This window comes from Equus przewalskii, chromosome 17 (assembly GCF_037783145.1).
Source record: "Equus przewalskii isolate Varuska chromosome 17, EquPr2, whole genome shotgun sequence".
In the NCBI taxonomy this organism is placed as follows: domain Eukaryota; kingdom Metazoa; phylum Chordata; class Mammalia; order Perissodactyla; family Equidae; genus Equus; species Equus przewalskii.
In genome coordinates, this window is record NC_091847.1 from 79704072 (window position 1) to 79776160 (window position 72089).

The 72089-nt window shown below is 42.2% G+C and overlaps 1 protein-coding gene across 5 annotated transcripts; it reads left to right on the plus strand.

The window, feature by feature from the left end:
- Positions 1-4828: 4828 nt before the first annotated feature.
- Positions 4829-35649, plus strand: ZDBF2 (zinc finger DBF-type containing 2). 5 transcript variants are annotated; one of them, XM_070581769.1, is made up of 7 exons: positions 4829-4962; positions 5139-5294; positions 5941-6107; positions 10496-10548; positions 12780-12884; positions 20704-20831; positions 23912-35649. In XM_070581769.1, the coding sequence occupies exons 5-7, from the start codon at positions 12825-12827 to the stop codon at positions 30870-30872; spliced, it is 7149 nt and encodes a 2382-aa protein (XP_070437870.1). In that variant the 5' UTR covers positions 4829-4962; positions 5139-5294; positions 5941-6107; positions 10496-10548; positions 12780-12824; the 3' UTR covers positions 30873-35649. The 5 variants fall into 5 exon arrangements, with proteins under 5 accessions (XP_070437870.1, XP_070437873.1, XP_070437872.1 ...); XM_070581772.1 differs by lacking the exon at positions 4829-4962 and having other exon boundaries at positions 5064-5294; positions 23912-25554; positions 26101-35649; XM_070581770.1 differs by lacking the exon at positions 4829-4962 and having other exon boundaries at positions 5117-5294.
- The last annotated feature ends 36440 nt before the right edge of the window (positions 35650-72089 follow it).

Here is a 72089-nt window from a genome sequence, read left to right on the forward strand (position 1 = left end):
AGTCCAGAGACCAAGATATTTGCAGGACCCAGGGCCATAATTCTTAAACATAAACCCAGCTGGGGCAGCAGAGGGCAGCTGATCAGCAGAGGCTGTCCTTGAACACAGACCTCCCACGTTGAGCTTGAGTGAACTTCATCTTTCTGAGTGGCAACTTCCAGCTGAAAACTTTATCTTGCTGTGACAAGAAACAGGAACGAGTGCTGGGCGTCCAGACAACCAGACTGGACTCTCCTCTCGCCCTGAACCTTTAGTGAAGGTGTCCAGACAACCAGAGCAGACTCCCTAAACCTTTAGTGAAGGACTAAAGCCCTCAGGCAAAAAGCTCTCCAAGGCCTCTGCCTGAAAGCACGGAAGGTCTTGGATCCCAGAGGACTTACCTGCAGGTCTCTCAACACCATAAAGGAGCAACTGAGCACTAAAAGAGCTTGAGGGGCTCTTGCAGGTGCTGATGCATTGGTTCTGGACAGTGCAGGAAAAGGTCCTCAGGGTGGTGGGGCGAACGTCACTTCAGATCCCACTTCTGACACCCAAGAATGTCAGCAAAAATATCTGGAATACAAGAATTTAGTTAGGAAAGCTTTATTGCTCATACAGTTTGCAAGCTGAGGAGACAGCCTCCAAAACCAATCGGAAGTACGCTCCAGGGAGGGCGTGGAAGGGCAGGGCTTATAAGGCAAACACCATAGGCCACAGGGATTGTTGAAAGCCCTCCGACTCGCCGGTTCCCCTACAGAGACTGGTGTTCTAAAATCACCTCTGTCAGGCTTCTGGCCGCCCGTCAGGAAGAAATGCTCGGTTTCAGGTACAAGTTGTGTTTTTTCTGAGAACAGTAGGACCGCACGTCCATCCTGGCACGGCTGCTGGACTCTGTCTTGTTTTAGGTCCCAGTTAGCCACACGGAGTCCATTTTTTCTTTTCTTTTAGGCGTCTTCTATCTTTTGTTTTAATTCCACACGTCCAAGGGATAATTTTGAGTAACAGCTTGAGCAGGAGGTGAGGTGACCTTCAGCTGTGAGCTCCTGGGCCAGGTGAGGTGCTCTCCCACAGGGAGCCACAATTCTTTCTGAAAAGCCAGTATGTCTTCTGCACCCTGGCTTATCTACTTCGGTGCTGGGAAGTCCCACACAAGGCTATCAGGCAAGGATGGTCTGTCTGCTCTCAGGCTGGTGGTGGTTTGGACTAAACTTGTTCAGGTGGGCCCAGGTTCAGGCGGGCAGCAGCCCCTCGGTTTCTTAGAAAATGAATCCAGCTGTGACTCCAGTGTGTTTCTCATGGCATGCTCACTTAGGGGGATTCTGAGGTCCAGTCAGTAGCAAATACCCACAGATGGTGTTTCTGAGGGTGCTGAGTTTTCATCCTCGTACTCTCTTCTCCCAGAGTCTCTGGGTCAGGCTTCTGCTCCAGAGTCCATCGCCAAAACTTTATTTCTTCACTGTCTGCTGTTCTTTAGTTTAAATGTTAACTTAGCTAATATTTTAAATAGAAAAATACGTTTCTCATGTTGATGATTTCACCATACAAAAAGGCAGTAGTAATTATTTTGTTGAAGTTAAATCTCCAGAGGACACAAATTTTGAAGTCCCTTTTGAATTAAAGGAAGGACAAGTGTCAGGTTACCCACATTTTCCATCCTGATTGTCGCCAGAAGTTAAAAGCACTATCTTTGAGGGCTACAGATTGTGTCTCTGCTAGCAAGAAAAAAGAAAAGAAAAGAAAAAGAGTGGACAGGTGTAAGCAAAAGAAGGGAAGGAGAGAAATAAAAAGGGAAAGGAGTAGACTCCAGTAAGAATTGGTAAAGAAACGAACTAGGTCAGACCATATTCCAGCCAGGTGTTCGTACAAAGGGGATCACAGGTGTAGCCGCGGAGCTGGTCTGATCCATTGAAGGGAGCATAGGATGGGAAGGTGATGACAGAGAAGCTGAATCTCGTTGTGCATGATTTTACATCATGAAGGGAAAACACTATGAGATTAGAGTTTTAGTCGCCTGGCCCAATGCCACTCCTTTGCCCACATCTACTCCAGAGGAGCAGAAGCAGCCATTAAAAAATTTATATATATATTGTCTTCAGTTCTGGTAGATCATCTGTATGTTTAATTAAAAATAGGCTTATATTGCTATTTAGTGATTTGCCGACTTTAGACATTGCATATTAAATTCCTACATGATGGCTGAGGATTTAACTCATTTGTACAAGCTCCCCCTGCATCTCGTCCCCACACTTACACTGCCACCCTCCCTATGTCCGTGCCATACCTCTCAGCTTTCAGCTATATACTTTAACTTGCATTCCTTTCTCATAAACCTCTTTGTTCCTTCTTGTTCTAATGATCAGCAAGATGAAGACATTAGCACTGTGTCCTTCCCTCCCGTTTCGAATGCAAGTTTTATGAAGGATGGGGACTACCTTACAGGGAGGAGTCAAGGACAAGACAAAATGGAGATATTCTGTGAACATTCCCATTAATTTTTAAATTATGTTTTGCATGGGACATATGGGTGGATCCTTTTCCCTTAAAGATGATATTATAGTCTTTAAAGAGGTGAAATACCAGGCTAATGGGCAAAGCTTCCTAGCTATCTCACCTGCCTGTGAGTAGGTAGAGATGCACACTACTAGAATTTCAGGGAAAGATAATCCAAACTCTGCATTGATGGAATCTAAGTTCTTTTATGACTCAGGAATGAGATCGAGGCTTTCCCTCAAGCCTTTTTCTTTAAGACACCAGCCCAATGTTAGCTTAAACAGCTTACAAAATATAGGCAGTATTGGAATGACTTCTGGACCTAAAAGAGCAGGTTTAATTCCTCCTTAGAAGAAAGAAGAATGTGAAATAACACAGACATGGGACCTTTTTCTTCCTGGGGAAGGAATGGGGTACATACAAACCTAACTTTGATTCCTAGGGTCCTTTAAATAAATATTTGCTGAATGAATGGGTTTAGATTTATAATGGGTTAGTAAAGGCTTGGGAGAAATTACAAGCTTTCAGAGCTTAATCATATAGATAATTAAGCTCTGCCAAAAAAGCACCCACTGCCACTAGACAGAAACCTGGTCGGGAAGGACTGCTAATCCGACACAGGCTGCCGCTTCCTCTAATTTTATATGATAGTATCATGTTGGGAAAAAAATGCCGCCAACTAAACCAAATGTAGTGATTTCTTGTAATTCAGTAATTTTATTTCCTCCTGAGTGAAAGAACTCTTTCAGATTTAGATACAGATCATTTATTATGTATCACCCTTGTGCATGCATAAAAAGGGGAATATAAGTAAAATCAGTTAAGGTGTTCCAAAATTTCTTCACATTCAGAAGCCAACTTCTGTAAATCACTTCCTGAATTAGTTGTGGACGACTGTGGTTTTCCATACAGTATTGTCTTCTGTGCACCAAGAGCGTTGGTGATGCGTCAAGTCTTGGAAGATTGGTCCAGTGGTGCATCCAGGACTGTTTTCCGAGCAGCTGATCCGATTCTGCAAGCTTTGATGTGGGCACTTTCTGGATCTAAGCAGAAGAGGTCAATGGATGGTTTCCAGGTAACATCCAGGACTCATTTTCCTTCTTCAATGATTTTTCAACTAAAACTCAGAGGGGTTGAAATTGACTAACCATGTCTTCAGGAATAGTAACTAAGTCATTTCACTTTTTTGGGGGGAGGGTAGGCTTATTATTTAACTGTTCAGATATATGGTTCCAAAATGAACTAAGAACGAATGTACTTGGTGAGTAACTCGGCTCCCCTGAGTCTCATTGCTTTTAGCTTATCCACATCTCTCTTTTCTAAGTGCTGGAGGAACCTCTTTTTGGTCCTAGGAAAATCTTCCCTCTTTTCCTAGGAAAAAGTTCCTCAAGTTTGAGAGCCTCGGATGACAGTTAATTGCCTCATCTTAGGGTTGTGTGTTTTAATAAGCACGGCACTTAAATAAGGACAGTGTGAAGAGCTACATCCAATTTTCCATAGGGCAAGGCAAGGACAACTAGGTTAATACGGCCACCTGGCCAATAATACCAGGCCAGTTTGTAAGACGCAAGCTGATTTCAGAGACATTAAAGTGTGGAAAATGTATCTGTGAAATGCATTGTCATGGCGGCTGGGTTAATGTATAATGGGTTTTCTTTCACCAATTTCAAGGTTGGAAGGTGGAAAGAGCTTGCTTTAAAAGAAATCAGTACTTTTTGGGGTGTTAAAAAAAATCTAAAGGAGGTTATAAACCAAATAACTGCAACACCCAGGTTTAAGTGGGAGAAAGATATAGTGGGGGAGGCAAGAGCTGAGAAATACACAAAGAATGAAAACCATGGATGCAAAAGTAACGGCCAAATTTAAAAGGGGGGGGCAAAGTCACAAGCTCCTCAGAAAAGAGCAATGATAATCATAGCAACAGCTAAAGGGCAAAGGAGGCATTCTCACATTATTTTTGCACAAGACATAAGCTCTGAGATCGAGGCCTCTCCTTCTGAGGTATGATTACGCCCTTGTCACAGATCACAATGACACATGCAGTAGGGACTGATGTAGGCTCGCGTCCTCCATTACACCAAGCTGTTTGGCGTACCACTGCACTCCTAGTGGGAAGTAGTGAATATCATCGAAATGACAGCGGATTTTGGTTAATATTTGTAGCCTTTCTCGTGCAGCGCAGGTCTTTGAATAGCTAACCTCCTTGAGCCTCAGTTTTCTCGTTTGTCAAAGGGCGATAATAAGAGGACTCATCCTAGATCCTATAAAGGGAGCCCTGGGGAGGAAGGCAGGAGGACCTGCAGAAACTCTAGCCCCGGGCCTGGCCTACAGAGTGAGCGCTGGCGAGCAGCTCCCTGCGGGGCACACGACCCGGCTGCGCTCGGCAGTCCCAGCCTGCTCTGAATCCGCAAGCAGTTTCTGTGCGGGCCCCCAAATCCGGAACCTCGGGGTCTGTCCTAACTGCGCCGCGGCCCGGGCGCTCGGCCGGAGCAGGTCAGCTTCCCAGGCTCGGGAGCGGGGCCCTGCCCCCGAGGAAGCGCGCGCGGCGGGGTCCCGGGAGGGGGCCGGGCGGCGGGGGCAAGGGCTCCGGCGGCGGGGGCGGCGCGGGCCGGCTCCTGCGTCAGAGGGGCCCTGTTTTCGCACCTTCCCTGACGTCAAACCTCCATCAGGGCCGCCGCGCCACCTTCCCGGGCAGGTTTCCCGGGCCGAGTCGTGCCTCGGGCGGGTCCTGCGAAGGGCGCTCCGGCTCCGGTCGCTGTCGCCGGCGGCGGGCGCGCTCCGGGCGGGGGAATCCGAGTCGGAGGAAGCGTCCGGCTCCCGCGGAGGTGAGGGCGCGGCGCGGCGCGGGGCGGGCCGGAGGCGGGGTGCTGCCTGCGCCCCGCGCCCTCCTCCTCCTCCATCTTCCTTCTCCTCCATCTTCCTCCTCCTCCATCCTCCTCCTCCACCTCCCTCCTCTTCCTCCTTCTCCTCCATCCCCCTCTTCCTCCTCCTCCTCCATCTCCATCTTCCATCCCCCTCTTCCTCCTCCTTCTCCTCCATCCCCCTCTTCCTCCTCTTCCTCCTCCATCCCCCTCTTCCTCCTCCTCCTCTTCCTCCTCCATCCCCCTTTTCCTCCATCCCCCTCTTCCTCCTCCTCCTCCTCCATCCCCCTCCTCCTCCTCTGCGGGCGCCCGGCGGTCCTGGGCTCCGCGTCCGCGCTCCCTTCCGCCCTCCGCGCGGGGCGGGCGTCCCGGCTGGGGTCGGGGTGCGCGGAGGATGCCGGCGCTCAGGGCACTGGGTCGGGGTCTCGCGGGCCGGGACTTCGGGGCACCTGTGGGGCCGGGGCCACCTGTCCACACACCGCCTTCCCGGTGCCCGCGCCCTGCCGGCTGCCCCCACACCCGGGCCTTTACTGGCCCCTGGCGGTTAGAATTGATTTCGGAAATGTTGGATTTTTGCGTTAACCATCATGTTACTGTCGTCGTGCAACAGTTGTGTGAATCTGGTCACGTTGCGCCGTGGCTATGACGCGCTCCTAAGAGGACCCTTTCTTGTTCCAAACGTTATCCGACGCGGTGGTTCCGGCAGCGCGCGGGAGAAATGCAGAACGAGATCGTGCCTCTGAAGGAACTCCGGCGGGTTTTGCCCGCAGAATGGAAGTATGTTTAATTACTTTTTACATCAATTATATACTATCAGGAAAAAAGAAAAAAACAAAACACTGAAAATTCCATAGCCATCCTATCCTCAAGAGAGAGTCTCTATTAACAGTTTGGGGTACACAAACATATGTTTGTGTGTTACGTAAATGGGGTACGAATGTGATCTGCTTTTTAAAATTAATACATTGAGGGCTTTTCCCGTACAATTCATAAACATCTTCCCATTGCCTTCTCGACGTGCGGTGATTTGGACCCAAAGCGTGGAAGGCAAGAATTTTCTTCCTCTGCCTGCAATGGTCAACCTCAGTAAAGGAACTCCTCAAAGATCTGATAAAGCAGCGTGCAGTGGCCAAGACGTTGCATAGAAATAAGCTGAATTCAGGATAGCAAACATCTTCTATAGAATATTCTTTCCTCTGCTTAATAATTTGAGGCAGTTTTTTTCAAACTGCAGCTTTCAACCCGTTAGTGAATTGTGAAATTAGCGGGTCGTAACTGGCCTTTTAAAAAAATGAGGTAAGACAGCATAGAAAATACCAGAATGCATTACATGTAATGAGGGTATTGTTTTGTGAAACTTTGTGTGTGTGTGTGTGGGGGGGGTGGTTAGTGCATGTGCGCCTGCGTGTGTATGTGTGTGCGCACGCGCGAGTGTCTCCCGGGTCGTGATATAAAATGTATCACTTCCTGTGTGCCACACTAATTAAGTTTGAATGTCACCAATCCAAGGTGCCGTCAGCCCTCATCTCAGAATGGGAGCAGTGATGCAAATAAGCTAAACGTTAGTTTTACTCTTTTCTTTGGAATATATGACAGTGTTGACTGCAGCAAATTAAATTCCTAATTATTTGTTTTCACCTAATATTGACACGATCAATTAGTATTCCTGAAAATACAGAGAGGAAGTGTTTTATAGAAGTTAAGATGTTACGAACATAAACTGCTCAAATTGACCTAGGGTCGGGTCCTGGCTACACTGAGTATTGGTGTGTGGTTATGGAGCAAGATACTGCTTCTTTCTGAACCTCAGTTTCCTGATTTGTAAAGTGGGAGTTACCATAACACCAGCCTCATAGGGCTTTTTGATATTCAGATGAGATCGTGTATGTGAAACTGTTGGCACAGGGCTGGCCCAGCGTAAGTACTCACTAAAAGTTAGCTGTTATTATCTTACTAAGACTGAATAGATGTATCCAGGATAATGCTTGTCGCCACAGGTAAACCCACATAAGATGGATAATCTAAAAAGGTGGGAAGTTGAAAATTAGTTCATATTGTTGTGAAGAAAGGGACTGTGAATTCAGATGGACTTTTTATATCATTTGGCATTGTTTTGTGATTTATCCCCAATTGTTCTCCAATTGCTATACAGGTAGTTTAGATGACTTCTTCAGTCAACCAAACACGGTTCTGTTGTCTTGTCTTGTTTAATGTTAAGCTGTGTCTCTCTTGTCAGTCAACTGAAAAATGTTTCCCATAGGCATTCTGGACTCTGTTAGCTCTGATTCAACACCGCGGTCATCTTGAGAGACGGACACTACAGCTCTGAACTCGTTTCCACAGTGTGTTTATCTCGGTAGCAGGTCCAGATCTCAGGTGCGCAAGAAATAGTCCTAAACAAAGCGCAGCTGTGTTTCTGTTTTGAGACAGTTGTGCTGAAGTCATCTCAGGCGGTCAGAGAGCTCTCTTCACTGCCAGGAGTCCGTTTTAAATGTTACGTAAACCAAGGAAATAAGAGTGTAAGCACTGCCATTTTTTTATAGTATTTTTATGAAAAATAAATGGAATGCTTCAGACTCACAAAAAGGCTGTTGCAGAAGTGCCGAGTTGGACGCCACGCCTGTAAAAGGCTGAGGAGATTACACCTTCATCTTAGTACTGCTCCCAGTTTTGAAAATGTCTTTAGGTTCTTATTCTGTTTTACAGGAACCAAAATGGAAACTTGCTGAGGGTAAATTATGATGTGGCTTATGAAAATATCAAAAAAAATATGACTTGGAACTAGCTGTCCTATCCCCCAAAACCCCTCGATGAAACAAAAAAGCCTAACTTGACCTTAAATGAAGCATATATATATTTATATTTTTTAAGTTAGAGAAAATATTAGGGTTTTGCGTGCATGTATTCTTTTTTTTTTTTGAAAGATTTTATTTTCTTCCTTTTTCTCCCCAAAGCCCCCCGGTACATAGTTGTATATTCTTAGTTGTGGGTCCTTCTAGTTGTGGCATGTGGGACGCTGCCTCAGCGTGGCTCGGTGAGTGGTGCCATGTCCCTGCCCAGGATTCGAACCGACGAAACACTGGGCCGCCTGCAGCAGAGCAAGCAAACTTAACCACTTGGCCACGGTGCCGGCCCCGCATGTATGTATTCTTAAAATCATCTTATTGACTAATTTTTAAAAAGTTAACTCATGGGGCCGGCCCGGTGGTGCAGCGGTTAAGCGCGCGCGTTCTGCTTCTCAGTGGCCCGGGGTTTGCTGGTTCGGATCCCGGTTGCGGACATGGCAGTGCTTGGCAAGCCATGCTGTGGTAGGCGTCCCACGTATAAAGTAGAGGAAGATGGGCATGGATGTTAGCTCAGGGCCCAGTCTTCCTCAGCAAAAAGAGGAGGATTTGGGAGTAGTTAGCTCAGGGCTAATCTTCCTCAAAAAAAAAAAAGTTAACTCACCAACTACTGCGTCTTAATCTTGTCAGATAAGAGGGCTTTTATGTTACACTGATAAGATGAAATACGATGCAGTCATTCAACATTCTGTTTTGGAATTATAATATATCATATAGAGGTGTTCATCATTTATGGTTAAATGAGAGAGGAGGCTATAGAATAGAATGTATAGAATCATTCCATTTTTGTAAAAACATATTTAGAACAATGAAGAATGTATGAGAAATGTTAACGATGGGTAGAGGGATTATGGCTGATTTTTATGCTGTTTACTTCTCTATTTTTCTAATTGTACTATAATAAGTATGTTTTGCTTTCATAATAAAAATTAATAAAAGTCACTTTTTAAAGAAAAAATTAGTGTGTTTTCCTGATTTATAAGCATAAAGGAGACTAAGACTTTGCTCTGAGGGATACTGACTCTGAACTTGGGGATTTTGGGTGTTAGCTAATTCCTCAGTACCCTAGGAAGTGATGCTGAATGCTAAGTTATATTTCTTGCCCTGTGAAAAGTGAAAAGCATCATTAAGTAGGAAAGAGCCATTGTTACAGAATTTTCTTAAAGCACTCTGAGTGTAATGCTTTCCAAAAAATTTCCACACATCCTAAAGATGTGGTCTCAATTCTTTAGTCTGCTTTTAAATCCTGTCGTGTTGAAACGCAGTCTACTTTTCTTGCTTTGTTGCCCCTTCAGTTCTTAGACGAGACCGTAGCTCTGGCTGGACCTGTCGTCCTGCTGTCTCCACTGTACCGTGTGCTTTCTTGCTCTTGTACTTTTGCTTTTTTGTTACTCGGAATATCTTTTCCTGACCTTTGTGTAAGCAAATCCTACCCATTTCCCAATGTCCAGTTAAGAAACCGTATCACTGAAACATGTCTGCTCTCTCCAGCTGAAACCGAATTTTGTGACTAAAGCCATTGGCCCTTATTATCTATGCGTAGGCATTTCTCCATTAACACCTAGTATTTTTGCATTAGTTTCCCAATTCCATTTTAAATTCTTGAGAGCAGGAAAGCTTGTCTTATATTTCTCTCTATCCCTCAGAGCTTCCAGCATGGAACACTGTACGGGGTAGGTGCTAAATATCTATCCCTTGATTATACGGTGGTGCCCCCGGCTCTTTTGCGTTCAAGGATTGGAATTTTTGGCCAACCAGTGGTCCTGGATAGGGGTCAACACTTTGCCAACAACAATGGGGAGGATAAAAAATTGACAATTTGGCTTAATTGTCAATTGACATAGATAGATGATAAAGAATTGACAGTATTTTTCTTATTAAAACTAATATGGGAGCTAAGAGTTACATGGTTAGTCCAGGACCCAAATTGAATTTCACATGAATATTCCTTTGAAAAGTTTCTCATGAAGCTCATTGTGGCTTTGACAGCATCTCTGTTCTTAACCTCACCAGAGGCACGGTAGTGCCTTACATTCTTCTATAGCTGCTGTTCCCGGAACCCATCGACCTGGAGTATTTGACCGTGGGTTATACGGCCATCAGAGTTACTCTGTTCCAGAACGTCTTAGGAGGTCGTGTAGGGTTCAGAGTCATAATATGTAAAGTGCTGCTTGTTTAAAAGTTAATATTTTTTCTCCTATTATTGGAAGCATAATTGTGTCACTTTTCACACTTAAGTGTGACTTGAGGGTACCTATTTGGCCAATGGTAAACACTTATGGGTCTTATCTTTTTTAAAAATTGTTTTATTTTAATTTACAGATATTTGCTGGGACTAATGTAGCTGATGAAATATCTCCTCTTTTCTGCTCAAGGTAAATGATTTATTACTTTATAAAAATATCAGGTACCAGTAGAATTCAGAGTTTGTATAAAAAGACCCGTTCAGCCATGCAGAGTAATGTAATCCCAGACCACAAAGAAATGATCCCTTTAATAAGTAAGAATTTTATTAGCACATAAAAAATGGTGACATATTATTGGTTCAACCTATTTCAGAATCACCTTGGAGCATTTTAAATGTGTACAATATGCATGTGCCTGGCTCCCCTCCAGGGGGCTTTGATTCAGTGAGTTTTCAGGGGGGTCCTAGCATGTGGCTTTTACACAATGCCAACAGGTGCTTCTGGTTCATTGTAGCTGTGTCATTGTGGTGTGTATATGACACTAGAGACGATGGCAATGGCAAGAAATAATGCCATGGGAGTTAAAGGCCTTAAGAGTTAAAGATAAAAAAAAATTTAAAGTCTTTAAATTTTGTGGATATTTGATGTTAGACTCATACTTTTATTTTGCCTTTCTTTTTTTTTTTTAAAGATTTTTTTATTTTTTCCTTTTTCTCCCCAAAGCCCCCCGGTACATAGTTGTATATTCTTCGTTGTGGGTCCTTCTAGTTGTGGCATGTGGGACGCTGCCTCAGCGTGGTTTGATGAGCAGTGCCATGTCCGCGCCCAGGATTCGAACCAACGAAACACTGGGCTGCCTGCAGCCGAGCGCGCGAACCTAACCACTAGGCCACGGGGCCAGCTCCCTATTTCGCCTTTCATTTAATGAATGTTTTAATTATATTTTAAGTAAAGCACTAAAAAGTTTGTTATTTTACTATTTTCAGAGTTTAGGTTTAAACTCTAGAGTTCCCTTGGCCTGAAAATTACCATATCTATAAATGCAACTTAAAGCTTTGTTTCATTTTGTTGCTTCGGGTTAATAAATGAGTAAATTAATGGAAGAAAGACCAAATTTTAAGTAAGTAGTCTCTTATATATTCTTTATTTGAGAGGCTGGTTTAATTATTTTCCCGTACGTGTGAGAAGACAAGAAATCAAAGTTTCTCATAACAAACAGTAATAGATAAGTAAATGTTATGGGAGCATTTTGATAAGATGAAGCTTTTCTGTTCTCATCTTGTTGGCTTTAAGGCTGTGGTTTCATTTTTTAAATATTGATTTTAATGAACAAACTTTTTCTGTTGCAGGATAATCTTCTTATCAGAAATACTCATAATATTATAGGATCCTTCTGTTATCCATTTCCCAACAGACAAGAATGTTTAAGATAATTAGAATTAAAAATTTGATGAACTTATTTCTCACAATTCTGTTTTCACTCTAACAAAACACAGCAAAAAAACTGCATTGTATTTGTTACTTAAAATAGTCATAAACTATGTACACTTTGTGTCAGTGAATAAATTGGCAGTGTATCAAAATTACTTTGAGAATTAAAAAAATTGTGAATTCTAGGCTCTATCTCAGGTCTACTAAGTCAGAATTGAGGGCGACAACTTTGCTACTCGGCCTGGTTTGGGAACCACTGCAGTATGTAATGTTGAAGGATTCTAGTGTTTTGGGGGGTGGGTAGAAACTTGAAAACGGTTCTTTATTCATAGAGAAATCTCGTTGCACCAGTTGGAAAAAATTCCTCTTAGTTATTTGGTTTATGTAACTGTTGGAAGAGAAATGTCTTGTATTTTAGAGGCTAAATTAGTTATCATTTTTATTTTTAGCAACTTGGTTGGGTAAATTATTTTAAAAGCTGCCTCTTGTGGACTAAGCAGAAAATGCATGCAGTGCATCTACTCTTGTGACAGAGTTAGACGTTGTATATGACACCGAGAGTTCAAGTAGCCTGGGGTTTGTATAGAAACATAATGGGAAAATGAGTGAGCCTCGTTAGAGTATAGAAAATATACTCTAGTAACAACTTAGAAATAGTAATTTGTCTTTACAAATTGAGTACTGTATTCGTCAATACTGAATCAATTCCTAATAATTCTAACAAGTTATCAGAAAGTTGATAAAAAATTTAGTCATCTGGGCCTCAGTTTTGGAAACAAACTGCTTTTTTAGGAGACGTGTAGCTCTCATGTCTACTCCAGCTCACTGGTTGATTCAGTAGTTCATGGCAGCCTTGTCTATTTTCATAATTATTAGAAATAAGAGTGGGTGGGACTTGAGAATGAATTTCTGTTCTCTGATATTATCATGGCTGTTTTCCTCATGGAAGTAAAGAATTGTTGTGATCTTGACATTTCTCTTTTTTTCAGTCTGAGCGTTCAAGGACAGTAGCTGTCTGGCTTTGGTTATTCAAGATGCAGAACAGACGAGCATATTGCAGCTATTGCTGTGCGCACTATGATAACCTGGAGCAGGTAGGAAGATCCTATTCACGTGGTTATATCTCAGGAGACTTACTTGTAACTTTCTCTTCTTTTACATTTTATTAAATTCATTTATTCATTCATCGAACAGATCATTCTGAGAGTCCACTAGTGCACAGACACTCTAGGTTCTGGGGATGTGACCATGAACAAATCAAGGTCCCTTTATTCGTGAAGGTCACGTTATAGTGCAGTGAGACGGAAAAGATATAGTTGTGTACATTAGTGCATAATATGTTAGATTGTAATACATGTCATGAGGAAAATGAAATCCGAAAGGCAGTGTAGTTTTAGGTAGGATGGCCAGGTTGGGTTAAGGAAGAGACGTTTGAGTTGAGATTTGAGTGAAGTGTGGGAGCCAGGCTTCCTTATCTCTGGGGAAGAATTTCTAGGTGGAGGGAAGAGAGAGCAAGGACAGAGAGCCCAAGGCGGAAGGGTGATTGGCATGCTCAGCAAAAACCAGGAGGCCAATGTGGTTACAGTGGAGGTAGGCTGGGGGGTGGGTGGTAAGTGGTAGGTGAAGAATTCAGAGAATTAGATTCTGTAAGACAATGTAGGATGAGGTAAGGACTTTGATTTTTTTTTTTTTTTTTTTGAGAAAGATCAGCCGTGAGCTAACATCTGCTGCCAATCCTCCTCTTTTTGCTGAGGAAGACTGGCCCTGAGCTAACATCCATGCCCATCTTCCTCTATTTTATATGTGGTATGCCTACCACAGCATGGTGTGCCAAGTGGTGCCATGTCCGCACCCAGGATCTGAACTGACGAACTCCAGGCCGCTGAAGCAGAATGTGCACACTTAACCGCTATGCCACCTGGCCGGCCCCAGGACTTTGACTTTTATGCTTTGATGCACAGAAGTTTTAAATTTTGCTTGAGTTGATAACTTTTTTTTTCCCTTTTGTTGCTTGTGATTTTGGTGTCGTAAAGATTGGCTAATCCAAGGTCATGAAGACATATGCCTGTGTTTTCTGCTAAGAGTTTTACAGTTTTAGCTCTTACATTTATCTTTGATTCTCTTTGAGTTAATTTTTGTATGTGATGTGATTTAGTTATCTCCTAAAGCACTATCTCCAAATACAACCACCTTGGCGGTTAGAACTTCAATCTAGGAATCTGGGGGGAACCCAATCCAGTCTATAGCAATTACATTATTGAGTTTTGATGGTAAACCAATTTTGCATTTCTGGGATAAATTCCACTTGGTCATGGTGTATAGTCCTTTTGTATGCTGCTGGATTTAGTTTGCTAATATTTTGTGGAGGATTTTTGCATCTATATTCATAAACAATATTGCCTGTAGCTTTCTTTTCTTGTGATGTGTCTGGTTTTGGTGTCAGGGTACCCCTGGCTTCACAGAATGAATTGAATAGTATTTGTTTCTCTTCTCTCTCTTTGTTTTTTTAAAGATTGGCACCTGAGCTAACAACTATTGCCAATCTTTTTTTTTTCTGCTTTATCTCCCCAAATCCCCCCTCTACATAGGTGTATATCTTAGTTGCAGGTCCTTCTAGTTGTGGCATGTGGGACGCCGCCTCAATGAGGCCTGACGAGCGGTGCCATGTCCGCGCCCGGGATCCGAACTGGCAAAACCCTGGGCCACCACAGCGGAGCGTGTGAACGTAACCACTTGGCCACGGGGCCGGGCCCTCCTTTCTCTTCTTTTTGTTGGAAGAGCTTGTGGTGCATTGTGTGTGGAGATTTTGAAATAACTGTTCAGGGTTATAGTAGCTGCAGTTTTCTGACCAGGATTGTTAACTGAGAAGAGTCCCAAGTTTGTCCTCAGGGTCTCAGCTGTGCAATTGTCGTAGATGAAGTAGTAATATGGGAAGTTCTGGTTCTGCTGGTGCTGAATTGTCTCATCTCAGATGAGATGTAAAACAAGTTTATAATATGCAAAATTCTGCTCTTCAGTGGCATTTGTTTTGTTTAATTATCTAATAGTAATGACTTCAATTCATACCAAGGAAAAGGTTTTATTGTGATTTCCACACCTCTGCCTTTTAATTAATTAATTTATTTTTGAAGATTGACACCTGAGCTATCTTCTGTTGCCAATCTTTTTTTTTTTTCTTCTTCTTCTCCCCAAAGCCACCCAGTCCATAGTTGTATATTCTAGTCGTAGGTCCCTGTGGCTCTGCTATGTGTGACGCCACCTCAGCATGGCCTGATGAACGGTGCCATGTCCACGCCCAGGATCTGAACCAGCAAAACCCTGGGCCGCCGAAGAAGAGCGTACAAACTTAATCACTCAGCCATGGGGCCGGCTCCACCTCTGCCTTTTTAGAAAGAAATATTTTTTAATGCTGATTATAAACATGAAGAGGCAGATAATAAAACTCAAAGCTCTCTTTATAATTTCTCTCATGATTGCTAAATTATATCGTCACTTGACTGGAACATTATTTGTTGAATGTTTGATAATAATAAAACGTTAATTCTTTGTAAGTTCTTTTCAATAAGCATTCAGTATAATTTTTTTTTTTTTAAATATAAGGCTTCAGTGCATAGTTGTGTATCCTAGTTGTTAGTTTTTGGTCCTCTATGTGAGCTGCCATCAGAGTATGACAGCTGGCAGATGGATGGTGTGGTTCCCCCACTGGGAAACAAGCCCAGGCCACGGCAGTGAGAATGCCAAATGGTAACTGCTAGAACACCAGGGCTGGCTCAGTATAATTTTTTTTTTCTTAAGCTTTAAAATAATAATTTGTAGACATCTGGATACTCCTGCACTAAATTGACATTTAAAAAGACTTTGTTAGTGACAGCCAAGGTAATTTGGACTAACTATAAAAGCTTAAAAAACAATGTTTCAAGTTTTTGGAGAGGTGTTGAGGTAGTGAAGAAATGTGGGTCCCTGGTCTAGCTGAATATTCAACAGGAACAACAGAAGCCAAAAGAAAGAAAACAACTACCAACTGAGAATTCTATATTCAATAAGTATATACTTTGAGAAAGAAGGTGAAATAAAAATATTTCAGAAAACAAAAATTAAGGGAATTTGTCATCAGCAGACCCTTATTAAAGGAAATATTAAAAGGAATTCTTCAAGTAGAAGGAAAGTGATTCCAGGTGGAAGCTCAGAGAGAGATGAGAAGGAATGAAGAGCAATAGGCAGGTAAATAAGTAGGCGTTCCAGATAAATAAGGCCGTGTGGGGCTCACAGCAATGGCATGTAAGTTGGAAGAGGAGTAATTTGAATTCATGCCTAAGGACCTTGCATTGTTTAAGAAGAGAACAAAAGTAACAAGTAAATTTAGACTTGGATAGGTCAGGGTTGCTTGTTATAACCTGTCACCACTACTAGACTAGGAAAAGAATGTTTAACTAACTACCAAGTTAACAAAGAGGGAAAAATTGGAATAATAAAATACAATCCACAAGAGGGCTAGAAAGAAGAGAAATAAGGACATTGTTTAGGCAAGAATACTACAAACAGATTTAAAAATAAAAGCAAAGATTAAATCCAAATTATCAGTAATATATTAAGTGAAAGTAGACTTGATGTTTGAATTAAACCATGAACAACATTTTGTCAGTGGTCCTAGCCAAGAAAATAAGGAAAGAAAAAAAAATGAAAATGATAAAGATTAGATAAGAAGAATTAAAACTTCTTTTTTATTTGTATAAACTGTGATTGTGGATGTAGTTTCTCGAGATATTTTTAGGATTTTCTATTAGAATTGATAAGTGAGTTTAAAAAGCTTGTTGGGCTGACATAAAAAGAAATTTTATTTTTGTATACAAACACTACATAGAAAACGAGATTTTAAAAAGATATTTACAACAGCATCAAAGAACATCAACTCCTAAGGTATAAATATAATGAAATATGTGTAGGATCTTTATACAGAAAACTATAAATATTGAGAGAAATGTAAGAAAAATTAAATAATTCATGTGATATACCATGTTCATGGATAGGAAAAAAAAAATCAATATTGTAGACATGTCAGTTCTGCCCAAACTAATATATTGATTCAATGAAATTCCAATCAAAATTCTAGCAAAGTTTTTTTTTAAATAAAAATTAAGCCAAGTCTAAAAATATATATAGTCATGCAAAAAGCTAAGAACCAGGATAATCTTAAAGAAGAGCAAAGTCAGAGGACCTTCTGTACGAGATATCAAAACTTATTATTAGACTACAATCATTAAGACATTGGTGCAAAGTTAGAAAGATCATGGAAATAAACCAGAAACAGACAAATATATGGATATCTGATTTGTGACAAAGGTGGCACTGAAGAGCAATGAGGACAAGACTTTCTTCAATAAATGATACTGGATCCATTGGGTATCCACATGCAGGAAAAAATGAAACTTTATTGCTAAATCATCCTGGATACAAAAATCGATTCCAGGTAGGTGGTAGATGTAAATATTGTAGGTAAAACAATAAAGTTTCTAGAAACATGTAGGAGAAAATCTTTGTGACTTTGAGGTAGAGGGAGATTTCTTAAACTGGTCACAAAAAGCACTGACAAAAAAATTGGTGAACTGAACTGCAATAAAATTAAGAAACAATGGAAGATGATTAAGAAAGTGAAAAAGCATGTTGTAACTATTCCTAGGGAAGATATTAGATTTACTTTGTGTGTGTATGTGTGCGTGTGTGTTTGTGCACATACCAATAAAACTTTATTTATGAACACCGAAAAAAAAAAGAAGGTGAAAAGGCAAGCCACAGAGAGGGCAATGATACTTGAAACACATGTAATTGAGGAAAGAGCTTGTGTCCAGAGTAAATGAAGGATTCCTATGACTCTCTGGAAAAAAAGAGAAAATCCGTTTGAAAACAGGAGGAGACCTGAACAGACACATCGTGAAAAAGGATCTTCAAGTGGCCAGTAAACATGAAAAGCCATCACAACAATCGCAAATTAAAGCCACAACGATATAACTTCAACCTCCCTCTACAATAGTTAAAATTATAGAGACGGACAGTGGCGAGTGCTGGTGAGGAAGCAGAGCGGTGGAGACTATGATACCCTGCGGGTGGGGGTGTAAATTCCAGCCACTTTGGAAGACTTTGGCGGTGAGTGCTAAAGCTGAACATACGCAAACCTTATGACCCAGAAGTTCCACTCCTAGTAATATACTCCACAAAAATCCGTGCATACAAGCAGAAAAAGACACACATAAGCAGGTTCTTTGCAACATTATTTGTAATAGCCAAAAGCTGCAAATGACACAAATATCCATCAAGAGTAGAATGAATAAATCAAATACGGTATATTCATACAATGGAATACTATACAGAAATGAAGACGAACAGATGACAGCTATTATGGATAAGTATCACAGATCAAGTGTTGAGTGAAAGAAGCTGAATGCAAAAGAAAACAGAACGTATGACTGTTACCCAGCAGGGGCTCTCTGCCCAGTGTGCATGGAAGCCAATACTATGACACCAGCTTTTGAGAAAAGAAAAAGGCTTTATTGTGAGGTCGACTGGCAAGGAGACAGGAGGCAGGGCTCGAATCTGTCTCCCTGGTCCAGGGTTTGGGCGAAATTTAAGTTGGAGTTAGAGAAAGAAGATGATTGGGTAGTCTTGAATCAGTCCATATGTGGTCCTCAAGCTGCTGGAAGCCAGATTTTCCTTGCAGAAGGAACTTCTCCCTTTGTAAAGGGCTCTGGTGGCAACATTTCTGAAGATTCTTGGTTCTGGGGTCATCCTGGGGCTGTGGGTTCCCACCTGGTGCATGTGCAGTGCTGTCTCTGTTATTGAGGAAGATTTGATTAATCAACAACCTGTTTTAAGGAAGTAAAACTAGTTTAAGCTGGTCAATGATTTATGTGCTGTTTCAACTCCATTTATATAAATTCAGAAACGTGCAAAACTGATCCGTAGTATTACAAATAAGGATAATGGTTACTTTGGGGGGAGAGGGAAGGAATACTAGATGGTAACTGGGCGTTGGAGGGACTCTGGCTGCTTGCTAGTTCTTCCTGGAGAGACGGTTATGGATGTTCTCACTTTGTGATAGTTTATTGAACTGTGTACATAGGATTTGTGTACTTTTCTGTATGTGTGTCGTATGTCAATTGAGAAAATTGACAGAAACCGCCTCCTTCTTCTGGGCTGTGTAGGGTGGCGTTGACTGTAGTTTATGTAGGTGCGGTTCTCCGTTCGCGTTGTTTTTAAGTTTCTAGCCAGGCAAAGGGGACCAGATGGGATTTTGACTGAAGCTTTAGTTGTTACCTTGCACGTTTGTCCGCTTCATCATGGGCAGGCTGGCTCTGCTGACGGGTCCCTGACGAGGGGAGCTGTGTGGCCGGAGCATCCTGAGACACTCGGAATTTAGATGGTTCCTGGGACTAAGGCAGCACGAGAGGGGCCCCTGAGTCAGCATGGAGGGAAGTAATTCCAGGAGTGGGAATAGTGCTCAGGAGCTAGCAGCCTAAGTTCTCTCGACACCTTGCCTTGGTGTATAAAACATGACTTTCCCCGAGTATTATTAAATTAAAACATGTTATTAAATTGTTGTAAATAACTTACGTTAGAAACACGGCATTAGCGCCGCTTGACACAATGAGAAGAGAGAGCTTTCGATCGAGTCAGACTCGGATGGAAATCCTGGCTTTGTTACTTGCTAGGTACACAATTTTCGGCAATTCACTCTCATTCTTTGTGTTTTAATCTCTTCATATCAAAATGGAAACAAGATTCATACTCAGTGAGCTTGCTGTGTGCACGGAACAGCACTGGCTTGGATGTGGTGTAGGCGCTCAGTACGCGTGAGACTCCTCTCCCAGCCCCCCTGGGGGTTCCTAAGTAATGCTAGTGAAGGCAGAGTCTTCCCAACTGGGAGGAAAATTGCAGTAAATTACAGACCATGGAGACAATTGCAGAAGATTTTAGTGTATTTATTCCAATATTCTGTTTAAGTCAGGATTTTAAATTTCTGAAGGAAAATGATGGCCTCTTTGTGAATTAATCTTTGGCTTTTTAAAATGCAGTGATCCAACCCTTTATTCTCTTTTTGACATATTTTTATTATAAAAACATGTATAAGAATTTAAAAATTATTCATAATCATGCCACATATTCTCTTCCTTCTATTTCTCTGTACATTTTTTTTCCAGTGAGATTGGCCCTGAGCTGACATCTGTTGTCAATCTTCCTCTTTTTGCTTGAGGAAGATTGTCGCTGAGCTAACATCTGTGCCAGTCTTCCTCCATTCTGTGTGTGGGACGCTGCCAGAGCATAGCCTGGTGAGCTGTGTGTAGGTCCACGCCCGGGATCCGAACCCATGAACCCCAGGCCGCTGAAGTAGAGTGTGCAAACTTAACCACTGTGCCACCAGGCCAGCCCCTACTTCTCTGTACATTTTTAAGCTACAGTTTGAGATGAAAGTGCACATGTAATTTTTGCATCCCCTATTTTTCTCTTAATATGTAATATTTCTCCATGTTATTCAAAATTCTTTGTGTTATTTTAGATAGCTGCATAGTATTACGTCTTAGGGCATGTTATAATTTAAGGATTGTACTGTTAGACACTTAGGAGATGTCCTGGCTTTTGTTATCATGCGGTGATAAGCATCTTTTTTTTTGCATAAATCACCCACATTTAAGATGATTTCCTTAGGAGAGATTTAGAGAAATGTAGTGACTAAGGGAAATGTAATATCTAAGGGAAAGATACTTTTATGGTTTTTAGATGCATATTTTAAAATTGTTTTATAGAAAGGGTATAGCAATTTATACCTCTGCCAGGAACATATAAATAAATCCATTTTGTGAAACTCTCGCTACTAATGAGTACTATCCATTTAAAAATGTTCGCTTTCTTTTTTCTTTATAGCACACATCCAGTGCTCAGCACAGATACTCGACCACACAGAGCAGACAGCGCATGGGTACCGCTAGTTTGATGGAACGTTTCTTGCAGGATGTACTGCGGCACCACCCATATCATTGTCAAGAAAGCAGGTAAAGTACTGAATGGAATAATAGTACATAGTTATATATATGTAACATAGTTATATGTTACAGTACGTGTTTGGGTAACATTCCAAGACTTTGTAAAATGTATCTTTTTCTTTTGAGGAAGATTAGTCCTGAGCTAACATCTGCTGCCAATCCTCCTCTTTTTGCTGAGGAATACTGGCCCTGAGCTAACATCCATGCCCATCTTCCTCTATTTTATATGTGGGACGCCTGCCACAGCATGGCTTGCCAAGTGGTGCCATGTCCGCACCTGGGATCCGAACTGGCGAACCCTGGGCCGTGAAGTGAAACATGCAAACTTAACTGCTGTGCCCCTGAGCTGGCCCCTGTAAAATGTATCTTTGAATCAAAGAATATAAAGTGAAATTTTATCTAGTAACTTCCTTTTGCAATATTTTTTTAGTTTTCCCAGGCTAAGTAACAAATTTCACTATAAATACATTATATGCAATTTATATGCAATGTGTATACGTATACACCAGTAGCATCTGAGAGAGCTCATTTTCTGTCACTCTTGACACACTGGGAATATCATCTTCTTTTTTTGTCCCCTCTAACATAATAGGCCAAAAAAGTGATCTCTTAATTAACTTTTATTTATTTATGAGTAAAATAGAACTTCTCTCTCTGTATATTTATTAGCCATATGTGTATCCTATGTGTTGTTTGTTCTTATACTCTGCCTATTTTTCTATTGAATTGTTTGTACATTTTGGATCTGTATGCAATATTTATGGTGAATAATCTTTTGTACTTTAAATATGTTGTAAATATTTCTCAGAGTCTTTCATATGTCTTTCAACTGTGTATGTTGTCTTTTACTGTGTAGAAATTAAACGTTGCGGCATAATCAGATCTAAGGGGGATTTTCCTTTATGTCTTCTTTCATGTCTTTTTCTTCATACCTTTGTTTTTTGTTTTAAATATTTTTAATCTTCCTGGGATTTGTTTTTATATGTGGTGTGAGGCAGGGCTTCTACTTTTTTAAGTAAATGTATATTAATTATATCCACTGATATAAAATGTCACCTATAGCATAAACTAAATCCTGTATTTGTGTATCTGTATCTGTATGTCTATTTATATCTATATTTCTGATTTGGAATACTGTATTCTTTCCTTGAGTTTTTTTAATCCCATACCAACACCACGTAATTTATGTTTATAAGCTTTATAACATAGAGTTTTTCTTTTAAATTTTTTCTCTCTTCCCCCCTTGTCTAGACATTGTAGATTTTCTATTGTTTTAGCCTTCACGAAACACAGCTCTTGCTTTATTTTCGTTTCCTATTTAGTGGTTTTTCTTTTTCTTAATTTATTTCTTTGACTTTCTTGAGGGAGGATTAGGTTATTTTTCCATCTTCTTGAATTAGGTACTCATTTGGTTAATTTATGTTTACTAATTCTTTTTTTTTTAATTTTAATTTTTTGATGAGGTAGATTGGCCCTGAGCTAACATCTGTACCAGTCTTCCTCTGTTTTTTGTATGTGAGATGCCACCACAGCATGACATGATGAGTGATGTGTAGGTCCAGACCTGGGATCCAAACCTGTGATCCCTGGGCCCCCGAAGCAGAGTGCATGAACTTAACCACTATGCCACCAGGCTGGCCCCAACTTGTTTGATTTTATGATTCTATCTTGCTTTTTCTTTTCTTTTATTCTTTTCTTTCCTTCACCAAATGTTCCAAGATTAGTTTTATCTTGAGAGTGTTGTGATAATCTTTAAGACAAATGGAGATAGTCTTCCAGGGTTCTGAAAAACTAGGGTAAAGTGATTGTTGTGCTGCAATTTTATTGATTAGGGTTCAGAAGTATGGAAAATTATGGGGTTATTTTGCCCTATCATGATGTTATCTTGATACCCCATCATGATATTACTAGCTTTTTTATTTTACAAATACCAAAGAATACTATCTTAATGTCATTTATGATAATAAATTTTTATGGGACGGAAAGTAATATTTATGACATATTAAAAAAGAAGTTGCTTGTGGCTGACACATGTATGCATATCCTCTTAGACAATTGTGGCATCTCTCAAATTTTTAATAAAGGTATTTTTTAGGTGTTAATGTATTGAAAAATTATTTAGGGGCTGGCTCTGTGGCCGAGTGGTTAAGTTCGTGCACTCCGCTGCAGTGGCCCAGGGTTTGGATCCTGGGTGCGGACATGGCACCATTCATCAGGCCTCGTTGAGGTGGCGTCCCACATCCCACAGTTAGAAGGACCTGCAACTAAGATATACAACTGTGTACAGGAGGGGTTTGGGGAGATAAAGCAGAAAAAAAATTATTTTTTTATTTTTTTATTTTTAAAAACTATTTTTTAGGACAGTTATCAATTTACTGAGAAGTTGTGAAGGTAGTACAGAGAGTTTCCATATACTCACTGATCCAGTTCCCTCTTCCAAACACCTCACATCCGTGTGGTACATTTGTTACGTTAATGGACTGATATTAATACATTAACTAAATTCTATAGTTTATGCAGAATTCCTCAGTTTTTACCAAATGTCTTTTTTGTTTCAGGATCCCCCGGGATAACCACGTTACGTTAACTTATGTCTCTTTAGACTCTTCTTGGCATTGTTACTTTTAGTAGACATTACCAAATTGTCCTTCGCAGATGTTAAACTAACTAAATGCCCTTTACTTATAATGACTAATTTACTCCTCAAAACACTCTCATGGTGGAAAATGGGATTATTTCCTTTTTTTCAAGGAGGAAACTGAAGGAAACGTAGCCTTCTAGGCTGAGCAACTTGTGTTAAACTTTTTGCTATTTCCCACTCTGAAAACGATACGTGCTTTATTTACATTTTCCTCGTGTTTGGGAGCCATTTGTGTTTACTAGTAGCGGTTGGTGGAGGCACCTCCATCTTCCACTCTGATTCGCTCCCTGAAATATGCATAGTGTACAACCTGGTGTGATGGCCTTGGTCGTTTGTCCTCTAAGAATCTGGCCCAGGATAGAAAGAAAAGAATATTTGTTATGCCTTTATTTTAACATTTTAAACAGATATTGGAATACTTTTATGGATTTTTCTCCTTGCTTTTTAGATCAATGCAAAATGAGAGACATACGAATATTGTGTCACCTCCTGAAGTGGTCCCTATTAATGATTTTGTTCCTGAAGAAATAACCGAGGATGCTGCTGGATTCAGAGGAGAGATGTCCACCAAGGGTTTTGGACCTACTCAAAAGTTATATTCTAGACCTAGGAAATCTCAGGAATACATACAGAGTGTTTCAATTCGACCATCAGTTATTCAAAAACTGGAGAAGGGACAGCAGCGGCCGTTGGAGCTCATTCGTGAAATTGGGGACAGTAGGAAAGAATTGAATCCAGTCGTCATCGGTGAAGCTACAAATAGTGGACACAAGTTGCCATGTCCTTCAGTGATTTCTGACGCCTCTGCTAGTTGTTTACCTGCACGTTCTTGTGATGGACCTGTTACAACGACTGGGTTACCATTAGCAGCCCTTCTGAATTCAGTTAGCAAACATGACCCAAACAAAGTTGACAGATGCCCTGAGTCGCTGGACAGGGGCTCTAGAAATCCTATGCTGTCATCCCCTCTAGAAACGTCTTCAGTTTCATATCAGAAAACTAAAGAATCAAATAAGAAATCTTCATGTATAAATTCAGATAAATTGATTATAAAGGAAGATGTAAAATCTCAGGGTAAAACTTTGTCAACTGGCTTTAAATTCCCTGAGTTTGTGGGTACTGAAGGCTGCTTAAAATTTGAGTCTCTTTCCAAATTAGCAGTAAATCCAGCAATCAACCCGAATGAAATTGACATGGCTTCTGATAAAGGAATCTTTGAAGATGGCATTCCAAAGCGTCATGAGAAATTCTTCTCTAATTTGGATTGTACCCGAGAAGCAAAGCATTTGGTTTTTAACAAGTCAGTCCTTTTGGAACAGAAGAACTTAGTGAGTTCCGAAATGAAGTTTGACTGTAGCTCTCTTCACTCAGTATCTGATCAACCCCAAGACGCTGTACAAGACCTTTGGAATGAGGAGCAAATTGACCAAGAAGACAAGAACTGTGAATTAAGGGGTTCTGAAATGAGTTTTGATTGCACTTACTCTTTTCATTCACTGACTGACCAGTTGAAAGGGACTTCCAAAGAAATAAACCTTTCAAAGGAAGTACATGCTGATTTGCAGGATAAGAATAACAAATCTTGTGTTTCTGAAGTAAGTTCTGACTGTAGTGGCTCTCTTCAATTGGCTACCAACCGAACTCAAGTAATTGTTAAAGACACAAGTTTTCGGAAGGCAATGCATATTAGCTTGGTTGGTGAACGCTATGCATCTAGTGATTCTGAGATTAATTTTGATTGTGGTGCCTCACTTCAGTCAACTGATGACTACCTCAAACAGCCTGCAAAGGAAATAAATCTTCCTAAGGAGGTACACGTTGGCTTGGTTGATAAGGACTATGGATCTAGTAGCTCTGAAATAAGTGCTGATTCTGTTTTCCTGCTTCAGTCAGTGCTTGACCCACTCCCAGTGGCTGTCACAGAAACAAAACTTCGGAAGAAGATTCACATTGGCTTGGTTGGTAAGAACTATGGATCAAGTTGTTCTGAAACAAGTTTTGATTGTGGTGTTTCTCTTCAGTCAGTAGTTGACCATCCCCAACTGGCTGTCAAGGAAAGACACCTAAAGGATAGACGTATCTACCTAAGAGGTAAGAACCATAAACCCAGTGATGTCTCTCTTGAGACAGTGACTGATGAACCTCAGAGGGCTGTTGAAGAAATAAATCTTCTTAAAGAGAAGCATGGCCTTGTGGACATGGACTGTGAATCTCATGGTCCTGAGATGAGTTTTCACACTGGTGCTCGATTAGTGGTTGACCAATCCCAGATAGCTGTTAAAGAAAGAAACTGTCGAGAAGTAGCTATTGACCAGGAGAATAAGAGTGGCAAATCCAGTGTTTCTGATCTAAGTTTTGATTCTCATGCTTCTTTTGATCAGTTAGCTAATCATCAACCTGAAAGGGCTCTGGGTGAAATAAATCTGAAAGAGTTAAACGTTGACATGGAAGTGAAGAGCTATGGGGGCTCTAGTTCCGAGCTGACTTTTGATTCAGATCCCCCTCTGCTGTCAGTTACTGAGCATTCCGGGCTTGATGTTGAGGAAATAAGAAAAAGGCACAGTCACCTGGGAGATGAGAGTTATGAGTCAAACAGTTCTGAAATGACTTTTGATTCCGATATTCCTTTCTCTTTAGTAGTTGACCAATCGCAAGTAGCTGTTTATGAGGAGGAACTTACTCATCTGGAAAATAAGAGTAACGAATCTTGTGTTTCTGAAATAACTTTTGATTCTGACATACCTCTTCATTCAGGGACTGATCAACCTGAAGTAGCTGTTAAAGAAATAATCATTCAAAAAGAAGAGTGTGTACACTTAGAGAGGGAGAATGATGAACCCAGTGGTTCTGAAATAAGTTTGGGTTCTTGTGACGCTCATTCGATGACTAGGCTTCCTGAAGCAGCTGTTCAAGGGCTAAATCTCCATAAAGAAGAGCATGTACACTTAGAAAACAGGGGTAATGGACCCAGTGTTTCTGAAATCAGTTTGAAATCTGCTATTTCTCTTCATTTAGTGACTGATCATCCTGACATAGCTGTTAAAGAAATAAACCATCAGAAAGAAGAACATGTAAACTTAGAAGATAAGGGTAATGAGTTAAGTGTTTCTGAAACAAGTTTGGATTGCCGTATCCCTCTTCAGTCAGCGACTTACAAACCTGGGGTAGTTGTTACAGAAATACGGCTTCAAAAAGAAAAGCACGCTAAAATCAAAGGTAGAAGTGCTGAATTTAGCAGTTCTGAAGTGGATTTAGATTCCGATGTCTCTCACTGTTCAGTGGCTGAACTTCAAGTAGTTGTTAAAGAAATGAATGTCCGGAAAGAAGAGCATGTTGTTCTAGAAAACAAGAGTGATAAATGCAGTGGCTCTGAAATAATTGTGGATTCTGATGTCCCTCCTCAGTCAATGACTGAAAAACCTCGAATAGCTGTTTTGAGGGAGCACCATGTTGACCCAGAAGATGAAAGTCCTGAATCTAGAGGTTTTGAAATAAATTTGGATATTAGTGCCCCTCCTCATTCACTCACTGACCAACCTCAACTAGCCCTTTGGAAGGAAAAACATGTTGATGTGGAAGATCGGCTGTTGTTGTGTTGTGGCCGTGATGTGGACATTGATGTGGAAGATCCAAACAGTGAACCTCGCGACTGTAAAATAAGTTTTGATTCTAATAACCCTGCTCTTCAGCCATTGACTGAACAATTTCAGGAAGCAGTTAGAAAACCAAACCTGTGCAAGGAGGAGGGTATTGGTCTGGAAAATAAGGTTGATGGACCTAGTGGTTCTAAATTAATACATGATTCTGATGTTTCTCTTCAGCCACAGGCTGACCAACCTGAAGTCGCTCTTGAAGGAATAAACCTTGAGAATGAAGATCATGTGTACTTGGAAGATAAGGGCAGCCAATATAGTGGTTCTGAAATGAGTTTGGATTCTGATTTCTTGGTTCAATCAATAATTGATCAACCTCAAATCACTATTTTGGAGCAGGAGCATCTTGAATTGGAAGATAAGCACAAGGAATCTTGTGGTTCAGAAATGAGTTTTGATTCTGATGACCCTTTTCAGTCAGTGGCTGACCAGCTTAGAGATACTGTTCAAGAAATAAGCCTTTGGAAGGATGAAGTTGATGTGGAAGGTAAGAGGGATGAGTCTAAGGGTTTTGAAATTGTATATGATTCCAGTGTCCCTTTTCAGTCAGTGGCTGGCCAAACTGGAGAAGTTGTTAAGGAGATGGACCTTTGGAAGGAACATGTTGACTTGGAAGATAAGATTGTTGAACCTAGTGATTCTAAAATAAATTTTGATTCTGATGAACCTCTTCAGTGTGTGGCTGATGAAATTCAAGAGGCTGTTACAGAAACAAATCCTCTGAGAGAGGGGCATGTTTGTGTGGATGGTGAGAATCCCGGTGATTCTGAGTTTGTTTACGTTTCCAATGTCCCCCCTCAATCTGCGGTTGAGCACCCACATGGTTTGGAAGGGGAACATGCCAGTCTGGATGATAAGAGCAGTGATCCTTGTGATCCTGAAATCAATTTTGCTTCTGATGATCCTCTTCAGTCAGTGGCTGACCGGCCTCAGAAAGCCGTTAAAGGAGTAAGTCTTTGGAGAGAAGACCGTGTTTACCTGGCAGAGAGGAGCTATAAATTAGCAGACTTTGAAGTAAGTTATGATTCTGATGTTCCCGTTCATGTTGTGGCTGATCAGTCTCCTGTGGCCGGCAAAGAAATGAACTTGCAAAAGAGGGATCCTAATGACCTAGAAAATAAGGACGGTGAACCTAGTGTTTCTGAAGTAAAATGTGATTCTGGTGTTCATCTTCAGTTAGAACTAGAACGACCACAAGTGGTTTGCAACGAAGTAAGCCTTCGGAAGGAAGAGCATCTTGGCATGGAAGAAAGGACCAGTGAACCTTGTGATTCTGAAATAATGTGTGATTCTGATGTCCCTCTTCAAATAGTAATTAATGACCTTCAAGTGTCACTCAAAGAAACAAATCCTAAAAAGATGCTGTTAGTGGATGTGGTGACCAGTGGTAGTGATTGTGAAATGATTTCTGATTCTGACATCACTTTTAAGCCAACGATTGACTCACCTCGAATGACTGTCAAAGGAATGGACTGTATAAATGTGGAAAGTTTTGATCCAGAAGGCGAGGGCTGTGACTCTAGTGATCGTGACCTGGGATATGTTTGTGAAGCTCCTCCTCGATTGGTGACAAACCCATCCAAAGAGACTTTCAAAGTCGTAAACCGGAAGAAAGACTATATTATTCTGGAAGAGTCAAGCTGTGAGTGTTACGGTTCTGAAATAAATTTTCAAATTGATGCCTCTCATCAGTCCATGACTTATCAATCACAAGGGCCTGATAAAAAAATCATGAAATATATTGACCCAGAAGATAAGAGCTGTGGATCTAATAGTCCTAAAAGAAATTTTAGGTTGGAAGCCACTTCTCAGCCCGTGACTCACCAACTGCAGAAAGCTGACAAAGAAGTCAGCCTTTGGAAAGATCTGGAAAATATTGGCCTAAAAGGTAAGAACTGTGAATCTAGTGTTTCTGCAATGGATTGTAAGGCCTGTCCTGAGTCAGCGACCCATCAAATGACGGATACAGAAAACCTTTTGAAGTTAAAACCTACAGATCTAGGAAGTATGTGCTATGAACCTTGTGGTTCTGCAGTGAATTTTCAGTGTGATCCCTCTCTTTGGTCTGACACTGACCAGACTCAAGAAGTTGTTAATACGAAGCTGTCTTTTGACACGAAAGAAACGAATCATAATTCCCATTTGAGCTCTGTTCCTGTAGTTGATTCTATAAGGAACTTGGAAGAAGCAAAAGGGATCATGGAAGATAATCCTGATGAACCAGTTCTTGAGGACTTGCCTCATGTCCCTCCTTCATTTGTGGGGAAAACATGGTCTCAAATAATGAGAGAAGATGACATAAAAATTAATGCTCTTGTGAAGGAATTTAAGGAAGGCCGTTTCCATTGTTACTTCGATGATGACTGTGAAACCAGGAACATTAAAAAAAAAAACTTGAATGAAGGAAAAAAGAGTACCTGGGCTGACCTCGATCAGGACACTGCATCAATTCAAGTTCTCTCAGAATGCGATGCTAATGCAGGTGGTGTTTTGGATCTTGATGCCTTTTCGGTGGCCTTCCATAAACCTAGCCATCATTCTACAGCAAAGATGCCTTCTGAGCAAACATGGCGGGTGGCGTCTCGATGCCAGGCTGTCAAAGTCAGCCATGGAACTCAAACCAATCTCATGAGACACCCAGCGACGAAAAGAAAATTCATTAGAGAAGATGAAGACTCACCAGTAAGGAAGGACAGAAAAACAAAAAAAGTCAAAATTGGAACAGTTGAATTTCCTGATTCATATGTTCAAGTTATGAAGCCTTTGCAGCCCAATGCCTTAGTCTATGTTCTTTCTTCCAATATGAAGCTGAAGGAAGGTGAATCCTTCAACTTGTCTAAAATGAGGCGCCAAAGGGATGTAAATAATCGGAATATTAGCATACGCTACAAATATAAACAGAGTTCCTTTAGTTATTATGACCCATTGAGTAAGCAAATTATAATTGATCCTTCTCTGAACCTAGACGTGCCAGAGTCACACAGGACTAACCACGTCCGCGTTCCTTTTAGTGACCTAAACTCCAGTGCAGAAGGTGATGGTGCTCGTGGGCAAAGTTCTGCCTCAGCATATTTTGTGTCAGCAAGACATGGATTAATGCCACATCAGAGGGCCAGTGGACCTTCTGTGTTTCTGGAAAAATCAGAGATTTTGAATGCTAGTGATGTTCCCGAGGAAAGTAATTTCCAATTAACTCTTTTAAATTGTGATGCTGCCAAAATTGCTCCAAAATCGGTTACAAATAAGTGTTTAGAAAGTAAAAAGAAAATTCAGAGAAGAAAGGTGACAACTCATGATAAGCCAGGTTTTCCCCAGAAGGCTTATGGACCAATTGTTCTCCAGCAAGGAAAGAGAATCACTTCAGAACAACATTCCATTTGGATTCGGACCAAACTAAATGATATAATTAAAAAGTACATTTCAAAATACTCTGTTTTTTTGCGCCATAAATATCAGTCCAGAAGTACTTTTCTTAGAACGCATCTTAAGAAGAAAACATCGGATGTCAGTGGGTTAACAAAGAGGAAGAGAGCAGCCCAGATGCTTTTGGACTCCTCGGTTCCATCCGCTGGGGCTGAGGAGCACGTGAGACCTACAGCGAGCCCTTCTCGCAAGCAGTCCGTGCGGGATCCTTCCAGTGCTGCGGCAAGTAAGAGGAATGGTAAAAAACGTTCTGGAAGAAAAGGAAGAAAGCCTCCTAGACCAGTTAGAATATATGCTTTGAGAAGTTTATGTTCTCAGGTGCCATATAAATGAGGTCTCGGGTATCAGGGAGACAGTGAGGTGACGAGGCGGACGGGAAGTGTCTGTGTTGAGGCTGGTGAGGCTTCAGTCCTGCGGTTGAAGGGTATTGGGTACTCGGGGCACATAGCTCCCCTAACTTGGGTGAAAAAATTAACCTTCAACTATTTTGCTATAGACATTGTTTTTGGGAACTTTTATATTCATTTAAAATTAGTGTTTAAGGTCCTTTTTTTAAAGATTCAAAAGCACCTTTCATCTGTTTGCTATTGAAGAGCTTCATCTTAGTTTATATCCCATAATTTAGCGCAGTATATACAATTTTCTCCGTCAAATCATGTCCATTTATTTGTTATCATTGTACCTCTCTTACCAGCAGGGTGTAATATAGCAAGAATGAATATGACAAACATTAAATGTTATTTTTACTTTTTAAAAATTGGAACAAATGAATATGGACGTCTATTCTGTGTGTTTCAGAGTGGCATTGTCAATATGGCGTTCTAACTGGATAATTAAAAAGAAAAAATAAGTGATCTCAGCTTTTGAGTAGGGATAACTTAAATAATCACAAACAAAGTATAATTTATCCTTCTTTTAAAAGCGTTCCAGAGAGTGGGATTCCGTAGCCTTTAATGCAGTTTTAAAGCTGCCGGGCGGGTATGTACGTCACATAAACCCTCCTGCCTCACTGCAGCTGCACCTGCACAGCTCTGACTTTCCGCCTGTGGACATTTGCACACACACAACCTCTGAAGGCTTTCCTGGGGACGACGGTCTTAGATGGTAGGGAAAGACCTTGCTAGTGAGGCGAGGCTCGTCCCCTCCGCTATTCCCTCCTCCAGAAGGGTTGGCGGCTTGGTATGAAAGTCGGGGTTATCTTATGGCCTTCTCTCTTAAAAATATTTTATATATTACCATGTCATTTTTTCATAGTTTGAACTGAAATTATTGGTTTGGTGATTTGGGCAGACTATTAATTGTTGTTATCAACAAATTATAATCTTAATGTTTTGAAAGATCTAATAAAACTAATAACCTAAGTGGAGGCCCATTTTGCAAGTGAAAACCTATGTATTTGCACATGATTTTGGCATTCCTTAGACTTGCTAACTGATTGGTTCACATAAAAGATGTTAGATGTGCAGCTTTGGGCCTGAGGTCCCTGGGATCTGTTTAGATCTTTTATTCAAGGACAGCTGAGCCGGATGGGTGCGTCCTGTTATCCTGTTAGGCCAAGGCCCTGGGGTCCTTTTTGGTCATTAATGTTAAAGGGAAGCATGGTTTTCATCTGTACTGTATAAACCGTATTTTGCTGAAACTAGATCAGTGTACCTGAATTCAGAGATAAAAGCGTGTTACCACAGATTCGACGAGATAGAGTGTAATAGTTTGTTTCCAAATGTAGTTTTATTTCAGGGCCATTATCTAATCTGTGGGTATGTTATGATGATGTTATGTTGTAATATCTTTACTTCTAAATTTAAAACAGTAATTATGTTGAAAAAAATGGACTGATGTTTACATTTTTTAGTTGCAAAGCAACTTCAGCCTTGCCTCGTATGCAAACATATTTTAACTTCCTTTCTTAAAATATCACTGTGGGCCACCAGTTTAAAATAATCCTCCAATTTTAATTCAGGAATAAAACTGTCCTACCGATTAGTAAGTAAATAAGCAGCTAATCTATAAAGATATTCTATCTGTGGGTGTTGGTGCCTTTTCTTCCTATGAAGTAGACATGTAATGCCCTCATGTACTATTAGGAGCTATTCTTCAGGCTTTCAGTGTAAGTTTAAAAGAAAGAGATCACAAGGAAATAACATCCTAGGTGATTGTGATGCGTCCTGTCCGTTGTGATTACATCATGCAGAGGGCAGTTCTTACAACTCAAGTGATCAGAAACTTAAAGTTCAAACAATTTTACTGCCTTTTTCACATTGGAGACTCTTCTGAGTACCATTTTTTTTGAGGGAAAAGGTTGATATTTAAAACTTATATTACTAAAAATATAAAAGTGTAACACAGTCCTGATGATTTTTAAAAAATATTTTGGAAATGTTTACTAAGTCCCTGTAATCATTATTATTTTAGACAAGCTTGGAAACTTGAAATTGTAAAAATTATAGTTTAAATTAAGTTAGAAATGAATTACTTTCAGAATTCGGTAGGATCTGAGATGAGCTGCTTTGAAAAAATGCATCTGGGCTTAATTTGCAGATTAGATAAAACAATTGGATGTTTTTTGTGTATTCAAGAATGCATTAAATTCTTTTAATAGTAAAAATCAAATTACAGTCACGGTGAATATTTTATTAATCTTGTCCTTGTTCAGTATCTTGCACAGGTTTTTATTATAATTGCCCCAAGTTGTACAGTATGTGGACAATATTGTGTAAAGTGTGTGTTGCATTTGTGCGTTTAAATTATTTGTATAACTAGGGCTCTGAGTGACACTTTTTTTTTGGTAAAGAGAAACTGTATTTAAATATTCAAACAATTATATATTTACATGTAAAACTAATGTGAAGACTAATGTATTTTTAATAATGCAATTTAAAGAGTAAATTTGTTTTCAAAGTTATCAAGATAAAATTGATCGAATATTGAAATTTGTCTCTATTTTCTCCTCATGTTAGGAACTGTTTCTGGGAATATTTAAGGAATTAGAGAATAATGAAAACAGATGTTTATTTTGTAGATGGTCTTAGAGATAATAAGTAAGAGAATATAAATGTTGATGCTGGTGATAAAAGAGTTACACCAAAGATACACAGGTTATATTCGATGGTGTTGTTACTTCAAAGGATTCCAGGTGGACAACTCTCGGTCTGGTGGAGCGGTGGGCGGCAGCTTTTCACTTTGCCTATATTGGAAGAGTCGCTGAGCAGGACTGAGTTCAGGAGGCAGGATCCATATCGTTATTCGACACCTACTGGGGAGAGAGAACTCTAGTGCCTCCAGTCCGACCGCATGTATCATAAAGGACAAGAAAACAGGGAAGTGTGTACGTATGTCAGCGGGGGAGGTGCCTTGGGCCTCAGTACTATTGACTTCTGGGGTTTTTTGTTAAGATGAACAACAGCCTACTCTTTATAATAGAAAATTACTAGAGTAAAAATATAAGATGAAAATCCATTTTCAATCAAAGACTTTACATAGACAGAGAAAATGTGGAAAATAGTGAAAAGTCTTGTAAGTAGGGAATTACCCACCAAAATGTCAATTTAAGAAAATCAGAGGCTGAGGAAGAGTCTCACCATTTCCTTGTACTTTGTTTAGACCCTAAATATTAGGGAGATAATATATTTCGTACATTTCTTCCGTCCTTCTTAAACTTTCTCTGTATATTTGAAAAGTTCTCCCAGAGTATTTTAAACTATTCACCTTGATTAAGAAGTGGATCGATGATGAACTGTAGTTTGTTGCTGAATCTTTAAATAAGTATGAACTTAAACGTGTTTCTGAGTTTGTAATTTATTACATGCATTTTATTTCTGAGTTTTTAAGCAGGACGTATGCATGCACGCGTACATACATCCTGAGCCCTTATCAAGTGCTGGGCATTTTTCTAGGCTTTTAATCTGTACTTTCTAAGCTTTTAACTTGTATTACCTCACTTGATATTGAAAGAGCCCTTATGAATTAGGTACTGTAATTGCCGCTGAATAGCAGATGAGAAAATTGGGGCATAGAGCCTCAGTTTTGGGGTTACAAATGAGTTGTCATTTACTGTGATCACATGGGGATTGTACTTAATCCTCGTCCCATTCACAGTCCTGGACCACCACTGACCCACTAATTCTGCCTGTATTCTTTAGCCTACTTATGGACGTTTCATATAAACGGCATCGTGCGATCCGTGGTCTTTTATGTCTGGCTTCTTTCCTTACCGTATGTTTTTGAAGGTCATGTTGTCACAGGTATCAGTAGTTTGTTCTTTTATATTGCTGAATGGGATTTATAACCAGTTTTTTATGAAGCTGGTGACAGAATGCTGGCCTCCCGATAACGAATATGATAAAAGCCATTAGGTCGAGGCTGGCTCTTCCTTGATGTCTCTCATACCTGTTTTCCTGGATTTCTACCCCAATTCCAAGGCCGACCTGCTGTCTGCCTTTTCAAGTGCTCTTATCCCGTCCTTGAATGCTTCCTGCCGCCTCTGTCTCCGACTCGCATGTCCTTTGCTGCCTGTCCCGGCACTCTTTTCACTGTGCTCTGCAGACCCTCATTTTTACTGTCACCACACTACCCTGTGTTCTCAGTCCTTTCTCGATGGCTTGCTGGCAGGTAACTGCATTGTGTACGGGTTGCCCATTATCCTAGTCTACAGGTGCTGAAGAGCCATGAAGTGTTGACAACGGTGCTGGTCGTGGTGGGCGTTCTTTTTAAAGATTCCTCTCCCACGCAGCCGCAGTGCACACCATCAAAATCAGGAAATCGGCCTTGACAGGCCGTAACCCTCCACTCTGCACACACATTAGATCGTGCAGAGTGTCCCAAACGCCTTCCGCAGGTCCAGGACTCGCCTCAGGGTTGCTCTGTTGTGACTCTGTAGGGTCCTTCAGGGTGCAGAGGCTCCTCGGCCTTTCTTCGTATTTTATAATCTGACATTTGAAGTGTACAAGCCGGTTACTTTGTGGAACGTCCCTCACTTTGAGTTTGTCTGATGTTTCTTTGTAATGAATGCTTTTTTCGGGGGTGGGGGGATGACAGAATTCTGTGGGCTTCTCAGTGGATCCTAACAGGGAGCCATGTGATGTCAGTTTGAATAAACGTGGTGTTTGAAGTATCCAGTCTTTGTCCTTATCTTAGAGGGGAAGCTGTTAATAATCTGAAATGGGGGATCTCATAGAGGGTAAAAGGAGTTATCATCAAATAGTTAGATTGTTTCACAACTGAATTTTGGGGCCATTGTGACTGTGAAAACGTTGTCTGTTCTATTTATCATATAACGCATCGTATGTACGACAGTAGCTTATTCATACATTTAACAAGTATTACTTACACCACTACTATGTGCTTGGCCCCATGGTGGGGGCCAAGGATCCCAGCATCAACCAAACAGGCCTCCAGTTACTCATTTCCGTTAATTGTTAAGACTGAAAGAGAATTTCCATAGTGCTAAGTCAGGGGACTCGAACATAATTCTTATACTTCAGAAGTTCATGAGTAAACCTGTACACAGGATACTGCTATCTGGCTTTGAAAACTCCCTCAGCTCTCAGCCCTAAGACCCACTGCAGGGCATTTCTCGTCATCGTCTGGGAGGATGGTTTCCCTGTGTCTGCATTGTTAGGAATGGTATCTCGTGCGTTGGTTGGAGGCACCAAGACGAAGTGTTCTAGAGACTCACTCGTTACCCGTCTTAGCGCGAAAATGACTTTCTAAGGACAAATTGGGATATTCATCATGTTTAGTTTTTGAGTTGAGATATTGTCACCTCTTTTGAACTGGAAAAATAGAAGGTTTATTTACTTTTTTTGGAGAGTTATTATTACTGGTCATAGATAATGAAATAAGTAAATTGGGTGATATTTACCATCCACTGAGCTGAACTATTTTACCAGCTGAATGACTCCTTGTGAATATGAGTTCCCTGCACCGACTAGCAGTGTAGTAACTGATTATTACTGCACTTTCCCCCAGTGGCCTTCTTACGTCTGGGATGTATTTAGGTGACGTTTGAGGGAGCACTGATGTCTCTATAGAGTCAGGGAAATGCCTTGACCCCATGACTGGTAATGTTCAGGTTTTCATACTGAGTGTACTACTTAAGACATCGATAACCTACAGAACTACAACGTTCCTCTCCTTTTTGTTCCGACAGAGAGAGAATCTTAAGTCTAACATAGAATGTTGCAAGACAAGTGTGACGGTCTTTTGAGAAACACATCACAGTAACCCCAAACTACCCGGCACAGTCAGTAGCAGCCACCAGGACATTTTTTAACTGTACTGGATGATCGTGTGAGAGGGGAGAACTCAAGGATATGATAAATGGCAGAATAAAAACAAAACTCCATTTTAGTTTTTTTTTTTTTGAGGAAGATTAGCCCTGAGCTAACATCTGCTGCCAATCCTCCTCATTTTGCTGAGGAAGCCTGGCCCTGAGCTGACATCCGTGCCCATCTTCCTCTACTTTATATGTGGGACGCCTGCCACAGCATGGCGTGCCAAGCAGTGCCATGTCTGCACCCGGGATCTGAACCGGCGAACCCTGGGCCGCTGAGAAGTAGAACGTGTGCTCTTAACCGCTGCGTCACTGGGCCGGCCCCTCAATTTTAGTTTTGTTTTAAAAGTTGATGATAGCTTTAAATGGCCCCTTTAAAAGTTGATGATAGCTGGGCCGTTTTTAGCATGTTTGGATCACCTGGGTAAATTCCTTGGTGCTGAAAACTTTTTAAAATCAGTTAATTATTTTTTATAAACAGCTTTATTGAAATAGAATTTACTTGCCATAGAGTTCGTCTATTTAAAGAGTACAATTCAGTGATTTTTAGTATATTCACAGAGCTGTGCAACCATCACCACAATCAATTTTAGAACATTTTTGTCACTGAAACCGCAGGCACACTAGCACTCAATACATACACAGTTCAGTTCATTTGACTCATTTTGCATTTGAAACCAAAAAGAAAGTCTGTACCTGTTAGCAGTCACTCCCCACTCCCCTAACCGCCTCCCGTCTCTGTGGAGTTGCCTGTTCTGGCCACTTTATAAAAGTGGAAGCCTTCACCACGTGGCCGTTGTGCCCGGCTTCAGGCACTCGGCGCGATGTGGAGGTTCACCCACGCTGCAGCTTGCAGCAGACCCTCATTCCTGTTCACTGCCGGCAGCATTCCATCCTGTGGGTACACCGCATTCTATTTATCTGTTCACCAGTTGATGGGGCCCAGCCCTGATTCTTTTTTTTTTTTAGAGATTTTATTTTTCCTTTTTCTCCCCAAAGCCCCCCAGTGCAGAGTTGTACATTTTCAGTTGTGGGTCCTTCTAGTTGTGGCATGTGGGACACCGCCTCAGCATGGCCTGATGAGCAGTGCCATGTCCACGCCCAGGATCCGAACCAGCGAAACCCTGGGCCACTGAAGCAGAGCTTGCGAACTTAACCACTCGGCCATGGGGCCTGCCCCCCTTTGTTTTGTTTTTTTTAAAGGTCCAGCCCTGATTCTTGATGACAACTCTGGTGTCGCCTCCTCCAGGAGGTCTTCCTGATTCAGGTCTGTCACAGAATTGGGAAAGTTTCCTTTCTCTGTCTGCCACTCGAACATAACACTGTGAGGGCAGGGACATGCCTTTCATTTCTGCATCTCTGAAGCTCGGCAACTGGCCTAGCCTGGCGTTGTTGCCCACTTTCAGCTGTCTCTTCTGCCTGGCTTTGCACATCTACATACCATCTATGTTGTCACGTTGACAAATTTGTAAAATAAAGAAGGCAAGAATATTTAGTAAACACTCATGATGCTTCCATCCAGATTACTGACATAGTGTGCTATTTCCTTCAAATCACTTCCTCCCTTTTTTACAAAAAAGGAATTAAAACTTTTAGTAATTTATGTCCCCTTTGATCCTCAATATTAGCCATATTCTTTCCTCCCTCCCCTTTCCCCCCACTTCTTTTTTTTTGGTGAGGAAGATTGGCCCTGAGCTAACATCTGTGCCAATCTTCCTCTGTTTTGTATGTGGGAAGCCACCACAGCATGGCTCAATGAGCAGAGTGTACATCTGTGCCCAGGATCTGAGCTCCTGAACCCCAGGCCACTGAAGCAAAGTGTGCAAACTTAACCACTATGTCACTGGGCCAGCCCCTCCCCTTCCCTTTTTTGAGGGAGAATTTTTTTAGATTTTTTAAATTTTTTCCTTTTTCTCCCCAAAGTCCCCCGGTACATAGTTGTATATTCTTCATTGTGGTCTCTTCTAGTTGTGGCATGTGGGACGCTGCCTCAGCATGGTTTGACGAGCAGTGCCATGTCCGTGCCCAGGATTTGAACCAACAAAACACTGGGCCGCCTGCAGTGGAGCGCGCGAACTTAACCACTCAGCCACGGGGCCAGCCCCTGAGGGAGAATTTTTTTAAGGAAAAAATGGCAAGAATGCACACTGTGATTATTTTTAAGCAGCCATCTCTGAAGGCTTTTGAACAAAAGTACAAAAAGCCCCCTGGAGCACAGACCAGGACAGGTCCTGCAGGTTACTCTCCTTAATTCAAACATTCCTGTGTTTGGAGATAATTTCTTTCAGGTAGAAAATGTATGAAGTTCCTGTCGAATTAAAGATGTGGGTGAGAATTATTTTGAAGAAAAATGGCCAGTTCACTTTAGTGTTAATCGGGAGGACTAGCTTCTTCTCAGATAATGTTGATAACACTGTTTCCGAATGATGTGGCTCGAGTTATGTAAATTTAAACCTCTGGAATAGGCATATTCTTTTTTTGTGTGTCCTTTTTAATCACGAAACAGCTATTTTCACTTGCCATAGTTGAGACTATAATCAAAATTCCTTTTAGTTACGTGCAGGTATATTGCGGCACAGATCTTTTATATAACAGGGTAAGCGCTTATAGTGTGTTTAGTACAGATCCTGTGAGCCAGAATTACCCTATGGAATGATCGTGAAGTCTGATATCCTTCCTCAGCTCCTGTCCAATGGAAAAGCTTCTGATTTAGCCTTCAGTATGTGACCTATCTTTCTGTAGGACGTACAGAAGGGTTTATGTTACATAGAAGTTAGGGCTTACCACTCATGCCAAAGAAATGTTCTTTTCCTTCTGAAGCACAGTAAAACTGCATGGAAATCATTCAAGAATGATGAGATGCAAGTGCGTGAGGATAAGTGGAGGCACTGAGAACCCATCCTGAGTGAAGGCAGAGGGCCCCTTCCTTTAGTGGAGTCCATTCTGCCTGTGAATGGCCCCAGCCTCTGGATGAACATAATGACCCTGCAGCTGAGCCGAGAAGACAGCACAGCAGGCCTGGCATCATCTCTGTTTCCTCCTTCTTTCTTGACCTCCATATCCTAACACAAAGTTCTATTAAATATTTACTTACAATTTCTCCCATATTGGTCATCTCCACTTTTGTCGCCACTAACCTCGTCTTGACCTTCATCATCTCATGCCTAATTTATTCTAAAAGAGGCCAGGCTTCCGGAATGGTGGAATGCAGAGCTCCGTAAATCTTCCCCCCATAAAAACAATGGAAACACCAGCAAAAGTGGTCAAGAGCAACTTTTTCAGAACTTTGGAAACTAATCAAAGGCTTGCAATAATATGAGGAAGGTTTATTCAAAACCTCACTGACTCTCAGTAAGATTGGGTTTTGTGGCATTCTAGCCTGTCCAGCTGCCCTTAACCTCTCCCCAGCTGCACTGTCACTGTGAAACCCAACAGCCTTGCAGCTACTGGAGGGGGCAGACTGTGTATGGAGCTCCTCAAAAAGTCCTATCTCCCAAACATTCACACTATTTGACCTGTCTTGCAGCTCCCTGGAAAAACCTCGTGAAGGGAGTCATTATCTTTTGTCCTGACTTTGAGTTTAATCTGTGCTGCAGCCTCATCCTCAGGGCATTTGTCAAAAACAGCCAGTGGCAATTGTTTAAAATCATGGCTGTGATGCCAGTTGAGGCAAACAAGAGCCTGGACAAAGCTTAAAAGGCAGATATGCAGAATGGGGTGTCCATAGGAGGATTTGAAAAGCTCTGATAGATTCCTGGGGAACTAAAAGGCTCTACATATGTGCAGGGCTGTGTGCATGCCCTGGAAAGACTCTGGAGGGCCCCAGTCTCTCACCTCGGGCTGACTACAGCCCCTGTGCAAGCAGCAAGGGATGGCTAAGGGAGACTTGTAAGCTGCCTGAGAGCCAAGGTCATGCCCCAACCTTCCTACACACAGAGTTTCCCAGCAAAGAATGGAATACTTATTGGTTCAAGGGATTTAAGCAAGTCTCTGAGCAATCATTAGCTAATCAATCAGAGAATTCAGTGGCTGCACACTACAGAGAATAAAGAAGTGATAGAATTAGTCTAGGAAGGTTACTAAAGTAACACACAGCAGCAGCAACAGCAATAGAACAGCAGTAACCCTGGAGGTGGAGGGAATCTGATTTCCAGAGTTGTCACATTATCTAAAATGTCCAGTTTTCAATAAGAAATTTTTAAATATTTTTCAAAGAAACAGGAAATTTTGGTCTATATAAGGGAAAAAGACAGTCTCTGAGGGGTTCACGTGTTAGGCTTACTAGACAAAGATTTTAAATCAGCCATTATATATAATATAGATATATAATTTATAATATAAATATAGAAATTAATATTTATAAATGTTAATATGATAAATATATAAATGCAAAGAACTAAAGGAACCTATGTTAAAAAAAATTATAGTATGAGAACAATGTTTCACCAAATAGAGGATATCATTAAAGAGAAATGGGAAAAAGGAACTAAATAGGAATTCTGGAGTTGAAAGTTTTTTCATATATTTTTCTGTAAACATGGATACATCTTGTCCTCCTTGCTAGGTTATGTAGGCTCCTTAAAGCTGTAATAGTTACCATGTACATTGTATTTCTGTGTCTCTCAATATGTTAGTATAACACACAGTTTTCCTGCTTAGCACTCAGCATACAGAATTGTGAATATATATTTCCCGTCTTCTCTGCCAGCTTGGAGACTTCAGGAGGATGGGGCCTTGTCTACTTTATTCATCAATATCCATCCAGCTTCTGACTTAATATCTGGCTGATAGTAAGTTTTCAAGGAATATATGTCGAACAAATAAATTACAAACAAATTAATGAATAAAATGAACTGTCATTTGATGAGCATCTGCTGCACGTCACACACTGAGCTAGATTTATATACGTTTTCTAAATTAGTCTTCACAGCCCCTCTAGGGTGCATATCATTATCCCCATAACCCAGTCACTAATTTCCTTGTCTTGAAGGTGGGAGAGACCATCAGTAAAATTGGTTAGCATACTATTTGCAAGTTAACAATCAGATGGTCTGTGGGCCAGGTGATCCAGGCCTCCTCAGTTCTCCTGCTGAGTATGGTTGGTTGAGGGGCTGGTTTCCTCCTACCCTTTGCAAACGAGTATTCACAGAACTGCAAAGGTTTCCTTGAGTCTTTACCTAAGAGTCATGATGATGGAATCCGTGCAGGGCCTGTAGGAGAACAACTCCACGTGTCACCCTGGCAACCCTACCCATATCCACATAGGTCATTCAGGCAAAGCCATGAACCACAGTGCATCTGAGTCTTGGCAGAACACCATATTATTCTCCCAGAACTTGAGTATGGGGAGGACTGCGCGGAGGTGGTCCGAGGCCATCACCTCCAGTTTCTCATTGTGTGAGGGGTACGAAGTTTTCTGCCTTGTCCCTTTGGAGTATAGCTGCAGGGTATAGGACCACCAGCTGCGTCTAGAATTAGCTCCACAGCAATGGGATGTCCCACAGCTTGTGTTGCCATCTTCCAGCCTCTATTCTTCTGGGGTCATCCTTTTGTTATGTGGGACAAGGACAACAGAGAGCTGGAGTTTTGGCTATTTCTTTGCTGTCAATGCGAATAATAAACTGTCTACATACAAAAAGGGCCAGGGTGTCTTCACTAGTTCAATCTGTCAGTCGGCCTTGGCCTTGGCCTCCTTGCTGTTGGGTGCTTCCTGGGGCCCTGATCCCAGAGTGGGAGTCCTCTCCACCCAGACTGTGGGGTGCCTCTCCCTCACCTGGCTGTGCCTCCCCTCAGCCCATAGGCTTTGAAGTCCAGAGCTTGGTTATTTCTCCTAGATACCTTTTAATTTTTCAAGACGTCAGTGTGGGGTGTGTCATTTTTTTTTTTTTTCAATTTTCAAAGTAGCATAGAAAAAGATCCTGAGGATGGAGACGGGAAAATTCACTGAGGGGTATGCACTTGGAGCGGTAGCTTGCTTTCTTTTCTTTACGATCAGCCTGGAAAAAATTATCCATCTAATTAATATGTATAATTTATATATATTTATTTATAAAGTATATATTAAAATTCAAACACCTAGCATTGGGATTCTGGAAGGGTTAATCTCTTTTCAATTCCCACACAGCTTTTGGCTTCTTATTATGCATAAGAGGGTTTTTCTCTTCCTCCCTTGAATTTCACTACAAAATCTTCTCTAAGAACAAATTAGTGGTTAATGGGGGAAGGGGGTGGAGGGTGGGCACAAGGGGTGAAGGGGCACACTTATTTGGTGTGTGACAAATAATAACGTACAACTGAAATTTCACAATGTTATAAGCTATTATGACCACACACACACACAAATCCTAACAACTTGCCATTGCAGGATCCTAGGAGTGTGTGTGTGTGCACGAGTGTGTATGCGTTCATTTGTGTGTGTGTGTGTATGTGTGTGTGCATATGTGTTCGTATGTGTGTTTTTTCTTAACTAGGAGACGTAGGGGAGAGGAGAAAATCATGACGGAGAGAGGCATTATAATCAATCAATAATCACTGAATGCTGGAGGCACGTGGTATTCCTAGCAGCAAGTCTGCACCTGTGCATACTTACCAGAGGCTTCTGAGGACGCTGGTGTTTGGGGACTAGTTTTCCTTTAGGCTAGTTGCTAGAGAGCCCAGGACACTTTACCCCCTTCCCAGCTACAGTGTTATGACAAGGAGAGTTGTAGCCATCATAATATTTATTTCCAGAATGTCTTCAACTATCTGAAAGACATTTGAAAGATTTGGTTATTGATATTCAAGTCAGAATTGTTCAGTGACTTTTCCTTACCAAAAATAAAAATGAAAACACAACTTTAAAAAATCTAAAGCAGGGGCCGGCCCAGTGGCCCAGCGGTTAAGTGCACACGTTCTGCTTCTCGGCGGCCCAGGGTTTGCCCGGTTTGGATCCCAGGTGCGAACATGGCACCGCTGGGCAAGCCATGCTGTGGTAGGCGTCCCATATATAAAATGGAGGAAGATGGGCACAGATGTTAGCTCAGGGCCGGTCTTCCTCAGCAAAAAGAGGAGGATTGGCAGCAGTTAGCTCAGGGCTGATCTTCCTCAAAAAAAAAAAAAAAAAAAATCTAAGGCAGCAGATAAAATAAATTTACCTGTTTATGGTAGAAAATTTTGAAGCTATGACAAGCAAACTAAGAAAGTTAAAATTATCCATAATCCCATCATCCAGAAATAACAATTGGTATTTTGGTATATGTTCTTCCAGATACACATTTTAGTGGCATAACCCTGTAAACAGCGTATGGAGTACCATTTTGTAACTGGCTTTTCCCCCACTAAATACTAAATACACTGTGAACATCTTTTATGCCATATTTTTCTATGACATCCTTTCTAATGGCTGTGTGGTATTCCATTGCATGGACGGCCAAATGTTTATTTAAATGGCTCTAGATTGTCGTATATGATGTTCTTTTCAGTTTGTTTTTGTAGGTATAAAAACTCTGCAACTAATATTCCCGTGGATAAAGCTTTATGAATATTCATGATTATTTTCTTGGGGTAAATTCCTAGAAATGAAATTGTTGAAATGAAGCCTATGTGCATTTTTAATGCGTTTTTAAAAATATAGACCAAATTGGTTTTATAATTAGTTTTTCTACCAAAAAAAAGTGCAGCAGAGATTTCACATATGGCTTGCTGATATTGGTCTATGATAAAAAGCTGAGGCTAACTCTCATGCTGTCATATTGTGAAAGGCAATTCTATCGAGTTAAAAATGCAATGTAGTACAGATAGGCGTTTTTCTGGTGGTCTATCTTTTTTATTATCTATCTGCCTGTCAGAACATAAATACCATGAAGAGGAGGACCTTTTTCTGGTTAGTTAACTACTGTATCTCCAGTGCCTATCCCTGCACAGTGTAGGTACTCAATAAACAATTGCTGAATGAATAAATTAACGACTCTGGGCTTTTTATAGGTCTTATAGCTAACAATACAAATTGAGGTCATTATTAGAAAGTTGAATTGCATGGTGTTAAGTAGAGGCCCATTGGTGGGCTAGTGTGCAAGAAGTGTAAGTTAATTTTATTATATTGATTGACAAGAAAAATTTAATTATTGCATGTGTCAATTTAGGTCCTCCAGGAAGAAACACTGGGACAGAGTTAGAAATGCAAGAGATTTATTGTGAAACATACCTGTCAAATAAAAATGTCTGAAATATAAAAAGGGGGGAGCCAGAGCAGGCAGAGAAAGTCTTCAGATGTGGTGTGTGTCTGACACCCGTGACAGCAGAGGGGCAAGAAAGAGGGCTGGGTGGGAAGAGCCACAGACTGCGGGGCCAGTCTGATGATGTCTTGGCCAGCCCCACAGGAGCTCCAGTTTGAAGAGGACCCTTAGAAGGATTCCATGTTGGGTAGCAATGGTTCAGTCATTGGCTAGGGGCTCAGCTCACACTTAGAAGATCCTGAAAGTGCCACAGGTAGAGCTTTCCGCTAACTGCACTCCCGGCTGCTGACCAGCACGCTCTTTTTGAAGGGAGATTCAGGAGGCGCACCTCCATGGTTATCACAGTCCTCTCCTTGGGCCATGCAGATGCATTGGTCCATACGCATTTGGGGAGCAGCTTCCCCAGGGTTTGTTACAGAGTATCGCCTCTAAGCTTGCACCTTAGCAGGCCACTTCACAGGTCTAGCAGGCTGGTTGCTTTGTGGATGGTATTGTATATGATTCGACCAGTTGATCCCCCAGTCATGGGCCCACTACGGTACTTCCTTTGCTGTGAAGAAGGTTGGATACTACCTTGTGTGTGATTTCATGGCTGTGGACTAGTCAGTCAAAGCTCCCAGTTCATGGTGTTGGCAGAAAGGTGTCGGCAGGAGAGACATCCCCTTACTTGAAATAAGCAGCTATCCCCGAGAGAGTTAATTGCTGGCCCTTCTGGGACATAACGGGTCCAAACCTGTCAACTTGCCACCAAGTGACTAGTGGGTCCCCTTGCAAAATACTGCCATATTATGGGTTCAACATCAGTCTCTATTGTTGGCAGGTTAGACATTCAGAGCTAACAGTACCTCGATCAACCTTGGTGAGTAAAAACCCATGCTTTTGCGCCCAGGTGCAGCCTCCTGTTTCTGACATGGTGGCTACTCCATTTGTGTGCCCATCTTCCTGTTCTCAAGTGATTGATGACGAAGCTGGCTAGTGTCAACTGGCTGACCGTTTTATCTGCTTGGTTGGTTGCTGCCTCTTCTATGGTGGATACTTCCTGGTGGGTGTTAACATGTGATACAAAGATTTTTACCCTTTGTGCTCATGCCCATTTGTCCATCCACTTGCCTTTACTCCAGAGCTCCTTGCTGCAGTTGCCCAGAATTTCCCTTCTCGGCTCTTGACCAGCCTATCTGGCCATTCATTACCGCCCGTGATTTTGCATATATATTCTCACCTTGGACCACTTCTCCTTCCACACAAAGTGAGCGATCAGGTGTACCAGTCAAAACTCCCGCCATTGTAAAGATTTTTCTCAGAGAGGGATGTCAGGAACATGGAGGAGCGAGCTGTTCCCTTTATCTCTCCCTCTTTGAACTACAACTAAGTGGACATTCATTGACCATTGGAGGATACCCACACAGCACAACAGGACGCCTGAGAGACCCACATCTGAAGGTGGGTGGACTGCTTCTCTGGGAAGTGGTGGAGTCAGGTGAGCACTCCCCCACCTTTCCCTGACAGCCCTGTGCAGACATCCGAACAATTTCCTGGCCAGCACAAGCACCCATAGTACCACTGTGGCCCCGAAAGTGGGAACTCTCCTCAGTGCAACTGTGGGAAGGGGCAGTGGCAGCCCTGGGCCTGTGCATGAATGCTTTCTTGGCCAGTGGGAAAGCCCACCCTGCTGCTGCGGCCCCAAAGAGTGGCCCAGGCTCAGACTCTGTGAAGAAGCCCCACCCACCGAGCAGAATGGCCAGCGTGACAGTAAGAAGAGGTGGCAGCAGATATATGCGTGTGTGAACAGTTTACAGGCCGGCGCAAGAGCCCACAGTACCACTGCCCATAGTACCCCCCAAAGTGGCAATGTGCCTTGGCACAGGCAGCCCTGAGCCCCTATGCGAATGCTTTCCTGGCAGGTGGGAGCACCCACTGTACCTGCACAACTTCCAGCAGGCGGGGTGGGATCAGAAACACAGCTCCTGCTTCCCTCCAGCGGCAGCAGGTGGATCTGCAACCTGATACCACCACAAATTCGACGGCAAAAGATTAGTTTGTCAAACACCATGAGAAACTACAACTATAGCAAAGTTGCAGGGTACAAAATCCACTTACAAAAATCAGTTGCAGGGCTGGCCCTGTGACCGAGTGGTTAAGTTCGCGCGCTCTGCTTAGGCGGCCCAGGGTTTCGCTGGTTCAGATCCTGGACGCAGACATGGCACCACTCATCAGGCCATGCTGAGGCGGCGTCCCACATGGCACAGCCAGAGGCACTCACAACTAGCATATACAACTATGTACTGGGGAGCTTTGGGGAGCAAAGGAAGGAAGAAGAAGAAGAAAAAGAGATTGGCAACAGTTGTTAGCTCAGGTGCCAATCTTTAAAAAAAATCAGTTGCATTTTTATAAACTAATAATGAATTAGAAGAAAGAGATGTCAGGAATATGATCCCATTTATAATCACAACAAAAGAACAAAATATGTAGGAATAAATTTAACCAAAGAGGTGAAAGACCTATGCACTGAAAACTATAAAACATTATTGAAAGAAATCGAAGAAGATGTAAAGAAATGGCAAGATATTCCATGCTCATGGATTGGAAGAATAAACATAGTTAAAATGTTCATATTACCCAAAGCAATCTACAGATTCAACGCAATCCCAATCAGAATCCCAATGACATTCTCCATGGAAACAGAACAAAGAATCCTAAAATTTATATGGAACAACAAAAGACTTTGAATAGCGAAAGCAATACTGAGAAAAAAGAACAGAGCTGGAGGCATCACAATCCTGGACTTCAAAATACACCACAAAGCTACAGTAATCAAAACGGCATTGGGGCCGGCACTGTGGCCAAGTGTTTAAGTTCGCACACTCTGCTTTGGCAGCACAGGGTTTCGCCAGTTCGTATCATGGGCTCGGGCCTAGCGCCGCTCATCAAGCCACGCTGAGGAGGCGTCCCACGTGCCGCAACTAGTAGGACCCAACGCTAAAATATACAACTATGTATTGGGGGGCTTTGGAAAGATGAAGCAAAAAAACCCCAAAAAACTAAACCAGCAGGTACTGGGACAAAAACAGATGCACAGATCAATGGAACAGAATTGAAAACCCAGAAATAAAACCACACATCTACGGACAGCTAATCTTCAACAAAGGAGCCACGAACATACAATGGAGAAAGGAAAGCCTCTTCAATAAATGATGTTGGGGAAAATGGACAGCCACATGCAAAAGAATGAAAGTAGACATCTTGCACCATACACAAAAATTAACTGAAAATGGATCAAAGACCTGAATGTAAGACCTGAAACCATAAAACTCCTGGAAGAAAATATAGACAGTAGACTCTTTGACATCAGTCTTAGCAGCATCTTTTCAAATATCATCTCTGCTCAGGCAAGGGAAACAAAAGAAAAAAAAACAAATGGGACTACATCAGACTAAAGAGCTTCTGCAAGGCAAAGGAAACCAGGAACAAAATGAACAGACAACCCACCAACTGGGAGAAAATATCCGCCAATCATATATCTGACAAGGGGTTAATCTCCAAAATACATAAAGAACTCACACAACTCAACAACAACAAAACAAATAACGCAATCAAAAAATGGGCAGAGGATCTGAACAGACATACCTCCAAAGAAGATATACGGATGGCCAACAGACACATGAAAAGATGCTCAACATCACTAATTATTATGGAAATGAAAATCAAAACTACACTGAGCTATCACCCTACACCTGTCAGAATGACTACAGTTACCAACACAGGAAACAACAAATGTTGGAGAGGTTGTGGAGAAAAGGGGACCCTCAACCACTGCTGCTGGGAATGCAAACTGGTGCAGCCACTGTGGACAACAGTATGGAGATTTCTCAAAAAACTAAAAATAGAAATACCATACAATCCAGCTATCCCTCTGCTGGGTATTTATCCAAAGAACTGGAAACCAACAATCGGTGCCCCTCTCACCACTGCATTTCTGACGGCGTTTGTGAATGGCATGTCATCTAGGTTCTCCTGTGGAATATAATTCTCCGATTGGTCTTCTGGCCCCGCATAATATACACATCCCAGCATATTCAATTCCCTGAGCCTTTTAATGATTTTCTCCACTCCCTACCATGGCAACTCATGCATTTCAAATCCACTGAGCATAGACCATTGCTTTCTCCAGATATTTAAAGCCATCCTATCAGTGAGTTTGTCCCATCCCTTTGGATCCTTGCCAGGGTGTTAAGTCTTGTGTTCTGAGAGGGTGTCCCTAAGTCAACAGACTGTTGCTTGTACAGGAGTCGATCAAGCACACTCAAGCCCAATCCTATGGCTTCTACTTGCACATCCCAGCTAAGCCTTGCAGCTCCTTTAGGGTGCAATCTCTTCTTCCCTTATGATTCCCAGCCTGTGCTCAGTTATGTTATGCCAGTATTTCTCCCCAGTTATTGATCTGGGAGCCAGGTGAGGAGGTGGGGACAGCTTCTGTGGGGGACCATGGTCTTGCAGGGCAGACGCTTCTGCAGGGTCTTTCTGCACAGGGGAAGTGCTCACTCAGAACACGGCCTCTTGGAGGAAACTCTTACTGGGGAGGGTAGGCGGCCTCTGCAGAGGGGTAGGGACCCTGTGAGGGTCTAGGGTAGTGTACAGAGCCAGTCTTTTAGGGTATCCATCCCTACCCCATGTGTCAGGCTCCCGTATTTTCTACCAGAGCCCTGGTCTTAGCATAACAGACTTGCCGTGGCTGAGTTTTCAGGAGTCTCTGAAGTTTGGCTACCCTGAACTTGCCCCACAGCTCTCTGTTCTCTTACTGCAGGAGGTAGGTCTCTTTGTAAGCTGTCCTCAATATTTCCACCGGTCGTTAAGTAGGGAGACCTCTGGCTCCTGTGTCCTACGTTGGAATTCTTCTTTGTTCCAAACACTGCGGCTGAGTCTTCATCTCCGTACTGATGGGGTGCCAGACCTGGAACTCGACTCCTTCCCTCCCTCTGTGTCGGTTCTGACTTTAGTTTCAAGTAACAAAAATGAACTCAAACTGGCTTATGCAAAATAAGGACATTAGCCTCTTGAGTAGTGAGTCTCAAACTTTTTAGGCTCAGGATGTCTTTATACTGTTGAAAATTATAAAGAAGGAGGATCCCAAAGAGCTTTTGGTTATATGGGTTATAGCTGTTGAAATTTATTGCATTAGAAATTAAGGCTAAGAAGAGTTAAAAATACATACTTATTAATTCAATTAAAAATAGCAATAATAATTCCACTATGGGTTAACATAAATAATACGTTTTTAATGAAATATATCTATATTTTCTAAAACAAAAAAATTAGTGAGAAGAGTAGCATTGTTTTACAATTTTTCAAATCCTTTTGGTGTTTGATTTAATAGAAGACAGTTGATTCTCATATCTTCTTCTGAGTTCAGTCTGTGGCTTTGGTTGAATTATGAAGAAAATTTGGCCTCACAGAGATGTAAATTGGAACAAAAAGGGAATATTTTAATAGCGTCGTCAGGTAATTGTGGATATTTGTCTTTGAAACTACACCAAAACTTGACAAGCAGTAGTTTCTTAAAGGATAGCTCCAATGTGGAATCTAAAACCACACCAACGATCTTTTTATACTTCGTCACCTTCAGATCCGTTGGTCTATCTTGCACTTGAATGGATCTCTCACCAGAGCATGATTTTGTAGCATCAGGCATCAGTCATTTCGAAAATACTGTTTCACTGAGTTATGCAAATCTTCCAAATATTGACACGTCTTATTATACAACGTCAAAAAATCACGTCTGTTTATATCACTACCAATATCATCAGGAAAGTCTTTAAGTATTGCTAAACTGCTAAGCTCACAGTGTTGGATACAGTTTTCTGAAATCCTAATTTTCACTTGAAAGCATGTGTTTTATCATTGGCAACAATATTGTCAGTTGTTTTCCTTGGAGTTAAAGGCTCACTTTATTTTCAATAAAATGTCTGCCAAACATCCAGATCTGAATGAGCGTGCTTCGCCCGTCGGTGGTTGTTTCCAGTAAAATGGCATTACAGGGAAAAGCGGCTGGTCCAGTTCCTGGCTCGGCTGCACGCGTGCTCGTCCTGGAGATGACGACTCCTCCCCAGTGGACAGCGGTTCTCTATGCGTGCTTCCCACTTCGTCTCACAGAATGCTGCAAAGACATGTACTCAACCGTCCAGATTCAATACAGTTAATAATTTTTACTGATGCATCAAGGGCATTCTTAAGTGAAACTGTTTGCTTGTTTTTTTTTTTTCGGTAAGTGCATTTGGTGAAGGATATAATGGCCACTTGCACAGTTTGGTGCCACTATCGTGACAGGTACCTAGGTGCCAGCAGTTTCATTCACTATTGTTTTGTGCTACCAATAGAAATGTTGACATGGTGGAGCAAAACCCTCAAATAATGTCTTAGTGATATTATGATATTGATTTTTTACCACATAACCCCATGAAAGAGCCTCCCGGATCCCCAGTGGTCCACGGTCGTATTCAGAGAACTGTAGCCTTAGAGCATCTTTTTTTCCAAATGCAATGCTCCTAGGAGCTTTAAGCCTCTTCATCTCAGCCAAGGAGCCCTGACAGTAAGGTTGGGGGCTGCAGACTTCACAATTTTGCATTGAAATTAGGCGTGAGACAAAGAAACTTTGATGTTTAATCTGCCAACTATCTATTTATCATCTGGCTTGTTTGCTAATTTATTTATATCACTTGGTTCATATGGTCTATATTAGAAGCTGCAGCAGTGAACTTATCAATAAAATTTTGTAAATATTTTATAGTTAGTATGAAACAGATGGATGAGATAAAGATAATTTTTCAGCTTGACAAATGAAGCTGTCCAACTTCTAGATGGTCCAAGGATAAGAGTCACTTAGAAGAACAAAGAGCGAGGGCAGAAATCATATGGGTGAAGTCCATTTTCCTTTTCTAGAATTAATTACCATTATACCAGAATTTAAAAGGATGGCCTTTTCAATATGAATTCTGTTTTTATGAATTGCTGTTCAAAATGAATAACATTTATTGATAAGTAACTTCACAGAACACAGAAGTTCCTGTATTTTTTTAAGTGCATATTTCAATTTAGGCCAGTTTCAGCTTAAGCTTCAACAAGATCAAAAATCCATCATATGGTGCGGAGTTATACTATAAATATTTTTATGACGGTCACGAGGACTACAAAGGAGAATTTCAGTGTGTCTTCAAGTGATGTGAAGAACTTACTTTATCCTAGTAGCAGCCAGTGAGAACGTAGAAATCCACGGATAATACTACTGTAAGGGAACCAAGATGTGAGATGCCGTTGCCTTGAGACAGAACCTGGAAGGTTTGACCAAGTGTCTGCCAGGGTTTCTTCTGGGTAAAGTGCTCTGAGCCCAAGGATTTAAAGACTCCTCGTCAGGGAACGTGTCTGAAACAGCGACCCTCAAAGTGGTGAGGGAGCGCATTCATTCGGACCACATTTTTTTTTTTTTAATTGAGGGCCCACTGTAGTCCAGGCACTGTACTTGATCTAATGGAAAATTATGAATATGTGTCAAGTCTGAGTGTTGGAATTAACCAAACGCTTAATGGAAGTTCATCGATATCATGACATGATAGAGGAAAATGGAGATGGTCCCAGGCTGGAGGCGTGTCCACCGTCTCCACTCCTTGTTTCCCTACTTTCACTCTGGACCCTGCACTGTATCCTCTTCTCAGTCTGTCACTCTCTGAGGAAAAGGTGTTACACATTTCCTTCCTTCCCACCCCGTTCCTTTATTCAACAAATATTTATGGGCCATTGCCCGTATGCTGGGCTCTCTGCCAAGCACCAAGGACACAACCATGAACAAGGCAGATCGGTCCCTTTGGCACTTGCAGGCTAGTTGAGGGGACAAGAGTTAGACAAATAATTGCATAACTAATTACAGTTGTGGTAAGTCTTACAAAGGAAAAATAAAGCAGCCGTGGCAGTGTACAGCAGGAGATCTGACCTAGTCTTGTGGGTTGGCATTTAGATTCTGCCTCACATACAGCTCAGGCTGCCAGAGTCACCAGGATGACGACTAACTGTGCAGACCGAAGGACCAGGGGACACATGAAGCCACACTAGGGTGACCAGCTGCCCAGGTTTGCCTGGGACTGAGGGCCTTCCTGGAACATGGAACAGTTAGTGTTACCACGGGGGAAGTCCTGGGTTAATCCAGATGAGTTGATTGCCCCAAGCTACCCCCATCCCAGGACATTTTCTATCCAGAGAAAGGCCATTGGCTGCTCTGGAATTGATGAATCTCAAAGAGCCTCCTGGTAGTGACATAGATCTTCCCCTCCTTGCCATCTAAAGGAGTGGGACGCAAAGGGATGGGTTGTAAAATGCACAAACTTGGTCACAGCAGGGGAGTCCTGAGGGAGATCTCTGCCACTGAAGAACACAGTCTAGCGTGGCACTGGGGAATTCCGCGGCCCCAGGCCCAGGGAGATTTCTTCAATTACGGAGGGAGGTGCGATTAAGTGACCTTACTATGGTTACAGACTGAGCTGAAAGAATAGGTGATGCAGGTCTGGTTTCCATGGAAACAGACTCTGAGACGAAGATGCTGTTGCTGAAGATTTATTCGAGCTCACTCTTGGGAGTGAGGGAAGCAGGACTGGCCAGAGAGAGGCTGACGGTGAAGCAGCTGTGTAACCGGCAAGCCTTAGCCAGGAACCTCTGCAGGTGGAGGGACGTTCAGAAATGTGCAGACTGAGGCAAGAGGTCTGGGTCCACCAGCCGTTGTATGTAGGCTGACTCCGGGAGGAAGCATAATCTTTTGGCTAAGAGTGCTTTCTCTCATTTGGCCGAGGCAATGAGGACTCAGCCTGAAGAGGGCATCTGGGGGACACACGGCCTGCTCACTGGGTCCCTGGGCTTCAGTTCAATGTTCCCATGATACCACGTGTATCACTTATCAGGAACTGCCCGGAGACATCTCTGTAACATGTAATTAAACAACTCTCCTGACTCCAGAAGGATGCTGATGGATATGTAAAATCATAAAGTTGTTGAACGGGCTATAATTACTGTGTAGTGCCTTCACAGAAAAGACACTGATTATTTCAGGTGGAAGCTGACTTTTAAAATACAAAGTGTGATGCGCCCCTGAGCAAAGAAGCAGACATTTTTATAATGCCCACATTTGCCAAGACAACATCTCATTAGTTCTTGATCTGCTCTTGTAGTTCACTACACTTCTTTAAGAGGATTATTCTGAATTCTTTGTCAGACAGTTCATAGATCCCAATTTCTTTACGGTCAGTTATTGGAGCCTTATTAGTTTCCTTTGGTGGTGTCATGTTTACCTGACTTTTCCTGATCCTGGATCCCTGGTGTGGCAGAAATGTCTACTAAGCTCCCTGGCCAGATGGGGCTCTGTGGGAGGGCAGAGCTGCTGGCTGGGCTGTCTGCTGAAGTGCTGCTGGGCCACGCAGCTTTCCAAGCACTCCAGCCAGGCTTCCTGATTCGGGGGTGGTGCGGAGGGGGTACCCTCAGTGTAGGCAGGGCTGTGAAAGCCCAGGCAGGGCAGCAGAATGGGCTCTGAGGACAGCAAGGCTGGTTGTTCGGGGTCTTGAATCAGGCAGAACTGTACACTGAGAACCCCAGACGGATGAGGCCCTTGTCTTGCCCCTGCAGGTGGGCAAGGCCACAGGTGGGGCTTTGTATCTGGGCACCACTGTGTACAGGGACTCCATCTGCCAGGATGCGAGCGCTGGTTGCTGCAAGCCCTGCCCTCTCTGAGCTCCAGGAGTCAAGCCCCACAGATTCCGCCTACATCCCTGTGAGGTGAGATCCGAGGGGCCTCCGGGAAGTGACCCACAATGCTGGAGGAGCTGAATATCCACCTTGGGCTCTCTTTCTCCGCCTGGGGAAGCCGTAGGCTTGGGGGCCCTCCTGGTGTGGTGATGAGTCAGCTTGCGGAAGGGGCGTGTGGTCAGCGCCCGGCCCCTGCTCTCATCTTTCTAATGCGGTTTTCTCAGTCTGTGGTCCAGGGCGATGCTTCAGGCTCACCCCGGGGTTCTGGGATTTTCATAGTGGTGTCTTGTTGCTAGTTGGTTTTCCTGTGAGGGGAACTGAAGTCAGGAATAACCTATTCCGCCATCTTGATGACTGCATTTTTCATTCAATTCGCTGTGTTCTTCAGCTCCAGAATTTCTATTTGGTGCTGTTTTGCGATTTCTGTCTCTGTTGAACTTCCCATTTGTTCATGAGTTACTTTCCTGATGTCATTGAGTTGTTGATCTGTGTCCTCCTGTAGCTCACTGGGTTTCCTTAAAACAATTACTTTGAACTACTTGATAGGCAATTTGTAGATCTCCATTTTTTTGGAGTCGGTTACTGGAAAATTATTGTATTCCTTTGGTGGCGTCATGTGTTGATATTTCACGTTGACATCTTGTGTTGCCGTCTTCAGATCTGAAGAAGGAGTCCTCTCCTCCGGTGTTACTACCGGCTTCACGAGAGCAATACCCTCACCAGTCAGCATGGCGAGCGATGCTGAGGCTCTCTCTGACCTTTTCTATGGATGTGCCCACTCTACACCTCCTGTTCCCTCTTGAGGGGGGCATTGCTAAGATTATATGCCTTATTTCCATCCCACAAAACCAGGCTGGGTGCGGGGAGCCTCTTGCTTGTTTTCCCTGCGGCAGTGCCCTGGATCGCCCAAGTTTGTGTGCCTTCTCCCAAGCCTGCAGATTCAGGCTGGCTTTCTGCATGTGTTTGCTTGCCCTCTGTAGAGGCTTGCTCTCTCCATCCTCAGGGCGCACATGGGGAGCTGCCCACAGTGAGGGTGTGTAGGTGAGGTACTTGGAGCACTGGGAATGCTCTGGGCCAGTTGAGGGGGTCTACAGGCAAAGCACCCCAGCGACTCGTGGGCAGGCGTCTTCATGGGCTCCATGAAGTGGTTAGTAGAATCCACGTCCCTCCGATGAATTCCGAGTCGTGGTTGCTGTGCTCCCAGCTTCTCCCAGCCTTTCAGTAGTCCCGGTCACCTCAGTATTCTGGGTGGAGCGGGAAGGAAGTGGGCCTCTTGAGCAGCGACCAGCATAGCTGGGGAAGCCAAGCACTCACTCATCATGCTCTCAGTTTCCTGCCTTGGGAGAAATCGCAGGTGGAGGGGGTCTCTCCAGCACTGAGTTGTGCCGCCTTAGGGGAGAGGTGACGTGGGTAAAGTGAAATTATTCCTCTTACTCTCTTTAATGCATCTATTTTCAGATTTTTTGTTCCAATGGCATGCTGGAACTTCTCTCCTGGACTCCCTGGCTCCAACAAAGGATACTCTCATTGGTGGGTGTTTGTCAAAATCAGTGTTCTGGGGGGGATGGTGATCTTGCTGATGTCACTTGATCCTTTGCCCATTTTTTTTTTTTTTTAAAGATTTTATTTTTTTCCTTTTTCTCCCCAAAGCCCCCCGGTACATAGTTGTACATTCTTTGTTGTGGGTCCTTCTAGTTGTGGCATGTGGGACGCTGCCTCAGCGTGGTTTGATGAGCAGTGCCATGTCCACGCCCAGGATTCGAACCAACGAAACACTGGGCCGCCTGCAGCGGAGCGTGCGAACTTAACCACTTGGCCACGGGGCCCGCCCCATCCTTTGCCCATTTTAAAAATCAGATTTTTGTTGTTGTTGCTTAGTTGTAGGAGTTCTTTATATTCTAGACATTAATCCCTTATCAGTTATATAATTTTCAAATATTTTTTTCTCATTCTGTGAGTTGTCTTTTCACTCTCTTAATAATGTCCTTTGATGCACAAGTTAAAAAAAAATTTTTCAAGGAAGGATTTGCCCAGAGCTAACATCTGTTGCCAATCTTCCTCTTTTTTATGCCCCCAAAGCCTCAGGGCATGGTTGATATCCTACCTGTAAGTCCTTCTAGTTCTTCTATGTGAGCCACCACCACAGCATGACAACTGACAGACGGGCGCTGTGGTTCTGCGACTAGGAAAGGAACCTGGGACACCAAAGCATGAGAATGCCAAACTTAACCATGAGACCGTTAGGGCTGGCTCAAGTTTTAAATTTTGATGAAATCCAACTTGTCTATTTTTTCTTCTTTTACCTGTGCTTTTGGTTTCATATCCAAGAAATCATTTCCAAGTCCAATGTCATAAAGCTTTTCTTCTGTTTTCTTTTCAGAGTTTTATAGTTTTAGCTCTTGCATTTAGTTGGGTCTTTGGTCTGTTTTGAATTAATCTTTATATGTAATCTAAGGTAAGAACCCAACTTCATATCTTAGCATGTGGATATCCAGTTTTGCCAAGATTGTTTTGTTGAAAAGATTGTCCTTTCCCTGTTGAATGATCTTGCACCCTTATTGAAGATACTTTGATCAGCTATGTGAAAGTTTGTTTCTGGGCTCTTGAGTCTATTCTGTTGGTCTAAATGTCTGTCTTTATGCCACAGTGACTGTTTTGATTATCATGGCTTTGTAGTAACTTTTGAAATCAGGAAGTGTGGGACTTTCAATTTTGTTCTTTTTAAGATTGTTTTGGCTATTCGGGGCTCTTTGAGATTCCATATGTGTAGTTGATTTTTAAACTTTTTCTCTTAAAAATTATTTTTAATTGAAGTATATGACATATTAAAAAGTGCCTGAAACACAAATGGCTTATCAATAAATTATCACAAAGTAAACACCCGGGTGCCAATCACTTGGTCTAAGAAAAGGAATGCTGCCAACACATGAGGAGTCCCCATTTGTCCCCTCCCAATTGCTATCTCATTATCCCCCATTTATTACCCCCAAAGGTAATGACTGTCTTCTTGCTCTCTGATGCCGTAGTTTAGTTTTGCCTGTTTTTGAACTTTATATTAGTGGAATTGTACAGTACGTACCCTTTTAGTGTCTGACTTCTCTTGCTCAGCGTTTGCCCGTGGAGTCCTCCATGTTTTCACACATGGTGGTAGTTCCCTCGTTCTCATTGCTGAAAGACTTGATTATTCACAAGCAGCCTTACCTCTAATTTCAAAAAGGCCGGGCACTTGTTTTACTTCTATCTCCTAAAGAGCCACATATTTAACAAGACGTGTACTCTCTGGGCTTTGTCATTTGTCAATCAGCCAGAATCTGCAGGCCTGACATATTCACAAAGCTTTCTTAGGCAGCTGGGAAAGCTCAGCCATGCCTAATGGCAGGACGTCTAGGCAGGAAGGTAAGAGGATGGTCTGGCAATAGGCACTGGGGAAAAGTACTAATATTTGCGTTTTCCTAGAGCCCTTCCAGAGAATGATGCAATTTAATGGAAGGGTTATAATAGTGAGGATTTCGGATCCTATGTCAAATTGGAAGTGCAAACACTTAGCACAAATAGACCTTTCAGTAGCTCTTAAATCACACCACATAGGTAGGTGACTGCTGGTTTTCAATTTGAGAACAAGCAATGTCTGACTGGGAGCTGGACTACTCCTTCCATCATGAGGTGCGTTGAAGTGAGCCTGTATGAAGAGTCACTGGGCTGAGTAAAGCCAGTGAACCAGCACGTGAACAGAATTCTGCTTCACACCCGGGCCCACCTTTCTCCCAACTGACCTCCCTCCCTTCCCCTTTCTCTCCACCCCACTTCCCACTTGCTCTCACATCTGCTGGAACTATTTTCGGAATTCCTTGTTCAAGCCAGCTCATTTTGACATAACTGGCAGGTTGACTCATGTGACTAGTTCAACTAATCACGGGTTAGAAGTCTGTCATTATGGTACCACTTTGAAGCTATCATAACTCAAATGTCGTCTTGTGAACAAATTTTCCTCCCTTGCCCTCAGCTTAATGTCTCATTCCCATTTTAAGTGAGAGATCCCTGAAACTGTCTTTTCTGTCTCACTCACTATTCTGGCTTAATTCACTATCTTCATTGCTGAGCTAATTGGAGTTGGAATGTTATTTCCTCTATTTAGGAAGAGATATAAAGTAGTTGGAATATGACTCAGAATTAAATAAGCCATTTTGTGCAGGAGGTACCTATTTTACAGTAAACACAATGATCATAATCATCTTTTGGGTGTATAAGCTGTTCAGATCATGATTGGGTCACAGGTCTTCAGAGCTCAAAGAGGCTCAGTCATCATTTAGTTGAGACCAGCCTGTTTTAGAGATTGATACCTGAGCTAACGTCTGTTGGCAATCTTCTTTTTTGAATGTTTACTTAATTTTTCCCTTCTTCTTCCCAAAGATCCCCAGTACATAGTTGTATATTCTACTTGTGGGTCCTTCTGGTTGTGCTATGTGGGACGCTGCCTCAGCATGGCTTGATGAGCAGTGTCATGTCCACACCCGGGATCCGAACCAGTGAAACCCTGGGCCACTGAAGCAGAGCACGCGAACTTAACCACTTGGCCACGGGGCCGGCCCCTAGAGAGCTTTTTAGTAGCTATTTAGCAGCTGTACTCTCCTATGGGAATAAGATAAAATGAAAACATGGTGATTATAAAATATGAGATCTTGAAACTGGGACTTACGTTTATTCATCTTTTAATGCCGAGTACTATGTAAGTAAGTATTCATGAAATACATGGCTGATCTAAAGGGGTTTCCCTTATTTATCTCCCCTCGTTTATCACTCCCCTATGTGTATGATGTGATTTAAGAGATACTGAAAGGTCTATTTGCCCCCGGTTTTTGCCATTCCAGTTGGACATGGTGCTTGAAATCCTCACGATGACAGCCATTACATTAACGTATGTCATTCTCTGGAAGGTCCTTGGGAAGCTGCGAAAATTAGAACTTCTGCCTAGTACCTACTGCTTTGATCTCCCTTGTGACATTGTTCACTGTTCTTGGTGCTACTCACACTTGGCCCATTCAAACCTTTCATATCTCCTTCCTCAGAACTTCCATAGCACGTTGTGTATTTAACAGATGATGGCTCTCTCTGCCTGTGGTATGGCCCCATCAACCTTGAAGTAGGGTTTAGCTATTCTTCACATTTCCCTGAGAATATCTACTCCATACAGATCAGGGGTTTTCCTCAGGATTTCATAGGTAAATTGAGGAACAGATTTACAGAGTACATATTCTAATTGTCTTTCACGTCTAATTGTCTTTTAGTTGTCCACCAGGCATCTCTTGAGAAGGCTCTCGTCTTGGCTTCAGCTAGTGTGTCGTTCTGTGTCTGTCTTGGCTCTTTCTTTTCTCTCCTGTCCTCCCTGCCCTCTTCTCTCTTCCTGTTTCTTTTAACCCTTCTCCCAGATCTAGTCATCTTATGGCTCTCCTCTCTACACTCAAGGTCTTCATTCCCTCCTAGAATACAGAGAAAATTTGGTTGTTCCAGCTGCTCTAAAATGTTCAGAACCATTCTCACACTCATTGCCCCAATTAGCAAGCAACGGACTCTTAGTTACCCAACTGCACCCTCCTTAGAAGCCAGGGCACGGTTATAAAGGTTTTTTTCCCCATCTCCTTCATAATATGTTAGAGCCTTTATTATAAAGTATTATTGTTGGTTGTGTATGTTTCCTCGTCACCCCCAAAGATGCGGGAAGAAAACGTGTTTTGTTCATCGTGTTGGTTGTCACAGTCTTACGTCTCGTCTTGTATATTGCACAACTTTGTGTTGACTGTGCTCGGCTACAAAGGCCCTGGATCAGTTAGGATGAGATTCAACTGCACGTTACCAATAAGCTGCAAATATCAGTGGCTTAAATGATATAAAACTTTATTCTCTTGTCATGTGAAAGAAGTCTGGAGTAGGCATTCTAGGGCTAGTGTGGGGAATTTTCACACTGAAGAGTCTCTCTATAGTCGCCAAATAGGGCTTGACCTCTGCCTGACAGCAGACCCAAGTGTTCCCCTTCAGTATCATTAGTTACACTTGAAGGAACGTAACTAGGCTTCAGGGTCCTAGGCCTCTTCTGCCTTTCTACTCCGTCATCCTGGTGGATGGCTGTCATCTTTTAGGTCACCTCATGGACAAGGTGACTGCCAGAGCTCCAGTCATCCTGCTTTGGTTGCAAATCTAAAGAAGGAAGAAAGGTGAAAAAGTCAATCAGGGGCTTACTGTAAGGAGTCTTCCGAGATTCTGCTCCTTTGAGGTGTTTTTCTAATAGACCCGCTTGATGCTTTTGCTTGTATCTCATTGATTAGAATTTAGTTATATGGCCACACTTCTCTGCAAGCAAGCCTGGGAACTGTGGCCTTTATTTCAGGCTGCAATGTGCCCAGCTAAAGACTGGAGTCTCTGCCAAAGAGGGGGATGAGAATAGCTGTTTAGAAAGCAATGAGCTGTCCTGCCACCTGCCTCCGGACTGTCTTTTTGGTATTCCCCCTTCCACGGCCTGTCTGGGAAATTGCTGCTTGGGATACCTTGATGAGCAGAAAACCATATAACACGTGTAAATCCTACTTGCCGTACAGAAACCAAGACCAGCGGCAGTCCCAGTCTTTACGCCCTTCTCCTTTATGGGGAGTGTTCCTGTCCTGTTCCTTCCTGCCTGCCATTTTGAGGTCCCCATCATCACCCCGTACACTCCCAACGCCAACTTCTCCCTGTTTCTCAGCCTTCCACTCTGCTGCTTGCTCTTCAGACGTGCTTCATTCTTCCACCGTTGACTTGTCCTCAGCTACGTCTTACACTCCCTACGGTTACTTCGAAATCCGTGCCTCTGAAATGATTTCAGTCTTGATGGTGGGGGTTGAGGATGGGAGATGGTGGGCAGGCAGGTAAATGGAGAAAATTTAGGTCTTTTCTCTCCTACCATATCTGTCCTCGTTATTGTTGTTTTTCTCCTTGAGTCCCTTTTTAGTCACCGAATTGGGTTTGAACTCTGCCTGACAGCAGACCCAAGCATTCCCCTTAATTATCATTAGTTACACTTGAATGAATGAATGACCCCCATTTAACTTTCTAGCAGAAATTCTTTATTTCATACTGGTTGGTGTTTTTGACTTTTCCTTCCCATGCCCAATCCCACCAGCTTTGAAATCTCCTCCTTTTCTCTTGCTACTTCCCCTCCCACCTGCGTCCATTCTTTGCATCACGTTCTTACTTGAGTCATAAATTCTACATCAGTAGTGACTGAGCGCTCTGTGCTGTCTTCCTTGATGTGTCTGCCCCCATCCATCTCTTTTGTATTTGAATACTTCAAACCGTAGTAGTTTGTTTCACACAAACACTTCACTGTGTACCATCATGTATCGTTTTTCTGTTTACTTCATGAGCGTAAGCCAGCTCGCCAACTACGTTGTAAGATTTTAGACAGCAGGGACTGTGTCTTTTATTTATTTAACTTCTAAATAAATCTAAGGTGGTATTGGGAAAGTAGTTGGCATTAAACATCGATACCTTGACAAACAAACAGGGTGAATATGAATGATGCGTGAACACAGTAGGAAGTAGGGAAACATCTTTGCCACAGTCTATGGTGGTCCTGCTGACATTCCCAAATAGTTGAAAAAAGTTCATATAGAATCTTGCTTGTCATTAGCAGAACTTTTGAGACCTAAGTGAACTCTATACAGGACTCTAAGAAGGGGAAAATATAACTTTATTTACAATAGTGTTTTGTACTCAACAGCCTGACTAATTTTCAACTGTGCTTTTCAGAATTAAGTGCGTCCTTGGGAATTGAAAGGGAGATTCACAGCCTTTGAGAAAAAGCCTGCACTGGCTTCTCAAGTCTGATCAGAGAGGTAAAAATTGGGGGGTATTCTTTCTTATAAAACATCCAATCTTGTCAGACTGTGATTTTCATGAGATATAAATGGGCTTTAAGATGTAGAACCATCAAATCTTAAATGAAAATACTGTTCTGTTCTTGAACTAGAGAAAAAAGAACAAATGAAGCCCAAAGTCAGCAGAAGGAGAGAAATAATAAAAATCAGAGCAGAAATAAATACTATTGAAACGAAAAAAACAGTAGAAAGGATCAATGAAAGAAAGAGCTGGTTCTTTGAGAAGATAAATAAAATTGACAAACCACTAGACAGACTTATGAAGAAAAAAAGGGAGAAAGCTCAAATAAACAAAATCAGAAATGAGCGAGGAGAAATAACAACAGACTCTTCAGAAATACAACGGATTATAAGAGAATACTACAAAAAACTATATGCCAACAGAATGGATAACCTAGAGGAAATGGATAAATTCTTGGACTCCTACAATCTCCCAAAGCTCACTCAAGAAGAGGCAGACAATTTGAACAGACCAATCACAAGGAAAAAGATTGAAACAGCAATCAAAAACATCCCAAAGAATAAAACCCCAGGACCAGATGGCTTTCCTGGGGAATTCTACCAAACTTTCAAAGAGGATTTAATACCTATCCTTTTCAAGCTATTCCAAAAAATTAGGGAAGATGGAACGCTTCCTAACACATTCTATGAGGCCAACATCACACTGATACCAAAACCTGACAAGGACACCACGAAAAAAGAGAACTACAGGCCAATATCACTGATGAACATAGATGCAAAAATTCTAAACAAAATTTTGGCAACCAGAATTCAGCAATTCATCAAAAGGATCATACATCATGATCAGGTGGGATTCATACCAGGGACACAGGGATGGTTCAACATCCGCAAATCAATCAACGTGATACACCACATCAACAAACTGAGGAATAAAAACCACATGATCCTCTCAATAGATGCAGAGAAGGCATTTGACAAGATCCAACAGCCATTTATGATAAAAACTCTGAACAAAATGGGCATAGAAGGAAACTACCTCAACATAATAAAGGCCATACATGACAAACCCATAGCCAACATCATACTCAATGGCCAAAAACTGAACGCCATCCCCCTGAAAACAGGAACGAGACAAGGATGCCCTCTATCACCACTCTTATTTAACATAGTACTGGAGGTCCTGGCCAGAGCAAGCAGGCAAGAAAAAGGAATAAAAGGAATCCAAATAGGGAGGGAAGAAGTGAAACTCTCGCTGTTTGCAGATGACATGATCTTATATATAGAAAACCCCAAAGAATCGATTGGAAAACTGTTAGAAGTAATCAACAACTACAGCAAAGTTGCAGGGTATAAAATCAATTTGCATAAATCAGTAGTATTTCTATACTCCAATAATGAACTAACAGAAAAAGAACTCAAGAACACAATACCATTCACAATCGCAACAAAAAGAATAAAATACCTTGGGGTAAATTTAACTAAGGAAGTAAAGGACCTATATAATGAAAATTTCAAGGCCTTTCTGAGAGAATTGGATGATGACATAAGGAGAAGGAAGGACATTCCATGTACATGGATTGGAAGAATAAACATAGTTAAAATGTCCGTTCTACCTAAAGCAATCTACAGATTCAGTGCCATCCCAATCAGAATCCCAATGACATTCTCTACAGAATTAGAACAAAGAATCCTGAAATTCATATGGGGCAACAAAAGACCCCGAATTTCTAAAGCAATCCTGAGAAAAAAGAACAAAACGCGAGGCATCACAATCCCTGACTTCAAAACATACTACAAAGCTACAGTAATGAAAACAGCATGGTACTGGTACAAAAACAGGTGCACAGATCCATGGAACAGAATTGAAAGCCCAGAAATAAAACCACACGTCTATGGACAGCTTATTTTTGACAAAGGAGCTGAGGGCATACAATGGAGAAAAGAAAGTCTTTTCAACAAATGGTGCTGGGAAAACTGGAAAGCCACATGTAAAAGAATGAAAATTGACCATTCTTTTTCACCATTCACCAAAATAAACTCAAAATGGATCAAAGACCTAAAGGTGAGACCTGAGACCATAAGGCTTCTGGAAGAAAACGTAGGCAGTACACTCTTTGACATCAGTATTAAAAGGATCTTTTTGGACACCATGCCTTCTCAGAGAAGGGAAACAATAGAAAGAATAAACAAATGGGACTTCATCAGACTAAAGAGCTTCTTCAAGGCAAATGAAAACAGGATTGAAACAAAAAAACAACCCACTAACTGGGAAAAAATATTTGCAAGTCATATATCTGACAAAGGCTTAACATCCATAATATATAAAGAACTCTCACAACTCAACAACAAAACATCAAACAACCCAATCAAAAAATGGGCTGGAGACATGAACAGACATTTCTCCAAAGAAGGTATACTGATGGCCAATAGGCACATGAAAAGATGCTCATCATCGCTGATCATCAGGGAAATGCAAATCAAAACTACACTAAGATATCACCTTACACCCGTTAGAATGACAAAAATATCTAAAACTAATAGTAACAAATGTTGGAGAGGTTGTGGAGAAAAAGGAACCCTCATACACTGCTGGTGGGAATGCAAACTGGTGCAGCCACTATGGAAAACAGTATGGAGACTCCTCAAAAAACTAAAAATAGAACTACCATACGATCCAGCCATCCCACTACTGGGTATTTATCCAAAGAGCCTGAAGTCAGCAATCCCAAAAGTCCTATGCACCCCAATGTTCATTGCAGCATTATTTACAATAGCCAAGACATGGAAGCAACCTAAGTGCCCATCAACAGACGAATGGATAAAGAAGATGTGGTATATATATACAATGGAATACTACTCAGCTGCAAAACAGAACAAAATCATTCCATTTGCAATAACATGGATGGACCTTGAGGGAATTATGTTAAGTGAAATAAGCCAGCGAGAGAAGGATAATCTGTGTATGACTCCACTCATATGAGGAATTTAAGATTATGGACTAAGAACAGTTTAGTGGATACCAGGGGAAAGGTGGGGTGGGGGTGGGCACAAAGGGTGAAGTGTGCACCTACAACATGACTGACAAACATTAATGTACAACTGAAATGTCACAAGATTGTAACCTATCATTAACTCAATAGAAAAAAATAAAAAAAAAAAAGAAAAAGAAAATGCTATTCTATTCCTTCCCCTCTCCCCACATCCACGTCAAGGTGGCCTCTATCATGTTTCTGCATGCTCCGGAAGTCCCACTGTTTGAAAAAAAGTCAGTCTATGATTCTTGCTTTCCCATCGAGAGTTCCGAGTGTCTCAGCGGGAGAAGGAGGGAGAGGGGTAGCCTGGTAGAGCGTATAACCCAAGAAGCTGGACTAAGGTTCCCAAGGATCTGAGTGCTGCTCTGTCTCAAGGATTATCTGCTATTGACTTCTCAGAACGTTCTTGGATTCTTAAAAATTATGTATCATTTCTCTTTGTTTTACATTTATATCCGCAAGCTTGCTATTCTTAAAAATGCCAGCATGGACCTCAGCTGCCTATCTCAAAACTATTCTTTCATTTGCCGCACTGTATCACTTTATTTCTGCTCATAATTGAAGACAACCGTTCAGTTTCCTTCTCAGTCATCTTTGGCACTTTGACTATAAACAGGTGTGAATGTGAATGCAGTGACGATATTCCTGAGGGTAAAGGGGAGAAATCTAATCTGCACAATGGTGGAAGAAAGGCCGTCATCCCATAAAAAGCCCCCAGCACTGCTGTTCTCATGAAGACTCACTAGGGGGTTGGGGATTAATCATCAAGATTTGGGGTTTGTGGGGAGGGTGGCACCACACAATGTCATGAAAAGTCTTCTGATCCAACCTTAAGGACATGTGTCTCTATTTCTTTGAGAAAAGAACCTACAAAAGAAGAGTCAGGCTGCAGTTTAATGAGCCATTGAGAAGGGCCCTAATCCCGGTGGTGAGATCGCCTTGAACCCTCTTAACAGAAGTGGTAAAGGCGATATCGGCAGTGACGGATGGGGGTGGCAGCTGCTGTGGAAGTTGCATCTGCTGGTGGTGACTACACTATGGTGGAGCAGAGAGCCGGTGGTGCTGGTGCCACAGAAGCAGCAAGAGCGCTGTGATGGCCTCTCATGAGAAAATAAACCACTGGAGACGCTGCTTTGCCAATGGAGAAGATTGGAGGCACTGTGTGAGATGAGACACTCTGGGGTCTCCTCCACTGGCCCAGAATTACCAGAGTGCTCCAGAGCATTGAGAAGGAATAAGGCTGATCCACAATTTCATGTAAAAATAAAGTCCATAATAACAATCCTGATGATGACAGTCGCTAACACACTGATGATGACGGTCGCTAACACTTTGGTGCTTACTGCGTGCCAGACAGTGTGCTAAGGCTTCCGTATGTATTAACTCTTCCTGCCACCACCACCGCCTCTCAGCTCCCCGAAGGCACCAACTGGCCACTGTCAGCCTGTCAAGGCTGAGAGGCACTGAAGACTGTGTGGGAGTGAAGACGTGTCATGGAGAGCAAGCCTGGGGCTTAGGGCTTTCTTCCTCTGAATCTACTTTTTCTGATAAGTCTTGAAAATTGCTAGGAAGACTATTTTTGTCCAAATTTTCTCTCTTTATCCTAATTTGGGAAGACATTTTCATTTGAGAAAGGCACTGCTGGGTCCCAGTGGGGAGTGAGTAGGCTAACAGAGTAGCACTGGGCAGTTACGGCTTCTGTGACACATGATTTATGCGGCACTGGTTTTCCAGAAGAGCCTCAGGGTTAGACGAGGTCCATAAAGGAAGCAGACCATTATGCCACGGGCAGAGCTTTCAATAGGAGCTGACCACTTCTGCTTCTATTCCTGTCTCAGAAAAACTTTTTTTTAAAGTGAAAGTTTCCCACAGGTTACTGGGCAATTTTCCATTGCTATCTGGTCAAGTGTGACCCGTAGTATACTTTGGCAAGAAAAGCGGGTTTTGTATTTCACAACTTCGACAAAACATAGGTCATTGCCTCCCTGGTATGTGTTAGACAGGAAAAAGAACGGTCAAAAAAATTTATTCTTCCCTGTAGTAAAAACTAGAGTTGGTATTATGGTAAAGCTGCTTATAATCTGCGGAAAATTAGCTGAAGAAACTGTGTTCTTGAGGGTGCCTGACACCCCATAGCTTCTGATGTCCCCGTCAATGGGACCGAATGTTTAAGTCTGTGGAACAGATTCTGCAGCAGTGGAGGCAAAGCAAGAACGAGGTAGCTCGTGATAAAAACATCATTTCTAATTTTTGCAAAAAGCATCGTATGTGCAAGAACCAATTCAGACAGATACACGAGAGGTGGATGGATCTGGTATATCTAAGATTTACCCCGAAGAAATGTTGTTGCGTGTTTTCCCCGTAGACGGCTTTGATCTTTTGAATTCTTAGGTATATTTCCTTGGTGTGAAAGATAAACCAAATTAGGTAAAAACTACATGAAATAAGCATTCTTCTTCTTCCCTCTCCTCCTCCTCCTCTTCTTTTTTGATGCTCATTATCATTTTGATGATTTTCGATGATAATCAATATCCTCTGCGTTGACAGTGTTGCTGTGGTGGATAATTAGAGCGAATATATCTAAGATTCAGGGCTTAGCTCAACATACTTTGTGTATTTGAATTTAAAAAGCGAGTTTTAGTGACTTTAAAATAGAGATTTAAGTTCTAGTTAGTTTTAAATGGACAATTTAAAGTGATTTATAGAAATTATGCTCCCGACTCAATTGGAAGGGAACTCTAGTGCTATTGCTGCTATTTTTAGGTTCTAAAATGGTCTTGGAAGGACATTTGTCATGAGGCTGAAGGGACTGTCAGAAAGACATTAAGGGGCCAGAACGTGGCAGAGCCAGAGCGACAGTTAGGAGTGGCAGGTGCGCGTGGCTGATTTTTGCAATCAGAAATGAAGTGAGGAAAGTGTTTCAATTGTTTTTAAAAAGCAAAAGCTTGACTCAAAAATATCTGAGTATTTGTATGCTTCTTGCTACTCTGATATCCACGTACGTGACATTTCTGCATAATGTACCTTTTCGTGACAGAAAACAGCCTCAAGCGTCCTCAGAAACTGCAGTAATTTCCAACCCAATGTAGCAGACACCACAGGATGTCTCGACTGTGGGATAGAGAGCGACTCCTCCCCAGGTTCCCTTCAACTCCCTGACTTATTCGTGGCGATTTTCAGGCCAACAGCGGCCTTACTTTCTCCCCGGTTGTCCGGCAGGTAAGCCTACCGAGCGAGACCTTCCCTTGGTTTTTACCAGGCCCCCGCCAGTGACACCTGGGCTGCCATCACCCACCTGACCAGGCCTGCACATGGAGCCAGACTCACCTTTCTAAAATGCAGATCTTAACACATCATTTCCTCGTTTCAAGCCATCCACATCCCGTCTCAGACATTCCTGGTAAAGGGGCAAATTTGTACATGTCTTTTGGAAAAGTGTTTGTATTTATCACAAATATATCTATCTCTTGACTCCTCTGTTTCGTTTCTCGGCATCCGTCTTCAGCATTAGGAAGGTGTTTCTCTAAATCTTTGGTACGGATTGAGACCGTCTGAGAATTTTTCTTTGTCTCCGTGTGTGTGTGTGTACATGTGATTCAATGGTTCCTGATGAATCTATCAGGAAGAAAGAAGAGACATGTCTTGACCTCACAGGGGTAGACAGAGACCTTTCCATCTTCCATGGAATATTATTCTAGACCAGGAAGCTCAGACTTTGGGAAATGTTCTCCCGCGGGTGTGTCCTATGAGTTGCCCGAGGGAGGAAGCAGGCGAAGGCAGAGGTCTGGGTCTGCGCGTGGATCGCTCTGGGGGTGATGGTTCTTTTTCTGGACTGTAGGAGCAGTCACATCTGGTACATGGTTTGCATTTTTTCTCTGCCAGCCCTGTGTGGTACTGTTGAGGAGAGATTAAGAGGTGGGTCAGTAAAGGCACTATGGGACCCTCCCACCTCACCCCTCCACCAAGGTCAGTGGCACAAACAGCAGCATTGTCCTAGGAAGGACACTAGGCCTGAGTTCCAGGCATTGGCGGGCAGAGGAATGAGCCACGGCCAGAGCAGAGCTGGGAATGGGGGAATAGCACTCGATAGGGAGAGGAGACTGCCAATGGGGGCTCCAGGGTGCACTGAGACCGTCAGCTTCTTCTCCAGAGAGATTAAACAGAGCTTCTACCCCAGGGTGCTCATTGGAACCTCCTGGGAGCTTTTTAAAGCTACTGATACTTGGGTTGCACCTCATAACAATTGAATCTGAATCTCTGAGGATGGGGGGCGGGCATCAGGGTTGTGTAAGAGCTCCCCAGGTGTTTCTGAAGTGCAGCTGGGTTGAAACCACGGCATCAGAGAAGGTGGGCAGGAGTGGGAGGGGCTGACCTTGAGCAATATATCATAGAAATCTCAACAGCAACACTGCGAAAAACTTAACGCATGTCAAAAGCCTTGGAGGAAATACTTGTCACAACAGTAGTTGTGTTCCGTAAAGTTCTGGAACACTGAATTAGTGAATACTGGATCATTGCTCCCAGGGGAAATGTGTACTCATATATACATATCTCACATAAATTATAATCTTAAATCCTAAAAACAAGTCATCCTGGTAGAGTCTATTTTCTTTATTTTACAAAAGGGGAAAACCTGGTCAGAGGTGTTAAGTGCCTTGCCTGAGGCCATCCCAGTAGCAGCTGTCAGAGCCGGATTCAAACTCCATCCAGCTGGGCCCAGAGCCCGAGCTTCTTGCACTGCACTGCCCCCTACCGACTCCATCCTCTGGTCACCTCTGTGCCGGAGCTGAAACAAGAAGGCCGTGTGGGCTGGCTCGACCTCAGGTGGAAACAAGTGCAGGTCCGAAGGGCCACTCAAATCTTTCACAGCTGTGCACACGTCCACAAGCATTGATTTTGGAGTTACAAATAGATTTGAGGGAGTAGGTGAATTTGCAAATATGGAATCTGCTAATAATGAAGTTCAGCTGCATATAATAATATTAACAGTAATTGTATTTGAATAGAATTGTGACTTTTTCTTCCTCATTTCTCCATTCTTCTGAAATTTTTTTATGAATATGTGTTACTTTTATAAGAAAAAAATGTAAAAACAAACTAAGAATATTTTTCATGACGTCCCTTGCCTACCACCCTATTTCTTCTCAAAGTGTGGCCTTGATGTATTTACATCAGAATCATTTTAGGTGCTTGTTGACAAGGTGTAGTCCCATCCCATCCTTCTAAAGCCACCAGAAGAGTCTCTAAGGAGCCCACGAACCTGCCATTGACAAGTCCCCCCAGATTATTCTTATGCACACTCATCTTTGAAAACATTCACTATTGCAGTCTCCAAAGAGTGAGGATGATATAAGGGCATTCAGATAAAGTGGCTGAAAGAATTTACCATTCACAAACCATCTCTGAAAGAACTACGGAAGGACATGCTTCATGGCAAGAAAGGAACGAAATCAAGAGGAAGGATTGGGGTGCGAGAAGCAATGGAGAGCCAAGCAATTGGTGAGCATATGGTAAATCTGAATAATTGCCTACAGCATACAAAACGAAACTAATAAAAGGAGAGGCGAATTAAAATGAGGTGAAATTAAATCGAAAGACAACCATAGCGGGGACAGGAGGAGGCATATCTGGTGTTAGAGCATCCTGAGTCTCTGGAGAGTTTGAGAGAAGAAAGGAAATACTGATTAAACTTTTTTTGGAGGCAGATAAACGTGACCTAAGGACAACCAACAAGAGAATACAAATACAAAATATAACTTTGAAATGAGTAGGAAAAAATGAATTAAAAAATTGTGACAACCATAAAAGAAAGGAAGAAGGCAGCACTGACAGGAGGAAGGAATGGTCCAGGCAGAGAGAATGTGTGGGCGATGGAGCAGAGTGGAGAAGAGACACCATTGTCAGGTCTGCAATTGATTTGACTCAACTCACACGCTAATCCTTGAGCCTGTTAGGTTTCATGGATGTTGGCAGAAGACACAAGATCCCTGGGTAAGATACAAAGGACTGTAGTCCTCACAGCCTGGCAAATAGCATCAGCACCAGGCAGCATATTTGTGTCAGGTCTCTGGTTTCCTAAGCCCATGACGGTGACACAGAGGCCCAGAGGGATGTTCGAACACGCGGTGAGTTGTGTTACAGGAGAGGAATGCTGAGCTTGGGAACCTGTCGTTTTATAGTAAGCAGTAAGCAAGCCTGCTCTGTCCCAGAGGGAGACATTGCCGCATCTCCACAGGTTGCTTGATGCAGACATGAGAAATGGTCCTGGTAAAGATCAGCCAGGTTTTTCCATTCCTGGCACACCCAGCAAGATCTGTAGGAGCGTGAGAGACCTGTGGAGGAGCACTCCCAGCACACGTGAGTGAGATCTGGGAGCGAATTCGTTTGCTGGC

Bases quoted from the DNA above. Each gene is read 5' to 3' on its own strand.
- ZDBF2 (XM_070581769.1), top strand. From the start codon at position 12,825: ATGCAGAACAGACGAGCATATTGCAGCTATTGCTGTGCGCACTATGAT. The intron at 12,885-20,703 runs GTAGGAAGATCC...TTTTCTTTATAG, and splicing joins ACTATGATAACCTGGAGCAG to CACACATCCAGTGCTCAGCA. The intron at 20,832-23,911 runs GTAAAGTACTGA...CTTGCTTTTTAG, and splicing joins TATCATTGTCAAGAAAGCAG to ATCAATGCAAAATGAGAGAC.